General features: G+C 34.7%; 7 protein-coding genes across 28 annotated transcripts; 1 reads left to right on the top strand and 6 right to left on the bottom strand.

Annotated features, from left to right (window-relative positions):
• The first annotated feature begins 11,734 nt into the window (after positions 1-11,734).
• On the top strand, positions 11,735-15,447 carry LOC112279266 (uncharacterized). The gene is made up of 11 exons (XM_024513525.3): positions 11,735-12,419; positions 12,810-12,944; positions 13,138-13,235; positions 13,504-13,552; positions 13,677-13,759; positions 13,922-13,986; positions 14,087-14,148; positions 14,314-14,373; positions 14,478-14,513; positions 14,697-14,762; positions 14,899-15,447. The coding sequence occupies exons 1-11, from the start codon at positions 12,117-12,119 to the stop codon at positions 14,941-14,943; spliced, it is 1,002 nt and encodes a 333-aa protein (XP_024369293.1). The 5' UTR covers positions 11,735-12,116; the 3' UTR covers positions 14,944-15,447.
• A 2,304-nt stretch (positions 15,448-17,751) lies between these two features.
• Positions 17,752-20,987, bottom strand: LOC112279284 (putative aldo-keto reductase 2). Of its 2 annotated transcripts, XM_024513561.3 has the most exons (6): positions 20,448-20,987; positions 20,066-20,342; positions 19,491-19,691; positions 19,102-19,274; positions 18,603-18,699; positions 17,752-18,354 (listed from the first exon to the last, which is right to left on the bottom strand). In XM_024513561.3, the coding sequence occupies exons 2-6, from the start codon at positions 20,291-20,293 to the stop codon at positions 18,010-18,012; spliced, it is 1,044 nt and encodes a 347-aa protein (XP_024369329.1). In that variant the 5' UTR covers positions 20,294-20,342; positions 20,448-20,987; the 3' UTR covers positions 17,752-18,009. The 2 variants fall into 2 exon arrangements, with proteins under 2 accessions (XP_024369329.1, XP_024369327.1); XM_024513559.3 differs by lacking the exon at positions 20,448-20,987 and having other exon boundaries at positions 20,066-20,388.
• Positions 20,988-23,112: 2,125 nt separating this feature from the next.
• LOC112279900 (uncharacterized) lies at positions 23,113-27,022 on the bottom strand. Of its 2 annotated transcripts, XM_090249245.1 has the most exons (5): positions 26,425-26,832; positions 26,265-26,325; positions 25,012-25,810; positions 24,096-24,782; positions 23,113-23,897 (listed from the first exon to the last, which is right to left on the bottom strand). In XM_090249245.1, the coding sequence occupies exons 3-5, from the start codon at positions 25,786-25,788 to the stop codon at positions 23,427-23,429; spliced, it is 1,935 nt and encodes a 644-aa protein (XP_090105371.1). In that variant the 5' UTR covers positions 25,789-25,810; positions 26,265-26,325; positions 26,425-26,832; the 3' UTR covers positions 23,113-23,426. The 2 variants fall into 2 exon arrangements, with proteins under 2 accessions (XP_090105371.1, XP_024370407.1); XM_024514639.3 differs by lacking the exon at positions 26,265-26,325 and having other exon boundaries at positions 26,425-27,022.
• A 1,469-nt stretch (positions 27,023-28,491) lies between these two features.
• LOC112279873 (serine/threonine-protein kinase STY46) lies at positions 28,492-29,409 on the bottom strand. Its single transcript, XM_024514604.2, has one exon. It carries the CDS (start codon positions 29,407-29,409, stop codon positions 28,492-28,494), a length of 918 nt encoding a protein of 305 aa, XP_024370372.2.
• Positions 29,410-33,369: 3,960 nt separating this feature from the next.
• Positions 33,370-37,488, bottom strand: LOC112280689 (uncharacterized). 17 transcript variants are annotated; one of them, XM_024516491.3, is made up of 9 exons: positions 37,204-37,344; positions 36,732-36,799; positions 36,103-36,253; positions 35,727-35,965; positions 35,294-35,423; positions 34,721-34,886; positions 34,496-34,603; positions 34,222-34,345; positions 33,370-33,879 (listed from the first exon to the last, which is right to left on the bottom strand). In XM_024516491.3, exons 3-9 carry the CDS (start codon positions 36,178-36,180, stop codon positions 33,615-33,617), a joined length of 1,110 nt encoding a protein of 369 aa, XP_024372259.1. In that variant the 5' UTR covers positions 36,181-36,253; positions 36,732-36,799; positions 37,204-37,344; the 3' UTR covers positions 33,370-33,614. The 17 variants fall into 17 exon arrangements, with proteins under 17 accessions (XP_024372259.1, XP_024372257.1, XP_073389208.1 ...); XM_024516489.3 differs by having other exon boundaries at positions 36,693-36,799; XM_073533107.2 differs by having other exon boundaries at positions 36,732-36,803; positions 37,204-37,343.
• Positions 37,489-40,979: 3,491 nt separating this feature from the next.
• LOC112280445 (protein SRC2 homolog) lies at positions 40,980-44,901 on the bottom strand. 3 transcript variants are annotated; one of them, XM_090249254.1, is made up of 5 exons: positions 44,177-44,327; positions 43,613-43,712; positions 42,914-43,383; positions 42,030-42,243; positions 40,980-41,763 (listed from the first exon to the last, which is right to left on the bottom strand). In XM_090249254.1, exons 3-5 carry the CDS (start codon positions 43,190-43,192, stop codon positions 41,264-41,266), a joined length of 993 nt encoding a protein of 330 aa, XP_090105380.1. In that variant the 5' UTR covers positions 43,193-43,383; positions 43,613-43,712; positions 44,177-44,327; the 3' UTR covers positions 40,980-41,263. The 3 variants fall into 3 exon arrangements, with proteins under 3 accessions (XP_090105380.1, XP_024371725.1, XP_073389073.1); XM_024515957.3 differs by lacking the exon at positions 43,613-43,712 and having other exon boundaries at positions 44,177-44,901; XM_073532972.2 differs by lacking the exons at positions 43,613-43,712; positions 44,177-44,327 and adding an exon at positions 43,791-43,906.
• A 217-nt stretch (positions 44,902-45,118) lies between these two features.
• On the bottom strand, positions 45,119-48,409 carry LOC112280444 (UDP-N-acetylglucosamine transporter ROCK1). Of its 2 annotated transcripts, none has more exons than XM_073532971.2 (7): positions 48,104-48,409; positions 47,289-47,478; positions 46,758-46,984; positions 46,270-46,471; positions 45,963-46,106; positions 45,748-45,822; positions 45,119-45,526 (listed from the first exon to the last, which is right to left on the bottom strand). In XM_073532971.2, exons 2-7 carry the CDS (start codon positions 47,298-47,300, stop codon positions 45,365-45,367), a joined length of 822 nt encoding a protein of 273 aa, XP_073389072.1. In that variant the 5' UTR covers positions 47,301-47,478; positions 48,104-48,409; the 3' UTR covers positions 45,119-45,364. The 2 variants fall into 2 exon arrangements, with proteins under 2 accessions (XP_073389072.1, XP_024371724.1); XM_024515956.3 differs by having other exon boundaries at positions 47,430-47,478; positions 48,104-48,407.
• Between the last annotated feature and the right edge of the window lie 17,642 nt (positions 48,410-66,051).

Genomic DNA, 66,051 nt, shown 5'->3' on the forward strand with positions numbered 1-66,051 from the left:
ACATACGACCCCTATAGATACTTCAAGGACTAGTACGAAAGAACCAAAAGCGAGTATGCCAGACAATTTTGACGGAACAAGAGCCAACTTTCGAGGTTTTGTGCAACAAGTACGGCTTTACCTACGCCTATATCCTTCTCGTTATCCGAATGGATTTACCCAGGTTGCTTTCATAGGTACTCTTCTATCAGGAAATGCTCGCTCTTGGTTTGCTCCACTATTGGAGAAGGATTCTCCAATATTGTACGACCTAGAGGCTTTCATAGAGAGACTTACTGCTGCGTTTGGAGATAGCGATCGAGAAAGAGTGGTTGAAAGAAAGATACAAAATCTGCGACAAGGATCACGTTCTGCTGCAATCTATGCTGCAGAATTTCAACAGCTTAGATGTGATCTTCATTGGAATGATAAGGCGTTCATGACACGATTTCGATATGGACTAAGAGATGATGTCAAGAACTTATTGATCACCATGCCTAAGGCGGATACTTTAGAAGAACTTATATCTCAGGCAATTATTTGTGACAACCGCCTCTTTGAATTACGACAAGAAAGACGATCAGGCTGGAGAAACGATGGAGCATTTGCTACATTTTCAAAAGGTCCAGAGAATCACTCCACAGATCCTGAACCCATGCAAATTGATGCGGTACGTTTCAAACCCCTCACAGCTGAGGAAAGGAAGCGACTGTTTGAACAAAACTTGTGTTTATATTGCGAAGAAGCGGGCCATAAAGCTGTAGATTGTCGGAAGAAACAGAAGCCTCAAACAACAAGACTTAGGAGTACAAGCATGCAGGAAAACAAGGACGCCCAGCCACAATAGGGACCGTGCGGCTGGACATCTCAACATCCAAAATTAATCAAGGTCCCTTTCTCTCAGCTCAACCTTCAGATTGTTTTATGGTACCTTTACATCTGGGTATTCAAGAACTACAAGTCGATGCTTTATTAGACTCGGGTGCATCCGCTTGCTTTATAGATGAAGAGTTTGCCAAGCTTCACAATATTTCTCTTGTAAAGAAACTTAAGCCTGTCCATGTAGAAGTCATAGACGGACGACAATTGTCTTCGGGCAATGTTATCCATGAAACTAAACCATTGAAGGTACGTCTTGAAAACCATGAGAGCAATATTGTGTTTAATGTTATCAAGACCCCTTCATGTCCTATCATTTTGGGACTATCTTGGCTTGATAGATATAATCCATTGATAGATTGGAAGTTGCGGAAAGTGACATTTCCAACAAACTCCTTGAAGGTGGAATCTGCCAAGACAATGTCTAGAAACAAATCCTTGTTTATAGGTGCAAGGGCTTTCATGAAGGAAGCCAAGCAAAATACACCTCTTGTCATCTTCGCAACTCCAACTCGAGAAGATGCAACTCTGACTTTGGTTATTCCAAAGCAGTATGAAGAATTCAAAGATGTCTTTGAAAAGAAGAATGCTGATATGCTGCCAGAGCATCGACCCTATGACTGTGCCATTGAATTGCAAGAAGGAGCACAACCACCTTTTGGACCAATCTACAATTTGTCGCAGACGGAGTTGACTGAGTTGTGGAAGTACATTGACGAGAATCTAGCCAAGAATTTCATCCGTCATTCGAAGTCGCCAACTGGGGCACCAATCTTATTTGTGAAGAAGAAGGATGGCCCACTACGGATGTGCGTGGACTATCAAGGTCTCAACAAGGTGACAAAAAAGAATCGCTATCCATTGCTTTTGATCTCTGGTCTTCTAGAACAACTTGGGCGTGCAAGGATCTTTACAAAGATTGACCTAAGGGGGGCTTACAACCTTGTGCGAATTAAGGAAGGAGATGAATGGAAGACAACGTTCCGAACAAGGTATGGCCATTTTGAATACAATGTCATGCCATTTGGTCTTACTAATGCTCCAGCGGTCTTTCAACACATGATGAATGACATCTTTCGAGAGCATCTAGACGATTTTGTTGTCATCTATCTAGATGATATTTTGATATTTTCTAAGAACGAGGAAGAACATGAGAAGCACGTTCGTCTGATACTCAAAAAACTACGGGAGCGAGGACTCTATGCCAAATTGGAGAAGTACTTATTTCACCAAACTGAGATGGAGTCTTTGGGATTCATCGCGACTACGGAAGGCTTGAAGATGGATCCAAAGAAGGTGGAAGCAATCATGTCTTGGGAAGTTTCGAAGACGGTTAGGGACGTACAATGTTTTCTTGGATTTGCTAACTACTATCGGATCTTCATCAAGAATTATTCTCAAGTTGCTGCCCCCCTCATTCGGTTAACGTGTAAGGACAAGCTCGAATGGGGACCTATCACAGAAAAAGCATTTCAAGATTTGAAGATGGTATTTACTACAGCTCCAATCTTGGTACATCCGGACTTTACAAAGGCCTTTTATTTCGAGACAGATGTGTCGGATTTTGCTTTGGGAGCTGTACTTTCACAGATGGGCATAGATGAGAAGCTCCATCCAGTTGCATTCTATTCTTGAAAATTCTCTGCTGCTGAGATCAACTATGAGATCCACGATAAAGAACTCCTTGCTATAGTAGATTCTTTCCAAGAGTGGCGCCACTTTCTCGAAGGAACTGCACATCCAGTGACCGTATATACGGATCACAAGAATTTGGAGTATTTTATGTCGGCTCGGGTTTTGAATCGGCGTCAAGCCCGGTGGAGTATGTCGCTATCCAGGTTCGACTTTGTTATTACTTATTGGCCTGGGAAGCAACAAGGATTGTCCGATGCATTATCAAAGAGATCATATCTCGCGCCAAAGGTTGGAGATGCAGCATTTGATCAACAGTGCACGACATTGTTGAAGCCAGAGAAATTTCAGCTCAACGCAGCTATTGTACCAATTGATGCTGACTTCCTCGACCAGGTACGGGCCGCAACCATTGAAGATTCTCTAGCCCTTGATATCAAACAACATGCTAGTGATGATAAATTCAAGATGAAAGGAGATCTAGTATATTTCGAAGAGCGATTGTATATTCCAAAAGGACCAGCACGACTCCGAGTTCTTCAATCTCGTCATGACTTTCCAGCTGCGGGACATTTTGGATTCAATAAGACCTTAGAACTTATTTCCCGCGATTTCTGGTGGCCTCAAATATGGAAGGATGTGAAAGATTTTGTTGTATCTTGTGACATTTGTTCAAGATCCAAAAACCCTCGACATCGGCCTTATGGACTTCTACAGCCATTGCCTATTCCGCGCCGACCATGGTCTTCGGTTTCCATGGACTTTATTACGGATCTACCACCATCGAATTCATTTGACAGCATTTTTGTTGTCATAGACCGGCTTACAAAGATGGCACATTTTATCCCTTGCAAGAAGACATCGTCAAGCGAAGACACAGCAAGACTCTTTCTTGATAATGTGTATCGATACCATGGTCTACCAGATGATATCGTATCGGATCGAGGAACCCAGTTTGTGTCAAAGTTTTGGAAATCTCTTTTTGAAATATTGAAGGTGGATATCAAGCTTTCTTCGGCATTTCATCCTCAAACGGATGGCCAAACAGAACGGGTGAATCAAGTTTTAGAGCAATATTTACGTTGCACCATCAACTATCAACAAGATGATTGGGTCGCATATCTACCGCTAGCCGAGTTCGCATATAACAACACCCTTCATGCGTCAACTCAACAAACGCCATTCTTTTCCAATTATGGATACCATCCGAAGCTTGATTTATGGAGTTCGTCAACGATTAACAATCCCGCAGCTGAAGAATTGGTGAAGGAGCTTTCGCAGCTTCAAACTACATTGAAGCTTCAATTGCAAACTGCCCAAGAATCTTACAAGGCGTCCGCGGACAAATTTCAGAATCAGGCACCTAAATTCACGATTGGAGATAAAGTTTGGCTGCTTCGACGAAATATTAAGAACAAGCGGTCATGTGACAAATTGGACTATCGGAGATTGGGACCATTTTTTATCCAGAAGCAGATCAATCCTGTAGCGTACCGTCTGGAGTTACCAGCTACTATGAAGGTACATCCTGTCTTTCATGTTTCTTTGTTGGAGCCTTATCGAGAATCGTCTTTTCCTAGAAGAGTACAATGTCCACTACCTAGCATAGAAATAGAGAACCATGAAGAATACGAGGTGGAAAAGGTCCTGGATTCACGGCAAAGACGGGGTAAATTAGAATACTTTGTGCATTGGAGCGGTTACAATATTAATGAACGAACATGGGAGCTGGCCGAAAATCTCGCGAATGCGCCACAAAAGGTACAGGAGTTTCATCGACGATATCCTGAGAAACCCAAGCTGGTTCGACGATAGCTTCTTACTGAAGCTTGCTCATCCAGAAAACAGAAAAGAGGAGAGAGCGCCACCAAAATCCATAGTTGATGTAGTCATTCTCTCCAAGATAGCGTAAAACTTTGTTAGTAGCCCAAGTTTGTTCTTATTGTTTTAGCCTTTGAATATGGATAGCCAAGATACTACACTTGTCATGTCATCTCAAGCAACTAGCTCACGAAGATGACCGCGAGATGAAGAACCGCCTGCACCACGACGATGTCGAAGGATTCCGAGCAACAGATCGCTGGTGATTGTATTTGAGGTCGAGCCTGCCTACAATGGTCAGCCAGAAGGAGTGTTTGCAGGACAATTTCACAATGAAGACTCGGAGGTTCATGCTTGGTCAGAAGTTGAAGGCGTGGGCCACTACCGTTGGCTTCAAGGACCATTGAATCACTTGCTTCGTGAACAACAATTGGAGTTCATAGCAGAGGTTATGCGATAGATCTTCATTTTCTTGCATTGATATTGACTGACGATAACATTGCTTCTCGGAGACCTCGAAGCTAAAGGAGGAGGTGATATTAAGGACATAGTCCTTAGACCTTTCTAGAGACAAGTTTCTAGAACCTTCTAGAAAGAAGTCTCTAGAAACTTCAAGAAGATTCCTTGAATATTTTCTTAGAATATTCTTCAAAGATCCTCTAAAGATTCTTTGAAGATTCCCTAAAGATTCCCTTAGAAGGCTCTAAAAGATTCTTAGAATATTCTAGTAGATTCTAGGAAGTTACTTGAGAAGCTTCCTAGCTCTTGGGTAGTTGCTCGAGAAGCTTCACAGTTCTTAGGAGGCTTCTTGATGTGCTTCCTTAGAACCATAGGCCAATAGTATATATAGGAGTCGAGGCTGAAGAGTTCTTCAGTCTCGACAACACATCTCTTGGAGTTCTAGCTCACCTTTCTGGTGTTGTTCTTGTACTCATCTGTTTAATCTAGTTCTGTCACTTCTTCTTGAACTTCTTATTAGATTTCAAGTCTGTATTTTGTGTCCGTGACAAACGCCAGACGCGTTCTCAAGCAGGAAAGCACGTAATACGACAACGTAAACATGCTTCTCCTTCTGGAACATATGGGCGTCCTTCGAAAAAGAGTAGGTTATTTTTGAATTCAAATTTAGAGGGATCATGAGATTTAGAAGAATTATTCTTGATATCATGAACAAGAGGGTCTGAAGACATACTTAACTAGACTTGCTTAAGAAAAGTTAAATCAACAGTCAATGTTGATTTTATTGCTCGAAGATGAAATTACTCCGGCTTCAAGAGAACCATTCTTTGTTGCTCAAAAGCTACATCTCCTTCTTTAGGTACAAGATAAGAACGTCTAGACAAGGCATCAAACAAACCTTGATGTTTTCTTGGCCGATAAGTGATGATGAATTCGAATCTTGATAAAGACATGCTCCAACGAGCTTGGCGACAATTTAATATGCGTACTGACATAAAATATTCGAGGTTCTTGTGATCCATATACATTGTGATTGGACTGGAAGCGCCTTCTAGATAATGATGCCATTCTTGAAAAGAATCCACAATTCCAAGAAGTTCTTTGTCATGGATCTCATAATTGATTTCTGCTACTGAGAATTTTCTTGAATGAAAGGCTACTAGATGAAGTTTATCATCTGTTCCCATTTGTGATAAAATCGCACCCAAAGCAAAGTCCGATGCATATGTTTCCATAAAGAATGCTTTGGAAAAATCAACACGATACAAGATTGGTGCAGAAACAAACGCTGTCTTCAAAGATTCAAAAGCAACTTCTGCTTCTTGATTCCATTGGAGTTTGTCTTTACAAGTCAAACGTGTAAATGGAGCTGCAACTCGAGAGAAGTCTTTGATGAAGATCCGATAGTAGTTGGCAAATCCCAAAAAACATTGGACATCTCTTACCGTTTTTGGAATCTTCCAGTCTATAATAGTTTGAACTTTCTTAGGATCCATCATAAGTCCATCATTTGAAATGATGTAACCTAAGAAATCGACTTGAGTAGTGTGGAATACACACTTTTCTATCATGGCATAGAGTCCTGCATCTCTTAATTTTTGTAATACACGACGAACATGAAGTTCATGTTCTTTTGGATTCTTAGAATAGATCAAGATGTCGTCTAGATAACAGACCATAAAATCGTCCAAAAACTCTCGAAAACATCATTCATGAGATGTTGAAAAGCTACTGGTGCATTTGTAAGTCCAAAAGGCATGACGTTGTATTCAAAATGTTCATACCTAGTTCGAAACACAGTCTTCCATTCATCTCCTTCTTTGATGCATACTAGATTGTATGCTCCCTGAAGATCTATTTTTGTATAGATCTTAGCTTGATTCAGCTAATCAAGAAGTCCAGATATTAAAGGTAGTGGATACCTGTTCTTGATAGTAATCTTGTTGAGTCCTTGATAATCAACACACATCCGCAATGATCCATCTTTTTTCTTCACAAATAGAATTGGAGCTCCTGCCAAAGATTTAGAATGGCATATGAAATTCTTGGCTAGATTTTCTTCAATATACTCCTTGAGTTCAGCTAACTTATTTTGTGATAAACTGTAGATTGGTCTGAATGGCAGTTGTGCTCTTTCTTGAAGGTCAATTGAACAATCATAGGGACGATGTTTCGAGAGTGTATCCACATTCTTTTTTTTAAATACATCTTGAAATTCTTGATATTGGCTTGGAATGCTACTTGAAGTCTTTTCACCAGTAGAAACGGGTGTGGCATAAATAATATATGGTGATTCTTTCATAGCAGCATGCAAGAAAGCTTTTGCACCTATAAATACGGGTTTAATTGAACTGGACTTATGACTCTCTACTTGATTAACTACACTGTTAGTTATACTTTTAGAAAAAGTAAGAGTTTGGAAAATCCAATCTATTTGAGGGTTGTATTTTTCTAACCACGATAAACCTAAAATGACTAGATTAGAGGGAGATCTAATGATATTAAATATTACAAAACTATTATGACCATTGATTATTACATCTATAGGAAGGGTTTCGTGAGTAATATCTCCAGAAGACAATGGACGACCATCTATGACTTCTACATGAATAGGTTTAGTTTTCTTTACTAAAGATATGCTATATCTTTTAGTAAATTCTTCATCTAAAAAACACGCTGAGGCTCTGAAATCTAACAAGGCAGAGACTTTGTAATGTTTAGGTCCTAAAATAACATTTAATGTAAAACAAGGAGAGGGCTTTGAGGAGAGAATAGGACCTTTACTAGATGTTGTGCAAGGTTCAAGCCGCATGGTCCCTATTGTAACTGGACAAACTCGTTTTTCGACATATTATCTTCTTTCACAGCCATACTCCTCATTTTGTGATTGCGTCGTTTCTTTGGACAATGTTGAGCAGTGTGCTTTGGTTCTCCATAATATAAACATAATCCTTCTTGACGACGACGAATCTTTTCTTGCTCAGTAAGAGGTTTGAAACATACTGCATCAATTTGCATATCCTCTACTTCTGAATGTATGTGTTGAAGAGGTGTTGGTATTGCCATTGAATTATAGTAACGTTGAGGTCCACTTGTACGGTTCTTAGATCGGAATTCAAAAAGGCAATTGTCACACTTCACAGCAAAGTCAATTGCTTGACTCAATGTTTGAGGATCAGGTAAGTTGAGCATTAATTTTTTTACCTCATATTATAATCCATAGAGAAATTGGCTAATAAGTGCAACATCATCCCACTTGATATCAGTTGCAAGTTGTCAAAATTGTGAAGCATATAACGTTACTGATCGATTGCCTTATAGTAAAATACGGATCTTATTGGTTGCAACACGAATTGCATCATGTTCTCCATATATGGATTGAAACTCCGCCAAAAAAGCCTCTAGATTATCTAATATTGGATCTCGTCGTTCAAAAAAAGATGAAAACCACGATAGTGCTGAACCTAAAAGAAGCATACCAATGAATCTAACTTGCGATCCTGGAGTTGGATAGCTTTGGGGTTGAAGTTCAATCACAAGTTGCACTTGATTGATAAATCCTCGAAACTTGGATTTGGTGCCATCAAACTTCTCGGGTAGGGCAATTCTTGGTTCTCTAACATTTGAAGGACATTCCACCATAGGAGGAAGGACATGGTTTGGTGCAGATGTTGAAGCATCTCCAACCATTTCTATATCTTTACTTCCTGCCAATCTTGTTGCTCCTTGTGGTGGTAAATTGAGTTGATGCATCGCAAGCATTAACTCCCTCAATTGCTCTTGCATTTGTGCCATTGCACTCTTCATTTCAACAAGTTCTGCCATGATAACACTTAAAAGAGAGAAGATGTCAAATATCGCTCAAGACAAATAGAAGGGAGGACTTGAGAAAAAAAAAAATACTAAAGACAATATCAGTTTAGAAGAGGGTAACCCACAACTTCTAATATGCTTATATACTATCAAGAAAAAGGAGTAATCCACTCTTAATCAAGATTAGATAAAGCTCTGATATTGTAGGTGTACTCTTGTCAATCTGTCAAGGACAAGAACTCGATGAAAAAATAATTCAGACAAGTGAGCCTTCACTCAAAAAGAGGTAACAAAATATATATAAACAAGTATATATATTGAAAGAGAAACTAGAATGGCTATTGCCAAAAGACAAGAAAACTAGAGACCCTTGAAACTAGACTAGAAGCAAGAAAGGAGTTGACAAGAGTGAAGAAGCCTTCACTCTTGTCTCTATATATACTATTTAACTAGGGGCTATGTGGCGACGTTCTATAGGACCTCCAATATGTGTTGACTTTGTAGGATACATGCCTTGACTTACAAGGCAAGTTTTTCTACGTGTGGGCCACATAATTAGCTTGATCTTCAAGCTAGCAACATGTGTGGCACATGGCCAACTTGTTGACCACGTTTCTAATCCAAAAAGTCAATTAAAGACACCTATGAAGTCGAAGCAGCATCTATGAAGCTTCCATATTAAATACTATAGAATTAACTTACTTTTACCTACTTTTACTTACTTCTACCTATTTGTATATATAATTACTAACTTACATGAGTATGTCCATGACAGTTTGTGGCACTTGATGTGATGTGTGTTACAATCTTTATTTATATAACAAGAAACAATTTATTCACAATTATAGAAATTTCTCAAAAAGACCATATGAATTTTTTTTGTAACATTACTCTTCAATTAATTAAAGAATCTATTATAGACATATATAATTATCTTAATAAGAAATATTAGATAAAATCTAAATGTAGATAGATTTGATAATATCTTGCAGTGATGCTTCTTAGAAGCTTTATAGATGCAGATTTGATTTTAGACATGTTTGTTGTTGATAGATAGGTTAGAAACTTAGCCAACAAATTAGCCAGGTGTTGCATATGTTGGCAGCTTGTGGTACAAGCTAAGCATATGATGCACATATAGGAAATTAGTTTTATAATGTATATGTTGGACACTTATATAAGATTTTATAGAACGACATTATATAACTCTTACCAATGTCTTTCTTGTCAATGCCTTTTTTATTCTTACTCTAGTTTTAAGACTCTTTATTCTTTTTGTCTTTGGCAATAGCCATTCAAGTTCTAATTAGATACTACTTTGAGTGATTATATATTCTATTTGAGTGACATAAGAGTGATTTGAGGATTTTATTGTTGTGATTGATGTCTTTAATAGAATCTCATAATTATCATAGGTACATAGTTTTGTGCCCCAAAATCTAGCTTCAATTTTAGTTTGCAACAAGTCTCCTTGAAGTGTCAATATTTGATTTCTTTAAATTAACCTTATTAGAACTACCTTTTATTTCTACCTAAATATGCTCAAAATAGTTTTTTTTTTCACTAATCTACTTTATTTTTTTTTGTTATGTTTATGATTCTACAAAATAATTTGAAGAATATTTTTATAAAAAGGCAGCATTAACACTAAATATTTTTACTATATTCTTGTCATTTACCTATGTTTCTTTTCAATGTATTTTTGTATTATATTTTTCAATTAAATTCCTCTATAATATAATCCATATATTTTTCTTTTATTTAATAGCTTTCTTATAACACAATAACAAAATATATATATATATATATATATATATATATATATATATAAAAATAAAAATGTATCAAATATATTTTTTTATATAAAAATATATACAAAAAATATAACTAATTGAATTAAAAATAAAATAAAAATATAATGTATAAATAATAATTTTTTTTTTCAAAATACTAAAAAAATCTCTTAAATCTAGAGATTTCATAAAATATTGAATGCAAATATAAAAGCATTTAATAAAAATAATTTACATCTAAATAGTCATTATAGAAGTATCTCACAAATTGGATACTTAGTCTACAAACTTGATAGTTCTTATAAAGTAGGTAGATTGTATTCTTATTTGCTAGTCCATTTAGAAGTAAGATTAAAACTATTTTTAATTATCTCAATATATATATATATATATATTTCAAACTTTGATTTATGAATCTTTAATTATTTTTATTTTAAAAAATATTTGTTTTTTTATCTTTGATTTTATAAATTTACATCTTATGTACTTTTTTTTTAGTTATATATATATATATATATATATATATATATACTATTTTAAAATTTTATAAATATTATTAAAAATGATTATGCCAAATAAATCAATAAAAAAAATTATAATATTTACTAGTATATATTAAAATTATTTGTGTAGTATTTTCTTTGTTAATTTTTTTTTTGTGAACTTTCTTATCAATTATTCAAGGTTATTACGAGGCACGTTATAGGTAGAATAGAAATCATCTTTGCCAAGGCCCAATCATCTAGATTGGTTGGTTTAGCCTTAGCAACCAAGTGACCTTGCCATAATAGTGTACAATTTCAAGGGCTATACAATTTCAAGGGCTATGCTAGTCAATTGGCTTAGCTTCACCTAATCACATACATCCACATGGCTTTTGTTAATAATCTTTGTTAAATAAAAAAAAGTCAATAAAAATCAATTATTAATTTTAAATAAGTGACTATTAATTATGCACCATACAACATAATTAATTTCTGAAACTTTGATCAACTATTTGATTAACTATTTGATTAAAATTTCTGAAGTTTAATTAACAAAAAAATTATTATAAACTCTTTTCAATACAACAAATCCTTGTAAGATACAGAAGAATTTGAAATCAAATGCATTTTATCCAAGAAATACAAAACATAATATTCCGTTGCTTAGATTTGATACACCACGTACGAGTGATAGTAGACCCCAAAAATGCAATCACTTTTGACGCATTCTCTAATACAAAAACGAACATAATCTTGTGCACTACGCTGAGAAAGTCTTGTGGGTAAAGATGGGCACCGACACCTACTTCTAGCGGCAAGTCAAGCCGAAGAACGACAAGAGTGAACCAATTTTTTTTGCTACCATCCTCCGATGTGGATGTCGGTTTAGGACGCCTCGGAATATCAGCCAGTGGGTGTGGTATCCCCTGGCGTTTGGGTTTGCGGGAGGAATTGGTTGCGGATTCCGCTTGCAAGCATGGGTATAGGGGGGATGAAGATAAAACTCTTTTCATGAGAAGAGGATGAAGAAGTTTGCCGATCCAAGAAAGGGTAGAGAAGAGCAGCTGCTCGGATTCAGTCAGCTTGAATGAAGTCTGGGTCCTAGGGACGACATTCCACTGCCAGCCTAGTCATGTTCTGGTCTAGCAGTTAGGGGTTACGAGGCGACCATTTGTTCCGCCGAGTAATTTTGGTTGCTGATGGTAGTTGGGTGCATTGGGGATTTGAGTGTTGGGATTTTACGAGGAAGAATTTGATGGCGGCTTCCAGATGTGTGGGTTTTGCATTGCCCCTGCAGACTGGAGGAGCTGGATGGCGCAGGAATATTGAGCTGCAGGCCGGGAGGAGATCAGGATGGGCGGGGGATAACTTGTTTTTGCAATTAGGGTTAAGACGCCATGGTTGCGTGTGTCTGGCAGCTGCGAATTACGACTCTGGGTACAAGCGGAGTTCTCCCAAGAGGTCAGAGTCGAAGAAAACGGATAAGTATGGCTCGGTTGCTGAAGTTTCTGACTCTGGGAGACAAACTAGAAAGCCCTCTCGAGGGCAGAAAAATGAGGTGAGGTGCCTCCGACAATTGGCCGTAATCTTACTTTATTTTTATTGGTACTTTTTATTCCTAATTGATTGCAAAGGTTTTAACTTGTATCCTATCGTTTTCTCGTACAAGTCTGCTGTAGCGTTAAGAAAAGGAATGTCCAATTGTAGCGTGAGTTGAAATATGCAGTGCTCATCGATTGTCGTGCTCGAGCAGTGCGTTCTCTTTGGACATAGAACGGAGTCCTAAACCCAGAGTTTTATGGTTGGAGAACTCCGAGGATTATATTTTTCAGATACGTGAAAATTCTACAGGAAGCACAGTCAGAAATATTACAACCTTTAGTATACTTCTCCCATGCCTGTATATGCCATTGAGAGTTGACATTTCTTGTGTTGTTTGTACGTGCAGAAAAAAATTGCAATTAATGTTGATGAAATCAATACACCGCCAATGCCGTTGTTGAAGCCTTTAGCTGGATTTGTTCTGGATGATACGGGGAAAGTTGTTGTGATGGCTCCTCCCCAAAATCGAACTGTCACAATTGTAAGCATTCTAATAGAAAGAAAGGCTCTTTTGAGCACTGAAAATCTCCTGGGATTCTTTGACATCCGTTCTCTTGGATGTTTATCTTGATGAAACTTTCTCTAGGGCTTGGTAGTTGATTGCCAGTTTCGGAGACTCTTATTTTGTATGTGGATGAGAATGCTCTTCACAGAAGCTGTATTTGTGGGTGCAGGTTGACCCAGTAACTAAAAGACCACTAGAATGCATCATTAGAAGAGCTTTCTCGAGTTCCACTGGGGAGCAATGTTTTCTTCTGTTACCGCTTGATATGTAAGGTGTCTTAGTTTCTACTAGTGCTAGTATATTTAAAGCGCTGCACAGCTTCTTAAAACCCGAGTTGCTCACACAGGAATCTAGTTCCTTCTTTGAAATTTTGCTTGGTTCGTAGTCAACATAGAATCAACAAATAATTCAGTATCTTGGCATTTTTTGGTTCATCAATCATGCAGCTGCTGTCATCTATTTGAATCTTATGTATGATAGAACTTCGGGAGGTTTCCAAGTTCCTAATTTTTTCGAATGCTTTGAGTGCACGCAGGCCCTTGCAAATTTTGAAAATAGAAGAGGAACGTGAAGGTTTGATAGAGGTGAGTTCTCTACAACTCGCAAGTATTTCACTGCGTGGTAAAGTTTGATCTGAACGATTATTTTCTATTAGTTTTGTCTATAATGGTAGTGATGGAACTAACTTGGGCACTCTCTTTTCCACAGTTGAGTGATGCGGAGCTGAACGAGGTGCTACCTAGTGCAGCGTATGCACTTGCCAAAAGCCGACTTCATCTCATTGTTAGTGGGTACGTTTGACCTAACTGCTCAATTTTTTTACTTTTTCGCAGAATTTAATTCTCTTCGTGGGTTTCGGTTCGAGTTGCACATTTTGATGTCTACTTATTCATTCTTAATTTTTAAGAACTCTGTAGTTCGTGATCTCTTACGTGTCGTGCATCTTTTGCCAGGTTCTGTCTGACAGCTCGGGGAGGTTTCTGCTATACTGAAAAGGATGTTATAGATTTGAATACTGGTAAAATTACGACACTATTCTCAACGATTTCCCTAACCTTTTGGGCTTATTCTGTGTTTTGTGCATACGAACTTACTCATTGACATTTCCCATTGTGCAGAGTACGGCGAGGGTTTGGGCGGTTCACTGGCTGAGGGGGTAGAGGTTGCCACTTTTCAAATGGTATTATAACAAGCATTGTTATTTCCAACTGATAACTTTTTTTTCTTTTTTTTTTTGTCGTAATACCAAGAGTTGTATAGCCGAGGAGGATACTGAATTAATTCTTTGACCTGCAGACTGCACATTTTAACTGATATCTCTTGCTGTGGGTGATTGCTCGTTCAGGATAACAATCAATATCTAATGTATACACCATTCGATCCCCTTATGTTCGTTGCTCACAAGGTTCATCTTCAAACTGTTTCCTTGCATTATTATGCTTTATAATCCAAGCATCAAATAACTCTTTGAATCTCACATGATTGTTCTGCTATGTCTCGTTTTATCAGGACTCTGTAACGGGGGAGTTAAAGATTGCTGATGATGTAAGTTTTTTTATTTTATTTTAATATTGCAGTTCACTTTAATATCTAAACATATTTTTTTATGTGGGTAGTCGGTTGTTGCCATAATGTTTTAAATAGCGATATTAAGCATTCTGCAGTGCATATCACATTTCCCCCCAATCTGTCATTTGAAGCTCCTGTGTCTTCGTGGTTGATCTGCAGGACCTACTGGATGACGAAGCAGTGCTGGACGCCATTGATGAAGAAAATGAGTTCCAAGCCCTTGTGGTGAGCTCCTTCATTGAACCCTATTATTAGAACATTTATTATGCATTTCTTTCCCTTCGTAGTTACTTTCTAGTTTCAAATCTGTTCCCTCCGCTCAATTGGATTTGGCTCAAATGGGCGTGTCTACCTTCTCCAGGATGAAGAAGAAGCAGTCAATGAGGCCTTGAAGACAGCTAAGTAATTGTGCGCCATCAAGTTCAGTTGTTAAGTGTTGGAAGGGGACATGTATTACTTCCAAGCAATCGCTTGTCAGATGTTAACGAATAACTCCGCAGGCAGGCTACAAATTAAGGAACTAGTTCGCACGCTTTACCCATTTATGAGCTGTTAATTCGTTCTGATCTTGTTCTCAAGGGTGAAGTGCTTAGATGAGTCGAGTACATGCTGAGTTTTCTCTTTCATAGAACTTTGACAAAAGCTGTTGCCATCTTCCCAACGGCCTTCTGTCGCTTTGTTAGGAATTAGTCTGTGCAGACGAGTCTACATTAATGCAGCGATTTTGCACTGTTTCCTGATGTAAAGTATGTTTTAGAGATGAAGTATTTGGCATGTCCCAGCAGCTCGTAAGTTTGTGCTGCTGAAGCAAAGAATACTTATCGACTTTCGGTCCTTTCAATTTCATTTAGCATAGCCTTAGCATTTGTGTAAGTTGGAGATTCCCTAATTCATTCTAGTATTAAGCATTTATATGTCCAGACTTCGAAATTCTGCCTTATTCTATCTTGACGAGATTTGTTTGCACTTCATCTATTCTTGAATTAATGGATTTCAGGATGTTGGTGAGTTAACTAATAGCTTTCAGTGGCTCGAAGCTCAGCTTCATTGACATCATCATTTTTTCTACTCTTGGTGATGGAAGCACTGATTTGAGACCAACTGCCTTCAAATTCCTTGAAATATAGTATCTCATCCTAATAATCACAGCAGACACAACAAGAAATTATCTCTGATCCTCTTTTTGTTTCTCATTAATGTTTTTAATTGCAATGTTTTTCCTATTTACAATACATTTGATGTCATGAGAGGTCTTTATAGGCAACAATTCAAGGAGTGGGTCCCAAAATAACGTTCTAATGGGATGTACTTTTGAAAAACTTAAAAGTAGTGAGTTTTGATGAGAAATTGATTCATGAGTATACTTTGAAGGCCATCTTGGTGTGCAAAAATCAAGTTTCAAGAGGGAAATAGTGATGTGTGAGATTATTTTTTTATTTTCAATTTGAATAATTTTTAAAAGTATGGTGGCTACAAAGTAGACATGTCATGATATTTGAAGTGTATATTAAAGATGCTCTACACAAAAAAATAATAGAGTTATATATATATATATATATATATATATTTTGGTTATTTGATACTTTGTAATTAATATTCTTTGCTTACTAGTATTTGTTGTAATTGAGGTTATTCCTAAGTTACAAATTTACATCTCTTTTCTAATATTTCTTGCATAATTTATAAAATTCCTATCAATTGAGGTCATAAATTAAGTGGATTATATATATATATATATATATATAGGAATTGACTTTAAATTTTTGGTCGCTTTTGTATATCAATATATGTCTAAAATTAGACCTATGTATTGGATAGTAGTAACAAAAATTATGAAGTATTTAAAAGACATGTAAGACATCAAATTATGCCTTGGAACTAAAAAATTTGGATTATAAGAATTTTGTGAAGCAAATTAGATTAGACATATAAATAATTGAAGATCCATTAAGAAATTTATGTCTTTTTATTTTCTTCAAATAGATTTTATTTTTTGGAATTGTACGAGACAACCTACTATTCTATATTTTACGATAGAAATAAAGCACATGGCTACAAGCCATTATACAATTGAAGTAGTTTGGATAAATCTGCTTTATTAGATATTAGCTAATATAATTCATGATAACTCTACTAATATATAACAACCAAAGATGCATTGTATTTGTAAATTAAAGAATTGAAACCCATATTCTTTTACAAAAAAAATAAAACGTGATGTTTCTTCATTAAAAAAAGAAAAGAAGACTAAAAATGAAATAATAAGTATTATTTATTGTGCAATAGAAGATGTGGTTACTAATTTGCATGTAAATGCTTCTATAGAAGATGAAAAATGAATGCTAATAAAGATATAAGGCTTAAAAATCTTATACCACTTATAAAATATAAGTATTGAAATAAACCTATATCACTAAAAATTACTAATTTAACTACCACCTAAAAGTTTTCATCAATCTAAATTGATAGTAGACAAAAATTGAGGAATAGAAATAATCTAGACAAGTATCAATTAAAGTTTGTATAATATAAAGTTTGTATAATATATATATATATATATATATATATATATATGTATTTAAATAAATAGAACCATTTTTTCTTACTAAAAAATTCTATATTATACTATCTATTGTATTTGGAATTTAAAAATGAATATTTATTGTTGATAAATACTTACAATAGAACCTATCTTTTAACATGAAAATGTGATTCAAAAAATAAGAATGTTTTACTATTTGTATACAAGGAATGGATTGAATTAATTTCACAAGTATTCTAGTATTTGCTTATAATTAGATGTTATTCAATTAAATTTTTTATTGTTTTAGATATTAAAATTTAAATTCACAAATTTCTTTTCTTTTTAATATTACCAATTTTTTTAAACATTTAATAGATTTTTGGCAGTACTCATTTATTAGATTTTAAATTATTGGTGAAGTAGTATTTATAGAAAGTTTAAATTTTTTTGCTTGATTCTACTATTTTTTGTATAATCTTCTAATTGATGTTAAGCACATATATAATATAGCCCTTATATTGACATATTTGTTAATTATCTATTAAACAAAACCAATCCAACCATTCTACTATTAATTTCTACAATTGATATTTTGATAGATGTAATCCTATAATGACAAAGGGACTAACAAAAATGAAAATTTTACTCAACCAATAAAAAAGCTTTGTATCATAATGGTCAAATCATAAATTGACAAAAAGAGCAAATTAGTTATGTTTTATTTTAGTTGGTATAATAACAATGCAAATACTTAAGTTAGAACATAGAACATCCACCATGAAGAAGTGCCAAAGGAGTTTGAACCTCAAACTACAATTGGTGACATGTAAAGAATTTTGCCCTAAAAGTATTAACAATCTCTTGAAAATCTGCAATAGTTGCAAATCTATTCTTATTTCTACCAAGTAAATAGACACATACGTGAAGGGAAATAGCAGAATTGGTTGCTCAGGCAGGCATTGAGAGGGGAGGAGAGCAAGCAAAGTGCCATAAAGAGTTCATCATGGGGCCAGCCATTCTGGTGCCGGCTACTTGCTCCATCGGCACCGCTGCTTCCAAGGCCTGCATCTCCTCCTCAGTGAGATGCACGCCCACAGCACCCACATTCGACTCCAGATTCGCCACCTTTGTGGTTCCAGGGATGGGGACTGCAAGCCCTGCACCCTTGTGCATCACCCACGCCAAGGCCAGCTGATTCGTTGTGCACTTCTTCTGCTCGGCAAGCTTTGCAACGCACTCCAACAGGTGCTTGTTCTTGTCTAGATTCTCCTTTTGGAAAAAAGGGACCGCCAGCTGCACCACCACTTTGCTTAAGTCAGTATTAGCTCCGTTGTGTCTGTTGTTGAGGAGCGGGGAGGACGTGACATGTCATGAGGACCTTTCTTAACAGGTACTGAAAGGAGAACACAAAAGGGTCGTTACCTTGAACTTGATAATATTACTACTACTACTAAGATTAAGAATAATACAATGCACGGTGGTTATACTTGTGTCGTATAATTGAGTGGTTGACCCTCCGGAAGAGGGAATTGATCGACTACCTTCCGGATGTCATTGTCGGCGAGCTCCTCATGCTTGATGCCAGCAAAGAAGCCTCGTCCAAGGGGGCCGTAAGGCACAATGCCAATACCTAATTCTCTGCACGAAGGCAACGATGACAATGCATCTAACGTCAGTTCAAGCAGGACAATGAACCGCGGCCAGTGAACCGTTACACATGTTCAGAGTTCTCTCTACCTGTACAATCTTGAGAACTTCAGCAATCTGTATCAATGGAATAAACATGTATCAATGGTATAAACATGATTTAACGTTTGAAGATATCTATGTGGGCATGACGCATCAATCACTGTCGGTTTCTGTTTCTGTGAACTTGTAAGGTTGCACTGCGTGCCAGCAGGTATTATTGCTTGATGTGAACATGAATCACTGATGTGCGAAGCAAAAATCTGTCAACCTTTCACTGACAAAAACAACTACATGCGGTCACAGGCATTGCAGTAAAAATACAGCTAGTGGTGCTTGGTGGGCTCGAAATACCTGCAAGTTGGAATGATACCATTCTCCACGTCTCGAACCCACAGAGACCACTCTATCTGGACAGCGGTGATGGGGTGCACCGCGTGGGCGCGTCGAATTTCAGAGGGTGACGCTTCTGAAAGTCCAAGATACTTCACTTTTCCTTCCTCCACCAGCTTCTTCATCTCCCCAACCTGTTTTGCAACATCAACAAGCAACACAACACGCAAGCTGATGGTATTATCCTGGCATTTGGGGTTCGAAAACCTTTCTCATCGCACAAAAAAAAGAATGCGCTTAACAACCCACACTTCTTTATATCCTACTTCTTCTTGTTCTTCTACGGTGGCTTCAGCATCCAACAACACATTGCCACGCATGCAACACAGCACCAAGTATGAAACACTCACCGTTACTTCAATTGGAGTCTTAGTATCCACACGATGCTGGTAATACAAATCAATACAATCGATGCCCAACCGCTTGAGGCTTGCCTCGCAAGATGCACGCACGTGCTCTGGATCCCCACGGATTCCTCGTCTTCCATCGGGGTACGTAACGAGACCGAATTTAGTTGCGATCTGCACCTTATCACGAATGCCGCTTAACGCCTGCACAACCAACAATTTTTCACGACTCAATCTGTATGATTCGTAATAAACTGAACAAGAAAGCATTAGACAAAATGTCGGATTAGAAGACCTAAATTTAGTAAAAAGAAGAACTTGTTGAGACGCGAAAAACTTCTTACTCAGATCTGTATCGACGCAATACGCAACAGCCATTTATAAACGCTCCGGCAGAGCATCACCAATACCCCACGAAATGGGTAGCGGTCCAATGCCTAAGAAAAGTACCCAAACCATAAAAATAAAAATAAAAATGAAATTTGAATGTAGCTATTTATTGGAGTCATGGTCGATTAACCACCACCCTCCATTCTAGGCTGCAAGGTTAAGAAAGGCAAAGGAATGCGTCACGTTACCTTGCCGACCAACATTTCGTTAGTGTGCGGACCATAGACATCCGCAGTGTCGAAGAGCGTGACACCCAAATCCACGGCGTGTCTGATGAGCTTCACCATCTCGGCTTCATCCTTGGGAGGTCCATAGAAGGACGACATGCCCATGCATCCCAACCCAAGGGCCGAAACTTCAAGACCTTGCGAACCCAACTTCACTCGAGGGATGGCAGGCAGGGAGGAGGTCGTCATTGCTTCCGGATTCAACAGTTCTCAAGCTCTTAGAAACTAGGATTCTGCCCTGTCGAGACAATGAACGGGTACGCGTCAGAGGAGCAAGAGGTGTTGGATGGGGCTATGGGAATTAGGCTTTGAAGGGCTACAGGTGAAAGATACCGGAGTCTACCTTACACACCGAACGTCAACTGGAACAATCATTAGCGATTGAGGAATTCGCTGTGGTGGGCTCCTAAAGCGGACACCTGCTTTTGACTTCGAGATGGCCACAGAGCGATCACACTCTACAATCAGAATTTTCAAAATTCCATATCCATCAATTGTTCTGCTTCCCATTAGAATTCTGACACAAACTCGAACATTCTCGTGAGAAGATCTCATAAAACAGGGAAAAAACGGCGATCCTGCACGTCGAGTCATCAAACAAGGCAGCCAACCGTCAACATGGGTCTGCTCAGCCATTGAATGTCAAACCTCTGACTGGAAGTGACTCTGCTGAGATTAGAGTGTGGTGGGCCACCAGCTTGACCGTGAGCACGACGACCCGATCTTGTGTGTCCGCGAAGGAGTCCGCAAAGGAGTCGGAGCTTTTCAGATACAGACTACGAGTTTGCACAAGCAATCTCTGCCGGAGCAAAATGGTGTCTGAGGTGAAATGAAAGCAGGGATCCATACCCAAAACCTGCACAGTCCTGAGAAATTTCCAGAAGAATTATGGACAGAAGACGACGAGAACAAAAGCATCGGCATTTGATGTTGCTGCTGGTCCAGAGCTTCTAGAATCCGGCAACATGGTTTGCCTGCCTACCATGGACAGCGATCCAGCCTCGGTGAGCTCATCAAGCAATTTGAGCTTTGCAAGTGGACGTTGAAACTGCCCTGTCACCATGAGTGAACCACCAGAATTTGTAAATGATTAACTGCAAAAGAATTAATTGGTCAAAAGTTGCAACTCTCAAAGTTTGTGATTGGTTAGGAATTGAAAAGTTTCACTTGGTTTTATGTTTGGAAAAATTAGATGAATAGTTGAGATGGAATGTTTTTATTTTTTTATTCATGGTATGAATAGTGATGTTTTTTTTTAGAATAGTGTTGTTCTTTAATCCATCTCGAAGAAGGAACTTTTACAAAAATTTGAGAAGTTGCATATGAAATTACTAAAAACATGCATTATATATATATATATATATATATATATATTTCTATTTTTAATTTTTTTGAAGTTAATATATTAGCTCATATATTTTTAAATTACAATAGAAAAATGATTTAATCTATTTTATAAGCTCTTTTTTACTTTATACTACATTTAAAGGGTATTATTAATGCTATTATAATTTTTGCTATTCCCACCACAATCCAATGCCACATACTAGCACAGCTTTGCATTTCATGTAATATCCATCACTATCATAGCCCAACTCAAGGCAATTGTAGAAGATGACAAAACGTTTTTACACAATTGCACAACTTGAAACCAAGTTCTTCTTCTACATGTAGGCTTTCAAAGCATAACAACTTTTAAAGGTGTTGCCAAACTCTATGAGAAAGTTACATCGTGTTAAAAGTTGTGAAGAGAGTTGTGGATGCATTGCATACGAGAGAAGCATTCAAGAAGAGTATTTAAGTGCAGAATACAAAATTGTGAGGTATTGAGCGTTGAAAGGTGGCAGGTTGTAGTCACAATAGTAAAAATTGTGGTAGCACTAGCAATATCATATCCAAAAGCTAGATTTCAGATAGAGAGTTTTTTTTTTACCAAGTTAGGACCTTTATTGGACTTTTTTTATATTGAACATGTGTGTCATTAGATAATATTTTATTGGGCGCTTGTCTTTTAAACAACCAAATAAAATAATTTGTTTATAAGTTTAATTAACTAAACTTTCGTACAATCTTAGAGTTAAAAAAAAAAAAAAGTACCCAGCTAGTACATAGTATTATTAGATGAATAGAAAATCTAAATGGTTCCCTAGATTAAAACATTTTAGACATTCAACCCTTAATCGTGCTTAATTACCCAAAAATTATTTGTAATTTTTTCAAACCATAAACAATTGGTTGCCTTGTTTCCCATCATTGAGCTATGTGGATGAATGACAATAGATGAAGTAAAAAGATCCCAAAGCAAGTTGGGTAACTGTTCTGTTCTGCAAAATGGCACAATCCACCTCTCATAAATAACGATTCACTGCAAGTTGATGCATTCTGCGAGGTAAAATACATCAAAAAACTCAATCCTGATGCAGCAGTGATGTAGAAATTGGGGGAAACTTGTGATAGCTTCGTTGTGTAACAAATTAAGGTTGACAACATACCGAAGTGATATTGAAAATTCTTAGCGTTGATATTGAAAACATTTGTTGATTGAAACATATATAAATGAACAAATAAGATGGATGGTAAATAAACAATAAAGATAAATTAGAAGTCATTGACCTAACACAATTTTCAAATTCTGACACAAGATCAAGACCGTCGCACCATGTTTTCGATCAATAATTTGTGAATGTAAAAAACTATTTGGTTATTAGTGACTCTAAAGTAAATTAATGTCAATACAACACAGCATAGTATTTTCCATGCTTGTGCAAATTTACTCACCCAAAAATTCTCTGTTGTAATTTGCAATGAGCCCGGATAAACAATTGAGCTTGTTCAGGAGAGCTCAGCATTTGCCGAGTTGGAACTGGAAATGCAATGTCATGCAGCAGAAGAGGGATTCTACATCTAAAATATTTTACAGTCATAAAAAGAGATATTCGGAGCACTCTAAATCACTCAAGGATGAGATCTTCCACTAATCCAGCAGCCACGAAGTTAAACGCCAAGTGTACTAGAAGTAAGAGCAGACCACCACTGCATGAGTAACCTTCTAGACAAAAATATACAATGATGTTACAAGCTGTCAAAAGGCGTCAGCTCACAAGCGCCAGTCTTTGCTTTACCGGCCACTTGTCTCTGAACAAAACTCTACAATTAAGTACAGAGGTGCAGATGATAGTTCACCTGAGGATTTGACATTTCTTTGCACCTCTTCACTAATATCTTACTAATCTATTTTCTCAACATCACGTACTTGAGTTTTATCGACGCATAAAGCCGAGACTATACTTCAGCCCTAGCTAGAGGTAGTATATTCTGATGACTATTCATATGGAGCAACCATATTATGAGGCCTGTGGATACTTGCCTGATAGACCTCCAGCCTCGAGAGAGCATCAATCAGAGCGTTTCGCAGTTCAGGGTTTTGAGTAACAACAGTTGATCGAGTCATATTCTCCAGTCTCGTACGCACCATGGCTTGTGCAAGAGCAGCATGGTCGGGGGCGTTCACTGACAAGCAACACAGGAGCATTAAGGCCTTCTTCTGAGTGTTGGGATCTTGATTTGTCAGCCAGGAAACCAACAACTGCGCCCCGTTCAGCTCCAAAATTGTTCTCGAGTGCTCTACGTGGTGGTAATTCTTGGGGTGGACAAATTTGTACAAGGCAAAAGCTGCTTCTGCTGCGACTTTAGGGTCGAGTGTTTTCAAGGCCTTGGTGATAGGACCAATGATCCTCACAATAGGAGCAGAGAAGGTGCGTGCCAAGCATCCAATTGCAACCAAACAAGGCTCCTGCCAAATCAACAAATTGTGCACGTGACCGTATAAAAAATGAGTGGACTTGATTGCCACCGGAGTTCAAAGTATTCCTTTAAAAAGTACTCTTAATATTTCATAGTGCAGGAGAAGTCATTTGATAAGCGTTTCTCAGTAAAAATAAATAAATGAAATTATAGATGTATATGAACGGGCAGTCAATGGGGACCCCACCTGAACCACCGGTTCTCCAGATTCGATGACGCGAATCAGTTGATCGACCACGGCTTTTGCAGCTGGTGCAGTTGTTTTGAAGGCTGCCTTTCGAATCTCTGAACTCTTTTCAGCTGATGAGCAGATTGCCATCACTGCATTTATGGAGTTAACCTGCACTTCACCTTTTCCTGTTTCGATCAGCTTGGCAAAACACAAGAGAGCCCGAGTATCCGTAATTAACTTACTGTTTTTGACGTTGTTCTGCGCCAGCTTCCATATCGCCCGAGCCACTTGTACTTTCAGCCGCAATTTCGTCTCTGGATCCTCGTTGTCCCTACTGCTCTTGCTGGTAGTGCGCAGGGAAGAAGGAAAAGATTCAGTTCTTGCGTTTTCTCCTGGGCTGCTCCATGCCTCGGTACCGTAGTTTCGTGGCTCCACGGAAACAGGTTGCACCTTGGCAGAGCTACGATAAGAAGAATCAACTCTTGGTCTGACTGGTGGCTTGCCAGCTGACCCTTGAGGATGTTCCATGGTGTTCTTTATGACGTTATAAAGCCCAGCTTTGTTAGAGTCATTCTTGTTAGAATCATCGACCTCGTGCGCCAGCAGATATACTAATAAGCGGATCCCACCGGCAGCTGCACATTCATTTTGGGACTCTTCGTCCCGATCACAAAACTCTGAGAGCGCCCATGCCACCATGGCCTGTTAGAATAGCAAGTTCATATGTTAATCTTGATCCTTGTGTGATGATGGAGCTCATGAATCTGTCAGAGATGATAAACACACAAGCTGCTAACTGCAGAACATAGTCAGACAGTAATGAGCAACAAAGCTTGTTAAATTAACACAACTCGCGGGACACCAGTAGACACCAACTACTTCTAGCGAACAAGGAGGAACATGCAGTGAAGGTATGATTCTGTGCTCTAACCTGTACTTTCATGGACGCATGGCCCAGAATTTGGGCAAACACGGATGTTGCACTCTCCATACGCATCTTCTGCACACGCTCGCGATCACTTGCTAAGCAACCCAACGCTCTAGCAGACTCTTCTTGCCCAGCCACAGTTCCCTCTCTGAGCAGACGCAATAATGGTGCAACACCACCTTCTTCCACGATGATCTTGGCACTCCGATCATCTTTAGCAAGGTCAGCAAGGCAAGATGCCCCTTGCGCCCTTTCATCATCATTGCCAACATGCACAATTGAAATATGCTCCCAAACCAAAGCCAGAATAGGGTCAGTTGAAGCTATTGGAGGCATCCCTATGAGTGCTGGGCGGTCCTCTCCGCTTGCAGATACGCTAAGCAGCCATTGCACATCTACAACAGAATTCTCTAAATGCTGGTTTAGCCTCCTAAAATCAGAGGCGTTCGTGATTGTGATGACTCTCCTCAGCATTCCACTCCTCGTACATTTCTTCACAAGGATAGAGGCTTTCTGTAATGTTTTTTCGACATCCACCACAATCCGTCGAGTTGGACTTTCATAGAGACCTACTGAACTCGTGGTTGCAAACCGTGCAGCCTGCCGCAGGAGCCTCCCGAGAGCATCAACTTTCCTACTCACCTCTGCACACTCCTGTTTGAATGACTCGGCTTTCTCAACACTTTTCCTGACCTGATCTGTCAACCCTATTGGCACCTTCAGCATATCCTCAATTTTAGGCTCATTGTGAACTGTTTTGAACTGCATTCTCGGGTCCATTTCTCAGACGTTTCCCCAACCTCTGCACAGGATAATACCAGGAAGATGGTCACGGATATTGTGATGAGACCCTGGTATGAAGGTAAGTATATCGTTCAAATGGGACTAACTACTTATTGGATTCATCCCTTTCTTTAACTCCCTTTCCATGCAACAGAGCCTTGATGCAACGTTGTAAATAGCACATATAGAAGAAAAAAAGTAGTAGAAGCTAAGTACGATACGTGTTTATCTACTAAGACGAGTAGCAGAATTTTAAAAAGTGCAAAGAGACACAACAGGTCCCAACCAAAGAAATGTAATGAATTCCTCCCCCTGGTAAGTGATACAAAACAGCTTCGCTAGTGTGTAGGATATCAAAAATTATATAGATCCTTCATTTGTCGGGAAAATAAACAAACAAACAAATCAAAACACAGAATAAACAAATTTCTGACAGAAGCGGTGCCCCAATTACGCTGGGAGATCCACTTAACAAGATCATAAAACGCCATTCCAAGCGTCTCTAAAATTGCGGCCAGGCACACTGCAAGACAACTACAAAGAGAAAATAAATAAAAAATAAAAAAATAAAAAAAGAGCACCAGATAGTTGGAAAGGAAAACAGGAAACACGAAATACAATCAAGGTACATACCAGATAAAGAACTGATCAACCTCAATCTGTAAACCCGCAAACTAATCACATCCTCTTTTCGCGCATTCATTCCCTGTCACATACGCATCGTCCGCCATGGTTCTGACAAAATTCCCACCACCGCCAACACGGTACAGGTGCTCTCAACACTCGCACACAAACTCCAACCCAATCTGTCTATCTACCCTCCAACTCACCGTCACTCCAGAGCTGTCGATATTACAACACGAGAAAACAACAAAGGTCATTTCTTAAGTCGTTCACAACGCAACTATCACCAGATTACTGCGACTCCCCACCCTCACGAAATTCATCGCCGAGGCCCTAAACAAGCCCCCAGACCATGTACAGACACACCTCAGTGCATCCCCACAATCTCTTAACCTAACAGGCGCTTCTTCTTTGATCAGCGAGCTTGAGAATTGGGCTTGGATTTCAATCCAAGACCAGACCTTTCACACAACCCAGAGTTCAGAGACGAAGAAGAAGTGGGTGAGGAAGCTGCTGCGACAGTGGTCAAGAGGGAAGAATGCCAGGAAAGTAAGCGAAGGAGACAGACAGAGACTGAGGTGACAGACACTCTAAAGCTGGTACAGCAGGGCACAGAAGCCCATGACAACGATCAGGGCATGCTCCTCGTCCACCACTACCGCCGCCGATGACGATACCCTCCCTGGTTCATACCCTCAGGTCATCGGTCAGATATGATTACAGTTATCAATCTATAATCATAGGTGGGTATAAGCCACACATAGATAGCAATCTCTAAAGGGGTCTTTCTGGATGGTTCCATTATTTGGCTCCTTGCTCGATTGTCGTGGAGGGTAGTTTTCACACAGGCAGTCTGGAGGGAGGAAGATATTTCGTCGTTGTTGTTGTTGCCAACTTGCACGTTTTTGTCTGTAGCTTTTGGTATTTTATTGTGCTACAAATTTCTTTCTTTATTCATTTTAATCTTTGATTCTTTTGGAGAAATAGAATTAATTTTTAATTTTTATTAGAACGTTTAACATTTCATGTGCAATATATATATATATATATATATATATTAAATATGTTTTATATATTTTTATTATACATATATATATATATATATATATATATGCATGTCAAATAATACTTATGAAGAATGGTCAAGGTATACCAGTTTAGGTTACAGGCTTGTCATATTTATTTTCAGTCAAGCTTAAAACTTCAAGCATTCTTGAAGTAACAAGGTTGGACTTAATGCTTCATACTCACATAAATAATTTCTACAGCATTTTATATCATCTGCGCTAAACATTGGAATTGCAAATACAAATCTTTTTAATATTTTAATTTCAAAATGTTAAATAAAAGAAAAAAAAACACATTGATATTATTTTATAAATCAAATGAGTTCTGATTTAATTTCAAGTTTACGTCTTTTTCAAAAGATATATATATATATATATATATATATATCTGTATGTATTAATCATTTAAACCAGTATTTCATGTGATTAAAAGCACCATTTTCATGTCAAAAAGACTTAATAATTATTGTAGTATTTCTTCAATTTATATTTGGTGTTTACATTTTGATATACAGTTTGTGGATTTGCAAATTCAAGATTTATTTTCAAAGAATTTTGGTAGTCATTATTCATAACATATTATGTAATGGCTACCATGAAACACACTATTTAAAAGGTAAATGCACACAATGTCACTAATTAATATACAGAGTAATATGAGTAATAATGAATATGAGAATTGTATCATTTGCACCAATCAAATTAAATTTACAAAACAAGATGTGAAAATCCAAAACCTTATTTCAACTTTTTTTAAACCTGTATATTTTGATTTTTTTTTTTTTTTTTTTGGGAAAGGTTCAGATCAACTCATACAACTCAAACAAGCAAATGCCTGTCAGTTTTACATGTAATGATCTTACAATTAAATCTACATCATTCCCTTTTATTCAAAACATAATAGAGTATTTGCTCAGCAGTTGCTTCGTTTAATTTACCGCAGGTATCAGTTCAATATCTAAGAAGAGAAAGACAAAAGAAGAAATGAAAACATGTACAAGTTCTAGAATCAAAACTCACAACTTTCGGTGTGTTTTAGAATCCTGATTATTTCATGAAACTCTGGCCGCTGAGACTGGTCTTGGTGCCAACAACTTGTGATCAGCTTCTTCATCCACAGCTCCACATCATCAGGTAATGTGGGTCTAAGCCCACGTATGACAAGATCATAGCCCTCTTGTGTCGGTAGCAATCCTTCACTCTCGAATGGAAGCAACCCTGTCAAAACCTCATAACACACCATGCCAAAACTGTAAACATCTGCAGCCTTTGCGAACGAAATTGCTGGCATGCTGCTATTGCCGTTTTTGGCTGCCAACATCCGATCCTTGGTGGCCAACAGTATCTCAGGTGCTCTCCAAAACGTTGTTCTTAAAACACCCACTGAACATTCATAATCGGCTACCCTGCAAACGTACTCGGTTTCTTCTCTGTCAGTTCTCAATATGAGGATATTCGCAGCCTTCAGGCCTCTGTGCAGAATGTCGTCTTTGTGCAGATTGGCCATGTTTTTAGAAAAGGTGAGCATGATCTTCAAAGGGTGTTGAAATGGTGGTTCCTGATTCTGCTTCTCCTGGTTTTCTAGGTCAATGAGCTGCCGCAAATCGCCCCAGTACTTCCACATCACAAATCCAAACCTTCCATCGTCAAAGAGTATTATGTCTGTTATGGGTCCACAAATGGTACCGACCACCGGCCGCTTGAACATAGCCAAGGGCCATTGCTTCTGCAGGTCCTGCACCAGAAATCCTCGCTTGAACACTTTGAACGCCATCTCATTGCAGTCCCCGTTCGAATACATGATACTGCCTTCGAAAATCTCGGCCTGCCCTCCCTCAGCAATTTTTTTACCGACCTCGTATTTCCCACCCCAGTCATCCTTCTCCAGAAACCAACCCCACAGTGGATGCCGCTTCAAATGCTCCATGGCTTCACTGTTGCCTCACAAAACGCCCTCCGCTTTCTCCTCATCTGTTATGGGACCTGCAGGACCCTCATCCAGTTGGCTGCCTTCTTCCTTCTCGATTTCTCTTGCACCTCTAGATTCCACAGAGCACCAATGCACCTTGGAGCATTCGATGTGATACTCAAAAAGGTCAGAATACTTTTCCCGACTTTGCATCATCTCCCTGATGCGTTCTGAATGGTACTGTAATACAGCACGCTGGAGATTCTCCTCCGCTGGAAGCAACACTTCGACTGGAGTGCAGTGAGGATTGGGGTCCACACATGTCACCATCTTTTTAACTAGGTTTCTCATGGCGGTCCACGTGCTCTTCGTAGTTCAATTCACCAATGTGTGCTTAAACAACCCTTGCTACACACCCGAAAACGTGTCTAGTTTGACTTGAACCTTCTCATTATGCAACAGGGAGTTTGTCCCGATCAAGCTGATCATCTTTACATTTTACGTATGCAAGATACAACACTCCAACGAAGGAGCGTCTTTCCGACAAGTGCAACGAAATGGACTATCAGGAGTGAGCACTGTACACCCGCTTCGCAGTGTAGAAGAAACAAAAAACAAAAAACAAAAAGGAGAGTTTAATCCAACAATTATGATCTCCTCTCAAGCGAGAAACGGAGATCCATCTCAGGACGTTACTCGCGTCCACATTAACTCAATTTCAAGCACTAGGAAACAAAATATACAAAACTGCCAGGGATTTTGATCATCGCTCATCCAAAACGAAGACCTGCGATTTTGGTTAGAAACTCTGGACATCAGAGATTACTGAGCTCCTCGTGGACGCTGCATCAAGCGACCGAACAGCTCCAACAGGATCATTACCAGAGGCTGATTGCAGGTGCCTGTTAATCATCTGAATCGGGGTCCATGAAGCGGGTCATTGAAACCCTGGCAAGAAACGTTTCACAAGGGTGTCAAGAAGAATTCGAAACCTTGGGTGGGGAAGGTGAAGAATTCAAGAGGTTTTCGCAGGCGATGCTAAAATGCTTGCGTCGCGAGGTCATTGACACCCACAAACGGTGTCCGGAAATGCGAGGAGGGGGGAGAGGAGGAGGAGGAGTAAAAGGAGAGCGAGAGCGACATGGTGAAACTCCCCCCTCCCGTTATTTTTGTTGCGATGCGAGAGAGTTGGCAGCGTCAAACAACTCCGTGGAATAGCCCACGACGTTGGAAGAGTCAATCAGTGTGGGGTGTGGGGGAGGAGCGCAAACTGCTTTCTTGCTGCAACAGTAGTGCTGCGAGTCGTGCAGACATGCGGTAACGCGATGGACTAATTGAGCTCGCGTCGCACTCCATTCCATAAAAGCGGATCACGAGGAGAAAGTCTGGAGGGATTGGTATTGGTATTGCGTGCACACAGTTCAGCAGCATCAGTATTGGTAACTTCGGCGACGCTCCGCAAGTTGCGCCGCAGGGATGGATTGGTGAAGGAAACGGCGATGATGGGTGGGAGACCGGTTTGAGCAATCTACACGGATATCCGTAGTTAGAGTTTATCACACTATTATCAAAGTGTAGAAACAAAACAATCACTGAGTTGAGTCACTCCCTCGGATCTTTTGTTTTGTTGAAACCCAATTGTTGAATCCTTTGTTCTGTCCAATTGTTGGATCTTTATGTAGTTGTGTTTTGCATATCAATATCTACACCAATTACACACTAATTACAGATATTGGTGTAGACCTAGATTTACAAATGAACATCTAATGTGGGTAGCTCCTTTGAGCTGGCCCTTTTACATTATACTTCCAAGTAGGACCTTGGGTTGAATCTCCAAATGAATATGTAAGCTTTATTGCATCTTTACAACATTAATAACTTCTATGTAATATGATCATTTTTATCACTTTATTTGTTCTACACATAAAAAACTAAATTGAATCCAATTTATAGTGATTTTTGAAACTAGTTATTAGTGCTTTTTGTAGATACAATTCAAACATCATATTCCACTTGCAAGATAGATTGCTAGAAGATTTACTAAAAGCCTTGCTTAGTTCTTGCTATATCTTATTAAGAGAATTTTTAAATTCAAGGGACAAGGTTGCAATTCTAGAATCCATTAATTGGCTAAAAAAAAGAAGCATTTATATTTTAGTCAATAAAAAGATTTAGAAGTTTTTGTTTTGTTTTTGTTTTGTTTTTGTTTTGTTTTGTTTTTTTGTTTTTTGTTTTATTTTATTTCTTAAGGATTAAGACCCTTTAAATATTTATTTCTTAAATCATAACATATTAAACAAATAGTTTATTCAAAAAGACTACAAATAATTTATAAGAAAGTAATATTTATTCTAATTAGAAAAAAAACTAAAAGATAAGTTTATCAAGACAAATTTAAGAAATATTAAGATAAATTAAAGTGTATAAAAATTTATCTTTAAGGTTTAAGTAAGGATGGAAATTATTTTTAGTTTATAAAATTTCATATGTATTTAAAATAATTATTTTAGAAATATATCAAAATGACATATACTATCAAATAAATTAATAAAAACTGAATTAAATTCCTCACAAAAAAATTAAGTAAGTAGAATATAGTATATTATTATTATATACAAATATTTTTTTCTTTATATTATTTTAAACATATATTTTTAACTATATTTTAAAGAAAACTTTGAACAAATATTTATTGAGTAAATTTTGAAATAGATGTCTATACTATTCAATTGTAAATAAATATATTATATCTATCTCTTTTTTACTTATTTACTCTCTTTAAAGTAACACACGGATATATTGTCTTTTTAAACTTATATCTAAATTTAAATTCTTGATAGTTTGGCTAAATAATTATTTTTGTTATAGATTTTTTGTTTTATTAAAATATATATATATATATATATATATATATATATATATAATTGCATTTCTTAGAAGATTATTTTGTGTAATAAAGATTAACTTATTACCTAATTTTAAACTACTTTTTTAACATAAAATATATTTTCAACCAAATTGAACTTTTTTTTTTTTTTTTTTTTTTTTTTTTTGCAGAAAACATGATTTATTTATTGAGTTTGTGAATTACCCCTTTCTATTTTAACTTGTATGTTTTTAGATTTAATCCTTCGTTTTAACTTTATGTAAATATTTTTAATTCAAGTTTTGATGTTTCAATTCAAGTTTTTTTTATTAAAAATGGAGCTTTTATATATTGTATAGATAACTACTTTTTACTGTAATATAAATTAATGTTTTTAAAGAAGATTTGACAAGTTCTAATGGATATTATTGATGGACTACTACTTGCATTTGGAGATATTATTGAAGAGACCAAATTTTTCTAAATACCATTAAAAACTTAAGTATCACATAATATTTTCAGTATTATTCAATGTCATTTACACTCAATGGTACTCAGCCTTTTTTAGTTTGAATTACATTATGTTATAATTGATTAAAAATTACAAAATTTCTCTTCAAGATTAATTCAAAAGTTAGCAAATCATCTTCATCCTTATTTATTAGAGCTAGGATATGTATGCAAGCTGTAAAAGAAAGATGTGTAAAAGAAAGATGTGCTTTTGTCATTAGTATTATATCAATTCTTCATTTAGAAGGAGGTTGTAGTAGAATTTTAAATCAAAAAGAAAAATATGAAGATATATTTGATAGTAAATATGTTTGCATATTGTGAAAAAATTATTCCTAATATTCCACAATTAATCTTTAAGAATAAATTTATTTTTAACTTTAGAACTAGCTTGATTGTTAACATAGTCATTAATTAATCAAAGTTAATCATAAATTATACAAACCATATTTTTAAAAACCATTTGGACAATTTTGAACTTTTTCCAAAAGAAGCTTAATACTTAAAAAAACCTTCATTGATAAGAACCTTACAAATTGATTTTTCTAAAATTTGAAATTAACTACAAATATACCAATCTTTTTTGAGAAATTAAAAGATGAATCTTTAAAAATATATGTAGATTATTGTGTATTCAATAGATTCACCATTAAAAATTATCATTGATTACTTTTAATATATGAGCTTTTTGACCAAGTGAGTGAGACTAAGATCTATACAAAAATAGATCTATGAAGAATTGACAATAGTATATATTTTTGTAATGGAATAATGAAAGCCTACACCCCAGCTTTGATTAATTAATGACTCTAATATTTTCCAAAAGATAAAATCATAAAAGCTATCACTAATTCTGTGAACTGCGCAGCCTTTCTTGGCTCAAAAGGTAACTCATGCCACTCTCTAATCCATACAAGATTTTCTTAATACTGTTGCACGAAGTTTGCTTGGTAGATTTGGCAGCCTGATCCACTGATTCCAGGAGCCTCACCTCTGCCCAGAGTCCAGGCCCCAACTTTTGAAAGCCCAGGTGACATGATGCAAGATGCTTTTGTTTGGGGTGGTCTTTCAGAACACATGGTTCGCTGGCAGCTGCCTCCTTTTTCGAAGGCCTGCAAGATAGTTGACAAAAATGTAATCGTTTGGTGGCACACAAGCACTCAGAGAAAGACTAATCTATCCTGCATAAATTGTGAGGATGCAGTCTTGGATGGTTGATGCCGATCTTGAAGTGACATTACCGAACTTGGGAGCCCTACACGCAATTTGTGCATTTAAAAAGCGATGCACACGGGAAAATATATTACATATTCAATTCTTACTTTAGTTTGCATAAATTTCAGATGAGCTGCTGCATCTATCTCATAGATATTACATTCGAGGAGGAATACCATATCTTTCTTAAAGTGCATTACATACCGTCCATCTACATATGAAATTAGTGCCACACTTACACTTGTAAAGGTACAGAGACACTCCTTTTTGGAGCCTCGGCCTGTTCTCGATGATATTTAGCTTCATGCTCCCAGAAACATTTGTTAAGCCTAAGCTTCTTCCGTTGATCATCTGGAAGCTCGCCTGTAAACTCTTTGGGTTTAGTGGCCCTCAAAATGAAAGGACTTATACGTACCTTAACCATATCTGGTTGTATAATGAAGTTGGTAGCATTGATTTAGCTCTGAATATCTGTTTGAATCAACTCGTATTCCAGCTTTGGTGGCATCATACCTCCAGTCCTGAAGACACAATTCCCAGACTCCAATTCTCGCTTGACTTTGCGTACTAGCTTCATGATTCCGACAGTTCCAACATCAGGATCCAACCGCATATAGAGCTCTGTCGTAGCACAAGCCCATGTACCTTGTTAGTCGGCGAGACCCGATGCACAGCTTCTTGCAGCTTTCAAATGTTGACGCATTTGGAACTTCTTTTGAATTGCGGGATGAAGCATACCTGATAAGCAACCAAGCAACCAACCGAGGGAAGCTTTCCGCCGGAGTTCATCATTCTCTTCCTCGATGTGCCTTCGGGCTATCTCCTCACGGCCCTTAAAAATTTTATGCTCCTCTTCCTTCTTCTCGAGCGTCAGAAGGAGGTCTTCTACCTCACCCCGCAGTTCCTGTTACATTCAAAACCAAGATTGTGTTGAAGTGGTTTCTACACCACAACATGCATGAAAAAGCGTAGTACATGTTCACAACAGATCGCATTACCGGTTACTAGGACCAAATTGTCTGGTCTATTTTGCTGGTCACGTTAAAAACGATTTAATTCCTTTCACTCTAGATCTTGACTAAAAGGGGCCATTGCCATAGCATATTATGCTTCGCAACCTGGGGACAAATTTAATTCAGAACTCTGGTAAGCGTTCAAACACTCCCGATCAAACAGTAAGCAATATATTGTCATGTAACCCTCGTTTTCATAGAACATAGCTAAACTTCAATCTTCTTCACTTAGGTATATAATCACGGAGATAACTCTGAAAAGTTACGCATACGAAAGAAACGGTTTTCTGATCTTGACCTTCATGTATTCCTTTTGAGCAATCCTCTCCTTCATACTGCTTTTCAAGACTTGCACCGCTTGAACGACATGTTGAGCTCTCTCCAGCTCCCGCCCTTGCTTCTTTTCCAGGAGCTCAGCGACATATGCCCTGCATGGAGCAATAAGAAACCCGTTCTAGCATGAGCATGCTCGCTGATGACTAAACCTGACATGGCCTGCAAATCCTGTGAGAAGTACCTGGGATGGCAATCTCATAAGGTGCCTGCAAATAGTGAAGAAATTAAGTTATACTGCTGACCAGTGTGTAATCCAAGTAACTTACAAATACCCTGCAATGTTTAGCACATTTCGTTACCCTCTGCAAATATAAGAATCTTCAAAGATAAATTCTGACACTCATGAGATTCTGCGTTATCTGCCGTGTTTTTCTAGCATGTTCTAGCCACAATACCTGCAGCCATGTGCCAACTCATGCCGAAGCTCTTCATTTTCCCTTTTCAGTTTTGTTTCTCGCTTCTCATTCTCCGACCTTTGGTGGTCAAACACAGATTCCATGGAGTCTAGATGCTTTAGAAGCTCCGCGCTTTTCTTTACGTACTCGTCAATGATATCTTGGCGCAACCATGCAACTTCCAATCGTTCCCGGTCCAATGCGGCTGATTTATCAGAGAGATCATCCTGCAGCCCAAACTGGCCATCACTCAAACATCATCGGTTGGTGTTCGTGAATGAAGTGTCTTCTATAAAAGTAACAATACAAGGTTCCCCCTCCTGGGAAATAAGTTGGAACGCGTTATGCTATTGTCTAAGTTTGTCTGAAATTTTACCACTGCAATCACCTGCATTGTCATTTCTCCTAAGATGTTCTCAACAGGGACACTATCATTGCGCTGAGGCTTGTCCATTTGTCACAATTAGCATGAGGGGAGTTGGACTGAAAGGTCATGCTGGTGTAGTCCTTGTTTGGCTCTCGTATGCCTGCCAGTTATCAGTCAAATGTATCACTTTCGCTTCTTTCTGACTTCATCACCCTGTGGAGCCCTAATTTGAACGCATTCAGATTCAATCAACTAAGCAAATAACGACTTTCCACGCCACATTATAGTCTCTTGCTCACAATCAAAATCATGTATCCAAGCAAGAGAGCTAGGGCAAGATTAGTGAAGACTAATTAATATATACTCCCTGCCCGAAAATGTTATTTTCAATTAAGCATGAAGTTCTACTTTAGAAAGTGTAAAATACACGCTAAACATTACGAGAAGTCTATCCCTAGTCATTAAAGAAAAAGAAAAATATACACACAATGTCTAATTATCTCTCTGCGATGTATCTCAAAAAACATTCAATTGAATGCGGAGGCGATTATGAAAATATTTGCAAACCGTCATCACCAACAGAAAATACATAATTTAACCTCAGGGCTGCTCGCTCAAAAGATCAGCACCAAATGTACCGATTCCGTGAATCCACCTTCGCTCCTGTAACACATATGCATACATACGCGTCCTCTACCTGCCCCTGCTGCCTAGCAATTCGGCCACAGGGCAGACGCGTAAACTCAGGTGCGACTTGCTTCGCACAAAATCGAGGACTAAATAATTTTGTTATGTTAAATTACATTTTCTCCTGTTCTGTGCAGTCCAAAATTGATAGAAATGAGGAAGAAAGCACGTCCTCGAGATGGACTAATGCATAAAAACCTTGGAATAATTCAGAAAGCAGAGTAAAGCATTCTGCGACCATCTGACCAACCCTCGTGTCATCTACTACATTCTCGAAGGATTAGTGACCACAACCTTACTACACACACTGGCTCTAATTGAAAAAATAATAAAATAATAATAAAATGATAAAATCAATCAATCACTAACAGGTTGAGAATCGCTTCAAAACCCTGCAAGTTGGAAAACTGTGGATCGTCTTACCAAATTCGACTACGTCAATCAAACGGGAAGATATAAGATAAGTCTGCGATAAAGTTTTGTTTCTTTTCAGAGCCCGATTCAAAATCTATCCAACTCAACTTCACCAGATCTGCCGTTTCGGATCATGAGACATCACAGGATGAACGAACCCTCCAAATGACATGCGTGAAATCTGTCTTCAGCGTCACGCTCACTCCCACGACGAACACGCACTCCCCGTCTCTCTCTCACCATTACATTACAGAATTATGCGATCCGCTGTAGTTGTGCATTGCAGAACCAGGAAACGAAACCACGACATCCTCCGAACACAAATGAAATTAATTTCTCACACAGGATTAGTAATTTTGTGATCGAGAGAGTGAGAGAGACGATGATTTCAATGATTGAATGATACAATCATTGAATAGGGGCTAATATTCTATCTTAGGACCTAATATTTTTGATTTGAAAAATAGATTAAATTGTTACATTTTATCTATTTATCTAATTTGAATATACTAATTGACATATTAAATCAAAATATGTTGGTATACATTGCCAATAAATTATATATAAACATATTGTCTCTTACTTAGAATATCATTTACCATCCATATCCTATTCTATCTTTAAAAGCACAAGGTTACTTGTTTATGTTTTCTTTTTTCTTTTTTCTTTTTTCCTATTTTAATTTGATATAGTCTATTGGATCAATCCACATAAGTTGCTGTAAATTTTTATTGGTCCAAATTTCTCCTTAAGATACTAGTGCATTTCTTAAGAATCAAATTGTCTATTTGCAAATGTCATGGAATAAAGTCTATATGGTTTTGAGCCTTTTAAATCTAAGTAAGTGATGTATAGCAAAAATACTTGCTTCCATCAAAATATTGATCATAGTCTTTATCTTCTTGGATTACTAACCATCTTATAAAATGTAATAAAAACTTAATACTAATTTATTTGGGCTTATAGAGAATCCCAAAACTTATACCTGATTAAATTTATATATTGTTGAAATTAAAGAGATATTTGTTTTTGAAAGACTAGAATTAGTTTTGCCTCTCCATTCATTTATTACAACAACTTTGTGCTATATATGTCATTTAAATAATTTTTCTTTAGAAACTTTAACTTAAGTAAATAAAATAATTTTTTTATTAAATTAAAAAAAATTAATAATCTTTTTTATTTGAACATAGCTAAATTCCAAAGATGTAGAATTGATTTAAGAAGCTCCTGTTTTAATTTAGCAATATGGATTATCAATTCTTTATTACATTTTGAGCACTTATTAAAAAGTTCAAAATATAACTTGGCTACTAGACCATAGAAAAACTTTATTTGCAAAGAGATTCTTTTATTAATCTTGACTACATTAATCACTATAATATTTTAGCTACTTTTTTAAAAATAGTTAATTTCTTAAAAAAATAGAAAATAAATTTAAAAAAAAACTAAAACTATAATAAAATTTTAATATATATATATATATATATATTTGTTTATTAAGACCTTATAATTAATTGCACATGATTTTTAATGAAAATATCAAGAAATCCTAAATAATTACTATTTAATTATACTTTAAATTTAATAATATAGTAATTCTATTATTAACATATGATATGTATTATTATAATTAAAAATTCAGATTAGATTTTTTAACTTAACAATATTATCCAAGTAGATAAAAAGATATTTAGGATAAATAATTAGATAAAATTATATTTTAATATATGTTTAAATATATAAGTTATTAATATGTCATTATATATATATATATATATATATATATATATATATATATATATATAATTACTATTTAATATTTTTTGAAGCTAAAAACCTTTTCAAGAATAAATATGTATAGTTATGTAATATTTTTATATTTATTTTATTGATCAAATTTAATAAGTACAAAAATAAGCTTCTTTTTTTTTTTTTTTTTAAAAAAAAAATCTTAATGTCAATTTTTTGAACACCATTTTTAAATATTTTGTAATAAAGATAAATTCTAAGGAAGTGAGATTAAAATCAAAATTCGACTCTAGAAAAAATAATGTTTTTGAAATTATATGAAAAAATAATATTATTGCACTTATATATATATATATATATATATATATATATATATATATATATATATATATATATATATATATATATATATATATATTTACATACACACATTTTGAAAAAATAAAATAGTGATTTAAAGAATTTAACTTAAATATTTAACCAAACCATTCTATTATTTTCATTTTAACCTATCTATCTTACAATAAGTTTATATTTTATGTTTAAGATATGTATTTTAATTCTAAAAATTATGTATGTAATGAGCTTATTTAAAAAGTTGTATTATATTATAAAGGTTTAAATATTTTGTGCATGTTATGAGAAATATAGAATTTATTTTATATGTAAAACATTATTATTTTTGTTATAATTCTAATTTCAATTAATTTTGTTTTGTTCAACCATGCTAAGATTTATTATAAGAAACTAGTATCATGGTTCTCTTTTTATAAATTTAGTTTTTTCAAAATTAATTTGTATATTTGAATATTATACAATTAGTTGAAAAACCAGTTGAATTATAGACACTAGTTTTTATGTATTACTGAATATATATATATATATATATATAGTTACATGATAGAAGTAAATAAAAATGATTGTTGCCAAAGAAAGAGATTAAAGAGTCTTAAACCAATGTTCATATATAAGAAAATTGTTGAAAAGTTTAAAGATGATATCAATCTTACTTCTATGTATATTATTAAGAGTGTCATGTAATTTTTTTGTGAGAACCACAAGGCTTCTTGACCAAGCATCCAAATTGTAAATTGATTCTATGGCAATTTTTTATAAGTAATTTCTAAAAGAAATTTTCATAATTATGTGGCATATTTAGAAGGATATATAGATCTAATCTATAATTTAAGACTTATTCTGTTATTTTTTGAGAAATCTATTTTCTACCTACTTTTACTCATTCCTAAATAATTTCTATTCTTTTCATAATTAGTTGAGGTATTTGTACACAAGTTTAATTCAGCTTACATATCAATTATTATAATTGAACAATATGAAAGTATTTATGAAATAGTTTCCCATTTGACATTTAACTATATTCATATGTGAACTTTACATGAATTTTATCTATTTATTTATTTATTTATTTTTTACTATTATGGTAAAATATAAATCTGTAACTACACAATTGTATTTGTTGTCATTCTCATTTATCCACAATTATATACAGTAACTTAAAATTTATTTTGGTCTAACCTACAACTTTTTGAATAAGCGTTTACACAAACAAAACAAATCTTGTCATGCATCTATGCTCAGGCACCACTTATTAAGTTAAGCTTTCATTTACCAATACTCCCAAAAAAATAAAAATAAAGTTCAGAGCACCACCGCAACAATGAAGGAAACAATACTGGACAACTAAAACTATTGAAGGATGGCTTCTCCTTTGCAGAATTTGCGAACATAGTTGTAGAAACAAGCACTAAGGAGTGGAAGTATCTGAGAATTCTGTACATTCATTCGTCTGTGCCATTGATAGTTCACATACACCACATATTTATGTAGGGACTTCTGTTCTTAAAAGGCTCATACTCTATTGTCCAACTTATGACAGTGGGTTACTATTAGTATGGAGATGTGATGGCTGATGAGTGTTCGGGTGTTACAAAACAAAGGAATTTCTCGTTTAGGAAACTTAGACAAATGCAGAGACCTTCACTTGCAGCAAACAGAGCATTGTAACAACCATGTGTGGCAATATCAATATTTCAAATGTTGTAGATACACTTTCCTGAGCTTAGGAAGTGGACCGGTAAATATGTGCAACAATGCTCACCAGGAAACCGGCAGGTTAACTTTCACGATACACACACAAATTCAGCTGCCCCTTGTGAATTATTCGAGCCTCATTACTATTATACAACCATAGATTACTTCGACAATTTCATCCTTGCTTCCGGATATTGTTGGAGAGGAATCTGACATGAGGGTGGGGGGACATTCGCAGTTTCACAGATTAATGCTGAGCTACGACTCATAGTGCAGCGCCAATAATATCTCCTATCACAAATCCCCCGACAAGGCCTCCCACACCACCTAGAAGAGCGAGTAGAATGTTATCTCTGGTTTCTTGCTGCCGTCGAATTTGTACGGGGACGTACTTATTACGTGCTTGTGCACATGGATGAGGGTCCACGTTGCCATTATTGGAGAATAAAGGAGATGAAGGGAGCGGCGGAGGAGGTCTTGCAGGAGGTGGTGGTCTAGTTGGTTGGGTTGTTACACTGTTTTCTACGCTGATATTAGTAGTTGGGCCATCCTCTGTATTTGTATTCGAAGTCAAGGATGATTCAAAAGAAGTAGCCAGATAAATGGGAGGAGCGGATGGCAAAAACGCCGCGTTGTCATCATCACAATCAGTACACGGGGGATAACCATATGATTGAACTGCTGGGTATCCCATGACTGCAACTTCATCAGGAACGCTAGAGGAGGTAGTTGGCATTTCAATTGCCCAACCATCGTCACCATTGTCTGTAACAGCAGAACAGTGTTATCAGTATCCACTACCCCAGACTAACTAACAAAAGCATATGCCCAACACGACATATAAGACAAGAGTTTCATTCTTAGCAGAAATGGGGTATTTGAGCCAAATGCCACTACGGAGGGAGAAAGTGGTAATCCACTTACGTGAAGGAATTAAGATCTATGCAAAACAGATGGTGATTATTCCTCAAATCTGTAAGAAAGTCATAATTCTTTAAGTGTCAGGAATTGAGAAGTAGAAATAGCCGTACCCAGGGCGTACATAATCTGCTGAATGGTAGCTCCAGTCAGATTGACAGAGATCTTGATGCTCCCTTGAGTTCGGCCAGAGCGTCTATGGAGTGGCAGTGTGACAATGTCACCTTCGTCTGAGTTGGTTTTTGAAGCCTTCATTCGTGCAATATCTGCCAACGCCAGGTAAGATGTTCCAACTACGCTCGGACTCACGGTTCCGGTGCTATACACCTGCAATCCACAGACGTAAATCTCTTATGTCATTCCTCATATCAATTGATATTGACCTTCTTTACGAAATTGACGCTTGAACTAGTTATCCTTTAGAAGGAAGAGAATAATCTCATGAATAAGCCCTTGTTAACTTCAAGATTCACAATCTCACAATCCATAGAGAGCACAGCAAGCAGTGTGTAACAGTAAAGAGGGCAACAATGTCTCTAAGTAATTCCTGTTTACAATACAATCAGTAATGGTATTCCTAAATTACTTAAGTTTCCGTATCAAGTTATGAAAATACAATCTTCAACAAAAAAGATGATAGAAGTCACAGCACTAAAGCGAGGGTATGCAATACTCAGGATGACTCAAGCTGTCGTAGTCTCGATTAGAAAAGATCTCTCATGAAGTTAATAAGATTATAAAGAATTCGCTCACACGCTTTTCAGGGTTCCTGATATCACAGAGTCCATGGACGTGATAAGTTTCTGTCATCTTCATCCCTATCAGACTCTCAGACAGGTGTATGCACATTTATATTGAATGAAGTACACAAAATTCAGATCAAGCTCAGAGTAATTCCTCAAAAAGGCCAATACATTAAACTTATACTTTAATCTCAATCTCTTCAAACACAGAGCTTGGCATATTTACATCAAAACAGAATGACCAGGGAACTGACCTGCACAGTGAGCGAAGAATGAGGATTGAGAAGCATGTCATCAGACACTGGGAGAAACAGGCAGTCATTCCACACAGCATTCTTTCCAGTCTTGTGTCGCACACTTGTGCTTCTTTTTAAGGCTGACTCTATCCATGCCATAACGTATACACTCATTTTTCCGAGCACGTTAACGTTCTTGAGATCCTCTGCCGCCAGGATGACCACCTCTAACATCGGCCCTGGCCTCTGTCTTCCTCCCATCGACTCCGTGTCTGACTCAGAGACTGGTCCACCCATTGCTTCCTCGATGAGTTTCAAAAGTGCTCGGACCTTATGATTTGCCTTGAGTGGACTTCAAGCACCAATTGCTTCTTGATTGTCGCATAACACTGTTTCTAAGTAGAAGGAAGCAGAACTTGTGAAGGAATTTGGACAGGTTGCTATGACTCTCCCAACCGCAGACAATGCTCCTCCTACTCATTTTTATCCTGCACAATGCTGCTGAATTTAATGCCCGAACCACACACATTGGAGAGGACTCTGAATTTTGGCTTCTAATTTACTCTAATCGCTGGAAGTCACCAATTAGGGCTTCGAATTTTACACACGTGCAACAGTTATGTACAAGCCTGTCCCTTCTATTCACCATATAACTAGAGGTAGGGGTTTTGGGAGATTTATAGAGGACATTAGCTATGATAACAACAGTGTCTTAACTGAAGACGCAAAAAAGTCATGCACAAGCCTCAGGTTGTAGCGAGCTTTATGTCAAAATACTGTCATGCCTTCGTGAAACCCGCGAGAAACAGAGATAGTACTGCACAAATATAGAAAGGGTTGCGAGGAAATTATAAGCGTCTGAACAAACTAACAATGCTAATGCGAGAAAGATTACCAAGATGAACCCACAAGGCAACAAGAAGCGGGAAAAGGGTCCTCATCGCTGGCTGTGCAGGGAGGAAAAGAAATGTGGTACAGCGAAACTGTGACCTAATCCAACTGAATTAGGACTAAACAGCCACCACCATCGCTGACCAGCTCAATGCTACCACACTCTTGCAGAAAGAAAAGCCCCACCTATATACATATGCTTACACAATTCCTGTGAGTGATAAGTTCACTGCGAACAATGGTTAAGATCATCCGCGACCGATCAACATTCCTCCTCCACGCCAAACAGAGCATATCAGCAACAATCGCACAACGGTCTAGAGAAGACTCGCCAACTAATTGCAATGCAGACACCAGACAAAGTGGTAATGTCAATCATCGAGACTCTACCTGGCCTAGGATTTTTTCCCTGCGATCTTTAACATTTCTCCGTCGGGACGATGCCGCTACGAAATCTTCCACACAGCCCTCGAGCTCTTCCTTAAAAACTTCAGAGAAACTCCCGACTCCCACATTACGGATCCAGCAGGAACACTTCGTAATACCCAGTCTGTCTTCTTAGATGTAGACTACCTACTAGACCTCAGAACAATCACCGATGACAACGCGGTATCGACCATTCTGATTGCGACTTCAATTGCAATGAGCGCCAGTAGGATTGAAGAAGTCGGAGCAAATGTAAGGAAATGGAGACTGGTGCTTGCCAACGACGATCATCTGTTCCTGAGTGGGTTGGCCGATCGGATGGTCGTCAGTTTCATTCCTCGTTCCTATCCGTTGCACATTACCTGACGAAATCGTTGAATACGTAGCCCGATTCGGTGGAGTCAGCATACCACAATGAAAATGAATGTTCCACCCAATTGATTTGACAGGCCCGCAGCAGTGTGAGACGACAACTCGCGATGCCATGGAAAGAACTCTAAAACTACTCTTAATGCTGGAGTGGTGTGGCAAGTAATAAATAACAACCCATTGAGAGGATTAGTTGTTGAAGATCTCATAAAGCGATGAAATGCGATCCTGGCAATCCGAATCCAGAAATTCAAAGCAGGTCGGTCAATCGGCACAGCAGCACATGCACGTCCATTCACGAAGGAGGATTCGGTAATGACCAAGAATGTTCTACAGCCAATGAATGAGGGGTTTACAACTGCGGTAGTCTATGGTCTGAAAAAGTCGCAGCAGCACAACTAGTATACCGTTGCAAAGTAAGAGGACAATAATAGCACGATGTCTAGAATCCGTGGTTTCTGTTGTAGCTTCGACGCTATGAGATCATCCCCGCAAAATACAACCGTACAGAGAGCAATAGCCTTCTCTATGCAGGAGTTGCAAGAAAAAGTGTATCTGAAAGCTCAAATAACTAATTCATTGATTGTCAATCACAAATTTCTAGGAAATCTGCTTCAAAAGCTGTATATCAACAAGCTCGGGAGCATTAACTAAAACTCGGTAGCAGTCACTAGGACAGGACCGAAACAGGATTGTACGTGGAATCTAAAAGAAATACGTAAAGAATTGCGAGGTGTAATATAACATAATTTGGCACGTATAAGTATCGTATAAAGACGACAATCAAGCAGTTTTGGGTTTTGCTTTGAAAGGATAATTCTGGTGGATGATGGTGCTGGATACCACCAACGGAAGAGCAGCTATAGCGTAACTTGAGGGAGGTTTTCCTTCCACTATTACTTCTAATAGAGCTGTGACGAGCAATGCTGAAACAATGACAAACCCCTGGCACTCAATCCAAAACAAACAGTCAGAACGGTTCACACGGAAGACCTAAGAGAACAGATGCTATTTGCAATGAACGAAGAAACTAAGTGGTAAGAACAGGACAGATAATGCATCTTTCTCAAATACCTGCAAACATTAGCAAGGCAGTTCTGTGAACATAAACATCATATTCAGAAAAGTTGGTGTTGGTTTTGCAAAGTATTCAGCTTCGAAAGTACCTTCTTAATGCCTCCAGAATACTGAGTAACCAACCCCACGAGAATGCCACCAAATGCATTCAAGCAGACTGGAATCTATCATACAAACATTATCAATTGATTAGTGTTGTTACTTGAAAAGAATATTATAGTCGAATTTCAGAGCACAACCATGTGAAATGAAGTGACGAGTATGGATAGTACACAAAATAAGAGGGTAAAAGCTGAGTGCTTACAAATGTCAACAAGGACCAACCATAGAAGAATCCAAGTTTCTGTATGCTCACACCATCAGGAGACCACCACATGCTGGTCAACAAAACTAGGCTTCCATATGTGGACATCTCCAACGTCATCAAATATGTACTTCTGCGTTTTACCTGCACATACATGACGCAAATGCCGCTAGTTGGCATAAAAACTAGTTGACCAGACGGAACAGCCATCTTTCACCTCCCATTCTCTACAGTGCAAGGACAATGGTTTCAACAATAAGCGATATAGGTTCTAAGGAAAACAAGACGTGGTGAGTTGGAGTCAAACCTGGGCGGCCCACTGGCAGAGAGTGGATGCCAAACCAGAGAGCACAGATGCAGATATAATGGGGATAATTCCCAACCACAACGTTGATTCCCATTCAACCTCCTTGATTCCTTGTTTTGGAGCAGTCTTCCCGAGGCTCAACAACGTTGCTGCTCCTAATAGCAGGAACAATGCTCCTATTTGTTGCTTTGTCTGCCTGGACCTGTAAGCCGATCACTTTAACTATTAAATGTGTGAAAACACAGCATGACGCAAGATGATTATCTCAGAAAACCATTGTTGCACCACGGTGTAGCATTTTGAGATATGAGTTAGATCCACTGTAAATGACCCACTGGGTTGATAAGATGCTAAATGAAGATAATAAAAAACATAGCAGTGTAGGATCCACCTCTCGAATACAATCGATTGTTATGTGCCAAAAGGAGATGGCATTGAAAATCCTGGAGATAACCAAGGCCAGACTACTGACTGAAGAAGTTGCGTACCCAAGAAGTAGAAACATAAAAACTGCTGTAAAGACAAGCTTTGTCTGGTTCAAAAGAGAAAATGTAAGTGAATCCAAGTTTCGATATGAAAGCTGAAGGAGGGTGTTCTGCAGGGCATAAATTGCTGCTGGCGACGCAGATGCTTTCAGTGAGTCAACAAAACTCCACTCTTTCGGCAATTTCCACAAGGTGCCATCCCGAGCCATGAAAAAAAGGGCAGCCGCACACTGCACCACATAACCAACAATGACAAACGTCAGGAAAACAGCCAGATAACTTAATGAGAAAAACAGCTAATTGGTCATGATGCATAAATCTCTATAAGTTGAAAGGAGATACACTTGTGAAGCCTCATTCAAAATACGGCCCAGAAGGGCACAAAATGGGGGTTGCCACTCAGGCCTCGCAAGGCAGGCATCAGTTACCCTGTACAACCACTACACGACTATTCAGAATAGTAACGTCGCAAGGTGACTAGCATTATCGACTAAGTGACTGGGTAGTCACCGCTAGAAGCCGAGAATACCTAACTGCAGATTGCATGAACCCTAAATTAGGGTTTTCGCCAGCAACTTGGTGATCAGAACTTCGCGAAGCCTAATGTCAACAAAGTATCTCACCTACAGAAGCAGGCAAGTAGCACCCCTCCAGTAGGTGACAGCGACCATGTACCTTGACCATTTCACATGTGAGTACCGCCGACGTCATGATCACGTACTTCCTGCCACCTCAAAACCAAACCAAACCATCCGTAAACTTCAGCTCCACTCCTGCAGCAACCTCTCTCCAATTTCATCCATGAAGACGGCAATCCCGACTGCAGCGCGAAGGGATTTCCAAGGTAATATGGAGGCAACGAAGTCATTCGGCACCTCAATCAGACGCGGGAGTTCCGATGCCAAACACGGAATCATATTACGTATACCAAACGTTTGCAATTCAACCAAAAATACTGTTCAGTTGGCAATTCACTCATTTCACCATAAATTTCACTCCCAAACCCCTTCCAGATTCTAATTCCGCGCAACTTCCATACTCTGTCTGCTTGTGCCATTCTACTCTAAATCGAATAGCCACCACCGATACAATTTTCAAGAATTATAATCAAGACGTGCACAGTCCACAAAGCAACATCCGATGGAACACTGCACTTCGCATGAGATGATTGATTACTCACAACTCTACCCACGTCTCCAGTCAAGCATCGACAGGAAAGCTCCCACAGACGTGATTCATTCCTTTCTCGTAACCGACTCAAATTGGGAGTGGCATGCGACAGATCACATGAGGTGAAGGAATGGGATGCGAGGCTAAGATAGATTGATAGATGAGTGAGAAAGAGGTACCCAGTAAACCGCTTCGAGATAAGAGGCTGCATCCCATACTGAATTGTGAGCAAAGCCATGCACAGAGCTGCTACGGTTCTCTGTTTCTTCTTGTCGTCGTCATGTTGGGCATGCTGCTGGACTTTCTCCACCTCCTCCGTACCCATAGTCTCGGATCTCCTCGAGCAAAGTGGAGACAAGCTTGCAAAAAAATTCACTCAAAGCAGGAGTGAAGACAACAACAAGCAACAGGTCGTCGTCGTCGTCGATGATCGGGGGAATCAGGGCCAGAGGGTTCAGAAAGGAATATGCTCGACTAGGCTCCACAACAGAACTGTGACACTGCGCATCCTTTTTTTAGGGTTATTGAAAACATTATGGGGTAACAACCTCGATTGGATGGATGGGTGGATGAAATGTACTCGGATGAAGTATTTTTAGCGTTACTACAATTTAGTTGATGTGGTTTAGGGCATGCTTTGCTGCTTCCACAGTAAGAGAATCATAAAGTTTTTGAGTTTTGCAAATAATTGGCCTCAAACCTGCCTTGAAGAATGACGTTTCATACCGATTTCAAGGGATTTTTTTCTAATTTTTATTTTTTTAGTAATACAAACAAATCAAATTACTTTCTAATATATAGATATATATAGGAGAATGTTGAATAGACCCAAGTTTTTATTGAATCAACCTACCCATCCTAACCATCATGAAAGATTTCTCTACTATTAAAACTACAATCAATAAAAACCAACCACATTCATCTTGAATACTAGACTCCTTATCAAAGATGGGTCTATTTAGTAAAAGCATGGATCTATTCCTCTCTATATATATATACATATATACATTTTTTTCTCCCACTATAGGTTGTTTGAATAGAATAATCAATTTTCTAGTTTCATTTCAAGGTGCTAATTGTAATCATATATATATATATATATATATATATATATATTAGATCTTTTGTTGATGTATGTGTGTATAAGTTATTTTTTTTACAAATAAATACATTAATAGCATGCACTTCATCAATGTTGAAAGAAATAAAATATAAAAAATAGAAGATTAAAAAAAAATTGAACATGCTTAAGATATAAAGACAAAAACTATATAAGGTTAGATTTAGATATTTTTAAGGAATAAATTTATAAGATTGATGAAGTGATATATAATCTTATATTATTAAAAAAAAAAAAAAAAAATCTTAAGAAGTTTGTAAAATATTATAAGAATCTTTAATATTCTTTTAGAAGTTTGTATTAAAGATTATTTAAACTTCTATAATATTTGATTATTTTTAGATTCTCTTCTAAAACTTTTATTAAGGTCTATGTACTATAATGTAAATAAATAAAAAGTAAGACAAATAATACATTAGTCTCACTAATAAATATTTTAAGGAAATTTAGGTGTTAAATTTCTATAGCCTTGTATTTGGTTTTATTTATTTATTTATAATAATATTTAGACTTATAATTTTTTTTAATGAAATATTATTATTCTTATTAAAAAACAAGTCATGGCATAGATATGAGTGCAAGAAACTAAGAAATGAAGAAGTATAAAATAGACATATAAAGTCAAATTTGTGTATATAAATCTTCTAAAAAACTTCTCTATAAGATACAATCTAATTTATTTAACTTACTTTTATTTAATGTTTTTTTTATCTAGATAGTTTTTAATATTGATTATGTTTGTGATATTATCTTTTTTTTTAGAAATAAGTTCTATAAGGAGCAATGATCATGTATTGAAAAAGTCTAAGATGTAATGAATTGGATCAATCACATATTTTGATTTGTGTTTTCTTTGAAGGAAGTTGATAGGTCTTCTCAACTATTTGTCAAGGATAAGAACTTGATAAAAATAAATAAATAAGTGAGACTTTTCTCCAAGAAAGATGACAAAATAAAAATAACTAAATATATATATTAAGAAAGAAATTAGAATGGCTATTTATTTTGGCGCCACCTTGAATCTAGAACTTCTTCCACTTTCAACTCTTCATTATTGTCCACTTCTACAGGAGAAGGTGGAGCTTATCTTCTTCTTGGCATGTCCATTATCTTGTATGGTTCAAAAAGAGATATGTGAAATATTGGATGGATTTTTATTGAATCCGGTAAGTGTAAACAATATGCAACTAGATTGATTTGTATAAAAATAGAAAATGATCCAAGCCTTCGATAGTCCAACTTATCACAAGAATGAGTGGTCTTGATATTATGACAAAGTAACCATACCTTATCACCTATGTGGAATGGTGGTTGTTACTTTCGATAGACATCCGCATTGATCTTTTGTTGTTCTTGAGCTTCTTTTAACTACGCCTTCATTGTTGCATGTAGCTCTGACAAATGAATTGCCAAATCTTTCACCACTGGATAATCAATTTTTGAAAAGTCAAAAGTATCAAGTTGTAGATGATAATCATAATTGACAAAGAAAGGTGTTTGTTTTATAGAAGAATGTATCCTATTATTATAAGCAAACTCTATGAATGGCAAAAGAGTTGTCTAATCATTTTATTGGTAGTTGATGGTATATCTTAAATACTGCTCCAAAACTTAATTAACACACTCCGTTTGTCCATCAATTTGAGCATAGAATACCAAAGATAGTTTTATATCTACTTTTAGAATCTTGAAAAGAGTCTGCCAAAATCTTGATACAAACTAAGTTTTCCTATCTGATATAATATCCTTAGATAATCCATGATAGCGATAGATATTATCAAGAAAGAGATTATTTATTTCTTCACCTATGATAGATTTTGTACATAGTACAAAATATGCCATCTTGGTAAAACGATCTACTATCACGAATATAGAGTCATAAGAACTTAAAATTGAAAGATCCATGATGAAATCCATAGAAACAAAAGACCATGGTTGTTCTAGAATGGGTAATGGCTAAAGAAGTCCATAAGATCGATGACAAAGAGTTTTTAATTTTGAGCAAATATTACAAGATTGTACAAAATCTTTGAGTGCCTTCTATATTTGGGGCTACCAAAAATCCTTAAATATTAGTTCTAAAGTTTTATTGTACCCAAAATGTCATACTGTTGGAAAGTCATGACGAGCTTGAAGAACATGTAATTGAGCTTCACCTTCGGGAACATATAGGCGTCCCTCAAAATATAGTAGATTGTCCTTAAATTCAAACTTGGAAGTATCATAAGACTTTGAAGGGTTTCCTTTAATATCAAAAATAAGAAGATCGAAAGATATATTTGACTGAACTTGCTTAATGAAAGTTGAATCAACAGTTAGTGTTGATTTCATTGTTCGAAGATGAAGTTGTTTTGGCTTCAAGAGAATTATCTATTATTGATCAAAAGCAGCATCTCCTTTCTTTGATATAAGATAAGATTGTCTAGAGAGTGCATCTAACAAACCTTGTTGTTTTCTCGGTCAATAAGTGATCTTGAATTCAAATCTTAGCAAAGACATATTTCAACGGGCTTGACAACGATTCAAAATAGGTGTTGACATAAAATATTCAAGGTTCTCATTATCAGTATAGATAGTGACTGGACTAGAAGCACCTTCTACACAATGGTACCATTCTTGAAACAAATCCATGATTGCAAGAAGTTCTTTGTCGTGGATCTCGTAGTTGATCTGATGAAAATTTTCTAGAATAAAAAGCTATTGGATGAAATTCATCATTTGTTTCCATTTGTGACAATACGGCATCCAAAGCAAAGTGTGATGCATCTATTTCTATAAAAAATGGCTTAGAAAAATTGATGCAATACAAGATTGGTGTAGAAACAAAAGTTGTCTTTAAAGCTTCAAATGTTACTTCTACTTCTTGATTTTTTGAAGTTTATCTTTATAAGTCAAATATGTAAGTAGAGCTATAACTTGAGGAAAGTCTTTGATGAAGATCCGATAGTAGTTGGCAAATTCCAAAAAGCATTAGACATCTCTTACCGTTTTTGGAATCTTCCAATCCGTAATAGCTTCAACTTTCTTAGGATCCATCATAAGTCCATCATAAAAAATCATGTATCCTAAGAAATCGACTTGAGAAGTGTAAAATATATATTTTTGTAACTTGGCATAGAGTCTTATATTTCTTGATTTTTATAACACACGACAAACATAAAAGTCATGTTTATCTGTGTTCTTAGAATAGATTAAGATGTTGTCTAAATAACAGACAATAAAATCATCTAAAAACTCCCTAAAGACATTATTTATTAGATGTTGGAATGCTATTGGTGTATTTGTAAGTCCAAAAGGCATGACGATGTATTGAAAATGTCCATACCTTATTTGAAATGCAGTCTTCCATTCATCTCCTTCTTTGATGCATATCAGATTGTATGTTTTTCATAGATTTATTTTTGTATAGATCTTTTTTCTTCAAAAATAAAATTGGAGCTCTTGCTGGAGATTTGGAACAGCGTATGAAGTTCTTGTTCAGATTCTCTTCAATATACTCCTTAAATTCAACCAACTCATTTTGTGATAAACTATAGATTGGTCCAAATGGTGGTTATGCTCCTTCTTGAAGGTCAATTGAGCAATCATAAGAATGATGTTCCGGAAGAATATCCGTATTTGTCTTCTCAAATACATCTTAAAAATCTTGATATTGGCTTAGAATGCTACTTGAAGTCTTTCTACTAATAGAAATAGGTGCGACATAAATGACACAAGATGATCCTTCTTTTGCAACATGTAAGAAAGCTCTTGCACCTACAAATATAGGTTTAATTGTATAAGACTCATGACTTTTTACTTGATTAACTACACTCTTAGTTATACTTTCAGAAAAGTCAAGATTACGAGAAGTCCAATCTATTTTAGGGTTATATTTTTGTAGCCATGATAAATCTAAAATGAATGGATTAGAGAGAAATCTAATGATATTAAATATTACAAAGCTATTATGACCATTAGTTGTTACTTCTATAAGAAGGGTTTCATGAGTAACATCTCTTGAAGACAACGGACGACCATCTATGACTTCTATATGAACAAGTTTAGTTTTCTTCACTAAAACTATGCTATGTCTTTTAGCAAAATCTTCGTCTATGAAACATGTTGAGGCTCTTGAATCTAACAAGGTAGAAGCTTTGTGATGTTTAGGTCTTGAAATAATATTTATCGTAAAAGAAGGAGAGGGTTCTAAAAAGAAAATAGGACCTTCACTAGGTGTTGTACAAGGTTCCAGCCACATAGTCCCTATTGTAGCTGGATAAACTCGTTTTTTAACATACTATCTTCTTTGATAGTAGTACTTTTTATTTTATGATTGCATCACTTTTTTAAGCAATGTTGAATGGTGTACTTAGGTTTTTGATAATATAAGTATAATCCTTCTTGATAACAACGAGTCTTTTCTTATTTAGTAAGAGGTTTGAAACGTATTGCATCAATTTGCATATCATCTACTTCTGAATGTATATGTTCAAGAGATGTTGGTGTTTCCATTGAATTATAGTAATGTTAAGGTCTACTTGTATGATTCTCAGATCAAAATTCAAAAATATAATTGTCACACTTCACAACAAAGTCAATTGCTTGACTCAATGTTTGAAGATCAAGTAAGTTGAACATTAATATTTTTACCTTATATTGTAATCCGTAGAGAAATTGGCTAACAAGTGCAGCATCATTCCTACTTGATATCAGTTACAAGTTCTCAAAACTATAAAGCATATAACGTTATTAATTGATTGCTTTGTTGCAAAATATAGATCTTGTTGGTTGCAACACAAATTGCATCATATTTTCCATACATGGGTCAAAACTCTGCCAAAAAAGCCTCTAAATTATTCAATATTGGATCTCGTCATTCAAGAAAAGATGAAAATCATGATAATGGTGAACCTGAAAGAAGCGTACTAATGAATCTAACTTGCGATCTTGGAGTTGGATAGCTTTGGGATTGAAGTTCAATCACAAATTATATTTGATTGATAAATCCTCTAAATTTTGATTTGTTGCCATCAAACTTCTCAGATATGATAATTCTTGGTTTTCTAACATTGGAAGGATGTTCTACTATAGGAGAAGGGACATGATTTGGTGTAGATGTTGAAGTAGCTCCAATCATTTCTATATCTTCACTTCCTACCAATCTTATTGCTCCTTGTGATGGTAAATTGAATTAATGCATTACAAGCATTATCTCCCTCAATTATTCTTACATTTGTACAATTGCACTCTTCATTTCAGCAAGTTCTATTATGATAATACTTAGAAAAGGAAAGATGTCTAATATGGCTCAAGACAAATAGAAAAAAAGACTTGAGAACAAAAAAAATACTAAGAAAAATAATAATTTAAAAGAGGGTAATCTGTAACTTTTAATATGCTTATGTCTTATGAAGTGAAAGGGATAATCCACTCTTAATCAAGATTAGACAAAGCCTTCATATTCTAAGTGCACTCTTGTTAATCTGTTAAGGACAAAAACTTGATAAAAATAAATAAACAAGTGAGACTTTTTTCTAAGAAAGTTGATAAAATAAAAATAAATATATATATATATATATATATATTAAAAAAGAAACTAGAATGGCTATTACCAAAAGACAAGAGAACTAGAGACCTTTAAAACTAGACTAGAAGGAAGAAAGAAGTTGAGAAGAGTGAAGAAGGCTTCACTTTTGCCTCTATATATAATACCTATCTAGGAGCTATGTGGCGATGTTCTATAGGACATCCAAAAACATGTTGACTTTGCACAATACATATCTTAACTTGTAATGTAAGTTTTCTATGTGGGTGCCACATAGTTAGATTGTTCCACAAGCTATGAACATGTGTGGCATGTGGTTAATTTGTTGACTAAGTTTCTAACCTATCAATCAAGTATAAACACATGTAAAGTCAAAGCAACGTCTATGAAGCTTCTAGGAAGCTTTTTTAGAAGATATTATGAAATTAATCTACTTTTACATACTTCTACCTATTCATATTATTTAGGTAATAATTACAGTAAATATATGTCCGTGATATTATTAATAGTATTTAATATCAAATTAGAAAGATATCTATTGGTAGTGTTCCATACCAAGATAGAAAGACAATCATGTTATTTGATTAATATTCATACTTTCATAGTTTCTATCAAATAAAACATTTGAATACTATAACAAATAGATTATATGTCCAACAATGTTATCAAATATCAAGAGTCTCTTTTAAGGCATGATATTAAACACATTATATTTTTCATTGATTTTAAACAAAAAAACATATTATTCTTGAGAATCTTCATCTTTATTATGTAATCTTAAAGGTTATAAAAATTTAAATGTCTTGTCTATTAATTCAACAAATGATAGCTTATGACTTAAAATTACTAGTATTTGATTATCTATTTCATTAATATTCCAAGTACAAAAAAAAAATAAAAAACAAAGATAGAAAATAGAGTGTAATCTTCATTAAATAAAATTTGTTTTATAATAAAGATTTTACTGATTTTTTATTTTATTTTTGATGGATGTCATTGTTTAAAATAACATCAACCTTCTTTGTTGCATTTACAAGATCTTTGGCTAGCTCTTATGTACATTTACTAATATTATATCAATGCTAGTGTAAAAGATTTTTAAATCTATTTTGGCACCATATTAAATTTTTGAGACTTTTTTATGTTAATTTTTTTTATTATTATCTACTTGAATAAGAAGAGGTGGCATTTATATATATATATATATACTATCTTGTATAGCTAAAAAAAATACATATAACATAAAATAGATCTTCATAATATTAAGTAGGTATAATTAATATGAAATTGAATTGATCTATTTATAAATAAAAAATAGTTAAAGTAAGTAATAATTTAAATTTTTAAAATAATATATAATTTTGATATTATAATAAAATAATCATGTCTTCTTGCTAATATGAAATTGATATTATTTCTTGTAATAGGAATTTTTATTAATTATTTAATATTTTTAAGCTTCTTTTAATTGTATTGTCATTATTATATGTAACTTTAATAAATATTTTTTTAAATATTTTTTCACAGAATATTAATTTTTGTAAAGTTAAAATTATCAAATAATAGATGATAACAATAATTAATTTAAAATAATGATTATTAAATAGAAGAATATTTTATATTATTATAGATAAACTTTACAAGTGACAAAATAATTGTTTAATTTTTTTTTATGTTGATTGATGATAAATCTCATCTTCTATTTCAAAATTAAGTTCTTCTATTTTATTTTTCTATTAATTTAGTAATAAAATATCAAAGATATTTTTATGTCTATTTTTAATATCCTAAATAGATATATCATATAATTTTCTTTCCAAATTTGATGTCAAAGACAAGAACTCAAAGAAGATGCATAAACTTGAAAAGTTTGTGTTAAAAGAAAAGTGACAAAATAGTAATAAAATTATATGTATATTAAAATGAAACTGGAATGGCTATTATTAAAAGATAAGAAAATTAGAAATTCTTAAATCTAGACTAAAAGCAAGAAAAGAATTGACAAGAGTGAAGAGGGCTTCACTCTTGCTTCTATATATACTATCTAACTAAGAGCTATGTGGCGATGTTCTATAAAACTTCTAATATGTGTTGACTTTGCAGGACACATGCCTTAGCTTACAAGGCAAGTTTTTTATGTATGGAACACATAATTAGCTTGTTTTTGAAGCTACCAATATGTGTGGCATATGGCCAACTTGTTGACCACGATTCTAATCTAAAAAATCAATTATAGACACCTTTGAAGTCAAAATAGTGTCTATAAAGCTTCTAAAAAGCTTTCATAGAAGATATTATGAAATTAACCTACTTTTATCTTCTTTTATCTAATCATATAGGTAATTATTGGTTTACATGTATATGTCCTTGACATTTAAAACTACCAAAAATCTCTTGAGATTTATTTTAAAAACTTTTTATATTAAAAATATCTCATAGTTAAAAAATTATGACAAGCTTGAAGAACTTATAATTGTACTTCACCTTTTAAAATATGAAAGCATCCCTTAAAATAGAGTAGATTGTTTTAAAATTTAAACTTAAAAGTATTATAAGGTTTAGAAGAAATATTCTTAATATCATGAACAAAATAATTTGAAGATATTTTTAATTGAATTTGATTAAAAAAATTTAAATCAGCAATCAACAATGATTTCATTGCTCAAAGATGAAAATTTTTTAATTTCAAAACAATAGTTTGTTATTGATTAAAAGCTACATGTCTTTCTTTTTATGTAAGATAAAAATATTTAAAAAAGATATTAAATTAAATTTATTATTTTCCTAGTCAATAAGTGATTTTAAAAACAAATCTTGATAATGACATGTTTCAATGGGCTTAAAAATGATTTAAAATAAGAATTGCCAAAAATATATTTAAAATTCTTTTGCTTTATATAAACAATCATTAAATTAAAAGTCTCTTTTAGATAATGGCACTATTCTTGAAATGAATCCATAATTTTAAAAACTCTTTGTTGTAGATCTTATAATTAACCTTGGCTACTAAAAACTTTTGAAAATAAAAAGCTATAAGGTTAAATTTGTCATTTTATCTGATTTGTAATAATATTTCATCTAAAATAAAGTTTGATATATATATTTCTATAAAAATATTCTTTAAAAAAGTTTAAGCAATATAAGATTGATACAAAAATAAAAGTTAACTTTAAAGCTTCTAAAGCTCTTTCAACTTCTTTTTTCTACTTTAGTTTGTATTTATAAGTCAAATGAGTTACTATTCTTAAATTATTAAATCTTCTTATCAATAATAGTCTAAATTTTCTTATAATCTATCATAAGGCCATCATTTGAAATTTTTATTCTAAGAATCCACCTTGATTTGTATAAAATATGTATTTTTTCATGTTGGTACATAATCTTATATTTTAAAGTTTTTTTAACATGCAACAAATATAAAGTTTATATTTTTTGTGTTCTTAGAGTAGATTAAAATATTATTTGAATAAAAAAATATGTATACAAAGATTTTAAAAAAATATTAATCATTAGATGTTAAAAAGTAATTTACACATTTTTAAGTTTAAATGCTATAACATTGTATTCAAAATGTCTATACATAGTTTAAAACATAGTCTTCTATTCATCTCATTCTTTAATGTTTATAAGATTAGATGCTCCTTCTAAATCTATTTTTATATTATACTTGGCTTGATTCATTAGATTTAGAAATCTTGATATTAAAAGTATAAGATATCTATTTTTAATGATAATCTTATTTAGCCTTTAATAATCCATACAAATCCATAGTGATCCATTTTTTTTACTTCACAATCAAGTTAGGTGCTTTTGCTATAGACTAGCTAAATTCATGCTATTGTCACAGATTTCTGATATGGATTTCTAGAAAGTTCAATTTATCAATATCAAGATTTCAACTTCTTAAGCATTTTACCTTAGACATTAGTAGAAAAATTATGCAATTAGATTCATGAGAACTGATTCTATATTAATATAATATCTAGAAATATAAAAAAAATTAGTAGATTGAAGAAATATTATGGGACATAATTTACCTTTTACAAATCAAGTCATGGACTTAACATACAACTAACTAATGTCATTGCAAAAGAATCTCATCATTACATAAATTTAAGTATTTGGTATCTGAGAACTAACTTTATCAATTATATAAAGTACCAACCATATGATGTATTATAAATATTTTCCAATTTTCATATATCAATGACAATTTCATATGGCATCAAGAAAAGAATTTAATTTATATCTTAAATATATATAAATTTTGAATTTTTATCATTTGTTTTTTTTTTTTTTATTATCATATGTCTATTTATTTTTTTTAAATATATTTATTTACTTAATTTGTTGTAAATAAATGACAACTTTTATTGAATTAACATACACACATAAATATAAATTATCGAGTTATTGTCATTTATTATCACCATCCATTCTCACAATCTTATATGTATTTCATTTCAATCTATGAGGTTTAGATTAAGGATTTTAAGCCATTGTAGAAATTATTATTAGAAGTTTTTTTTTCAGGAGTACTGAAGTCTCAAAGAAGTTGTAGAAGACTCAATTACTTCATAGATAGGCCATCTTCAGGGTCTATAATTTAAGAAACAATCCAAATCATTCTTAAGTAATCACATGATTATGAGATATTGAACTCAGTAAGTAAATACTAAACCTGACACACACCAAAAACTTTCATTATTTAATTTGATAACAAAATCCATGGTAATTGGTGACACCCACTATATTCCATCCAAGTGTGCTAAAATAAAAAGAAGAAGAAGGAAAAAAATAAAATAAAATAAAATAAACGTTGAGTATTTAATTTGATTATATAAACTCATAGCTAAGAAAAGTCTAGAAAAAGTGACTAAACAAACATTATTTATTACACACAAATATATTTGATATAGTAGTCATTTCTAATCTGCCCAGATAATTAAACTACAAAATTCAAAATTTAGTATATGAATTCAGGATGAACAAATTGGGACCCGTGTTGATGTTACAAAATTTAAAATTCACTTCTATTTTGTAGATTCTTTATCTGAATTCCACTGTTTCTTTACAAAATAATATTCCATCGATTCAGCACAAGTTCAGAGTAAACTTAATCCACATAATCTAATAAACTACATTTATTTCTAACTGAACAACACACTACAATAAAGTCTCACTCTTCAACAGTGTTCAAATGACAAAATTCAAAGAGATTCAAGATATGAATATAATGAATGGGACAAAGGATCTTAAGATTAGTAAGAAAGCCAACTTAAAATTGAAAGCAGTAAAGTTTGTGAATTGTTCTTAAAATTCTATGTACATGAAAGTTGTTCAAGGTTAAGGATTTGTAATTAGATATCAAGCACAATTTATACAAAAAAAATATATTGAATAAGTAAATATCAAGTAATATTGAGTAATATTGAATAATTAAAAGTAAATATTAAGTAAGTTGTATAAAACTTTGACAACATTATAACTATTTTGAATTCAAGTAATAAGTCTCTACAATTATAAACTTGGTTCTTGAAACAAATTAATGAGCATCAAATTGATTGCACAATTAATTTGTATGCTTAAGTGCCACTCTGATGGTATAACATCACCAATATTCTAGAATATTAGCTAAATAACATAGTCTTTTGATACAATCAATGTTAAAAGGTACTATGAACTCTAAACAATGTTAACTTCTTTGATGAAAATAAAGAAGAATCCATGTAGCAAATCAAAATGCCATTTTGTATTAGCTTTTTATTTCTTTGAGCAATTTTATATAAGAGATTATGAATGGTGTATATAATTCTTTGCCAAGTATTTATGAATATATTCTTTAAGTTTAGCCAACTCATTTTGCAGTAAGTTGTAGATTTGTCCAAATGATAGTTAAGCTCCTTCTTAAAGGTCAATTGGGCAATCATAAACATAATGCTTTTGAGAAATATATGCATTTTTCTTTGTAACAATGTCATGATAATGTAGATATTGGATTCCATTCTTATTTAAATTTTTTAGACCATTAAAAATAAATGTAACATAAATAAATAAAAATAGATATTTTTTTTGTAGCATGGATGAAAGTTGTTGTACCTAAAAATAAGAATTTGATTGTAGTAGGCTTATAACTTCCTCCTTAATAAGGAAAAGTCTTTGTTATATTTTACAAAAATTCAAGACTAAAAAAAATTCAATTTATTTGAGGGTTATATTTATTTTACTACAATAGATCTAATATAATTAAATTTGAGAGATATTTCATAGTATTAAACATCACTAAGTTATTATAATCAATTTTTTCTTTATCTTTAGGAATGACTTTATAGGTAATATCTTTAAAAGACAACATATAAATATATATGACTTTTACATATACAAGTTTAATAAATTTTATTACATGTATTTTATATCTTTTAATAAAGGAGTTATAAAATATATTTAAGTCCTAAATAAATATCTATTAAAAAATAAGAAGAAGATTTTGAGGAGTTATATAACTTTCATTAGCTATTTTATAAGATTTGAGTGGCATAGTTTTTAATGATTTCAAAAAAACTTATTTTAATATATTATTTTTTTTGATAATTATATTTTTATTTTCTAATTATATCACTTTATTAAATAATGTAGAGAAATGTGCTTAAGTTCTCTTCAATATAAGTTCAAATCTTTATGTCAATATCTAATCTTTTCTTGCTCAATAAGTTATTTAAAATGTACTACTTCAATTTGCATGTCTTCCATTTCCAAATATATGTATTGTAAAGATGTTGATGATGCCATTTAAATATGAAAATATTGGGATCCACTTGTGGAGCTTTCAAATTGAAATTCAAAAAGCCTATTGTTACATTTCATAGCAATATTAATTACTTAATTGAGTGTTTGAGGATTAGATAAGTTTTCCATAAATGTTATTAGCACATATTGTACTCTATAAAACAAATGGCTAATAATTGCAACATCACCATTCTTGATATCAATTATAAATTGTTGAAATTATAAAATATATAATACCATAAATTAATTACATTGACTTAAAATAAAAATCTTCACTATTCATTTTAGAATCATTTTTAGAATAATATAATATAAAAGAATGTGTCTAATACTACTTAAGAAAAATATAAAAAAATACTCTAAAGTAAAGAAATATCTAAAAAAAATTAATTTAGAAGTGGATAATCCACAATTTTTAATATGATTATGATTCAACAAAAGAAAGGGACAATCTACTCTTAATAAATAAAAAAAAGAGACAAATCTTTGATATTATAAATAAATCTAAATAAATATTAAAGATAATAATTTAAAGAATATAAATAATTAAGTAAGATTTTTATTAAAGAGTGATAAAAAAATAATAAATATGAATATTCAAGAATAAATTAGAATGCCTATTGCCAAAGACTACATAATTAGAAATTCTAGAAACTAGACTAGAAGTAATAAAAGTGATGAAAAGACTGAGAAAGGCCTTGTTCTTGTATATAAATATATATATATATATATATATATATATATATATATATATATTAACTATCAGATATGTTACAATGTTCTATAAGACTTTTGTCACATACCCAACTTACAAGATTTGATCTATCTTATAAGACAAGTTTCTTATATATACACTCCATTGCTAACTTGTATCACAAGTTGCAAACATGTGTAATATATGACCAACTTGTTGGCCAAGTTTATAATCTATCAATCATTTATAGATACATGTATAATAAAATCTACATCTGTATAGCTTCTAAGAAGCTTATCTATAAGATATGATATAAATTTTTAATTTTTTATCATATATATAGATATTCTAATAAATTCTTATAAATATGATTAGGTGGAATTAGGTAAAAGTAGGTCATAGATGCTACTTGACTTTACATGTATTTGTAGTTGATTGGTAGATTAGAAACTTGGTCAACAAGTTAACCACATGTTGATAGCTTGCGGAACAAGTTAATCATGTGGTATACATGTAGAAAACTTGCCTTGTAAGTTAAGATATGTATCTTGTAAAGTCAACACATTTTGGAGGTCTTGTAGGATATTGCCATATAGCTCCTAGTTAAGAATATATATAGAAGCAAGAATGAAGCCTTCTTCATTCTTATCAATATCTTTCAACTCCTTAATCTTGTTTCAAGACTTTCTGGTCTTCTTGTATTTTGGCAATATCTTATTCTAGTTTAATATTGTATCATCTTTTAAGTGACATTCTAGTTCTTTTCAGTGATACAAGAATATATTGTGGATTTTTTTTTTTTTGAGATTCATATTCTTGATAGTTTGACAAGAGTGCTAATATACTATTTTTATCTTATTTTAGAAGTAAATAGATTATTCCACTTCTATTATTGTATTTTGAAGGTTGCACACTACCCATCTTTAAACAAAAAATCTTATTTTTTAACATCCATTTTTTTTTTAAAGAGAGTGGACTACCCTTCTTTGTGGAAATTTTTATTAGAGGTTGTAGATTATCCTCCTTTAGTTTCACTTTTTGAATTTGTTTGAGTTATCTATAAAAAGAAAGATTACGAATGCTACTCTTAGGAGAAGTGAGAATAGATTTATAACTATTACAGATCTTCCTGAGCTTGTTAACACTCTAAGAGTAAAAATTTCATATATTTTCAATGTGAATCATGGAGGTATTATGCCTATGCCTATGGAAGAAGTTCAAAGTCTGAGGCAAGAAATTGTATAGTTGAAAGAAGCAAGTAGATCGACCTCACAACCAAATTCAAGAAGTTTTATTTTTATAAGTATGACGAAGACAAGGATTAGTATACCTAAAAGGTTTGATAGAATGAGATCAAAATTTCAAAGATTTTTGCAATAAGTCAAGCTCTATCTAAGATTACTTTTTTTCCAATATCCTAATGGATTTACTCAAGTTGCATTCATAAGCGTACTTTTATCAAAAAGTATTTTTTCTTAGTTTGTACCTTTAATAGAAAAAGATTCATAATTCTTTTATGATTTAAACTCATTTCTAAAAGTGCTTATAGCTACATTCAAAGAAAGTGATTGAAAAAGAGTAGCAGAGACCAAGATCTTATCTATACAGCAAAGATCATGATCAACAACTATATATGCTATTGAATTCCAAAACCTTGCTTGCAATGTGGACTAGAATGATAAAGTCTTTATTTATCAATTTTGATATAGGTTAAAGGATAATGTCAAAGACTTATTATGGATAATGCCAAAGATAAAATATTTGAAATAATTTATTGCTCAAGCTATTACATGTGATAATTGATTATTTGAAAGATGTAAGAACAAAGATATGGCTGGAGAAGAATAAATCAAATAAGGATGGCAACTCCTAAGTTTTCAGCAATTTGTTTATCAAGGTGAAATCAAATACAAATTGATACAATACGTTTTAAATCCTTCACAGAGCAAGAAAAGAGTCGACAACGTCAAGAAGGCTTATGCTTATATTATAGAGAAACTAAACATACTGCTCAGCATTGTCCAAAGATACAATATAATTATAAAATAAAAAGCTCGATTGCAAAAGAAGACAATGTGTGAAAAAATAAATCGCTCCAACTACAATAGATACCATGCCGCTAAAATTATAAACATCATCTAGTAAAGGTCCTATTCTTTCCTATGATTCCTCACTTTATTTTACAATAGAAGTTTGTTTAGGACTAAAAAATCACAAAGTCTTAGCCTTGTTGGATTCAAGAGCCTCAGCTTGTTTATAGATAATGATTTTGTCAAAAAAGAAGATATATCTTTATTTAAGAAAATCAAACTTGTCCATGTAGAAGTGATAGATAGACATTAATTATCTTTTGAGGATGTTATACATGAAACTATTTCTATAGAAGTAGCAACTAGTCGTCACAATAGTTTAGTAATATTTAATGTAGTTAAATGTTATTCTAATCCAATCATTTAGGATTATTATATAGTCATCTTCCGATTAAATATGCAACTTGATCCAAGATAATTTATCTATACTTAACTAGTAGTTGTGTACTTAGTTCAATCATTCTCAATAACATCTTCTATGGCCACCAAAGGCAAAGAGAAGCATTTGAACGAATTTCAGATGTCAGAGATCATCACTAAATTCAAGAAGCCAGATCCTCATAGTAAGCAAGTATTGGCCAGAGAATATGACATCAAGGAAGGTACCATCTGCAAGACTTGGGAGAACCAAGAAATGATTCAAAGTAGATGTGCTATAATGTCTGAAGAAGTCGGAACGCAAACGTATTGAGCATCTGTTGGTCAATTTTTGTAGGTAGAAGATAAGCTATATATTTGGATTGATAGCATGAATCGTGCCAATTTAACAATTCCACCATCATTGGCAATTGTTAAAGCAAGGCAAATTGCAATAGAGCTTGGATTTTTTGCTAATGATTTCAAAGCGTTTTAACAATTGCTCAGCCATTTTTTATCATGAAAAGGACTAAAAAAAATTCTTCTGAATGATGAAGGAGCAAAAATAAACAAAGAGGATCTAGAATTGTTGACATTATTGAAATCAAGCGATATGATCCAAAAAATATCTATAATATGGACAAAATAGGTTTATTTTATTGAGTACTACCAAGATACACTCTCGTCATGCCGTCGTCAAGGACAAAGACTCGATGAGGAAAAATATACACCAAAAGGCTATCTCGATATAATAAATCAAAATATAAACAAGTAGGTATATTAAAAGGAAACTGAAATGGCTATTGCCACAAGACAAGAAACTAAAGACTCTTGAACCTGGACTAGAAGCAAGAAAGGAGTTGACAAGAGTGAAGAAGCCTTCACTCTTGTCTCTATATATACTATCTAACTAGGGGCTACGTGGCGACGTTCTATAGGACCTCCAATATGTGTTGACTTTGTAGGACACATGCCTTGACTTACAAGGCAAGTTTTTCTACGTGTGGGCCACATAGTTAGCTTGATCTTCAAGCTAACAACATGTGTGGCACATGGCCAACTTGTTGACCACGTTTCTAATCCAAAAAGTCAATTAAAGACACCTATGAAGTCAAAGCAGCGTCTAAGAAGTTTCTAAGAAGCTTCTATATTAAATATTATATAATTAACTTACTTTTACCTATTTCTATATGTAATTATTAGCTTACATGATTATGGCCGTGACATTACCCCCCCTTCTAGAGACGAGTTCCACGAGGAGCGGTCATCATATGTTGAGGAAATCTATGATGCGACGAATTGTATTCACCACATACTCTGATCTCTGTTCTCTTCGAAGATGATTGATAGGGCCTCTCAACCATCGGTAGTATCCCATACCAGGGCGGGAAGACCACCCAGTTATTTGATCATTATTGAGGCCTTCATAACTTCCTTCGAATAGAATATTCGGAACACCATCAGGAGTTGTTCCTACCTCTAGCAAAATCACCAAACATCGGGAGTCTCTTCCCAAATCATGATACCAAACGCGTTGTATCTCACCATCTGTT

The sequence above is a fragment of the Physcomitrium patens genome, chromosome 3 (assembly GCF_059467195.1).
Source record: "Physcomitrium patens ecotype Gransden chromosome 3, ASM5946719v1, whole genome shotgun sequence".
NCBI classification, from domain to species: Eukaryota; Viridiplantae; Streptophyta; class Bryopsida; order Funariales; family Funariaceae; genus Physcomitrium; species Physcomitrium patens.

Coding starts and splice junctions, on each gene's coding strand:
- LOC112279266 (XM_024513525.3), top strand. CDS start 12,117: ATGGCGGCTTCCAGATGTGTGGGTTTTGCATTGCCCCTGCAGACTGGA. Junction 13,987..14,086: donor TGTTATAGATTTGAATACTG/GTAAAATTACGA, acceptor CCCATTGTGCAG/AGTACGGCGAGGGTTTGGGC. Junction 14,149..14,313: donor AGGTTGCCACTTTTCAAATG/GTATTATAACAA, acceptor TTGCTCGTTCAG/GATAACAATCAATATCTAAT.
- LOC112279284 (XM_024513561.3), bottom strand. CDS start 20,293: ATGACGACCTCCTCCCTGCCTGCCATCCCTCGAGTGAAGTTGGGTTCG. Junction 19,692..20,065: donor ACGAAATGTTGGTCGGCAAG/GTAACGTGACGC, acceptor TTGGTTGTGCAG/GCGTTAAGCGGCATTCGTGA. Junction 18,355..18,602: donor CCGACAATGACATCCGGAAG/GTAGTCGATCAA, acceptor GTGGTGGTGCAG/CTGGCGGTCCCTTTTTTCCA.
- LOC112279900 (XM_024514639.3), bottom strand. CDS start 25,788: ATGGACCCGAGAATGCAGTTCAAAACAGTTCACAATGAGCCTAAAATT. Junction 24,783..25,011: donor ATGCGTCCATGAAAGTACAG/GTTAGAGCACAG, acceptor CTATTCTAACAG/GCCATGGTGGCATGGGCGCT. Junction 23,898..24,095: donor CTGGAGAACCGGTGGTTCAG/GTGGGGTCCCCA, acceptor TTGATTTGGCAG/GAGCCTTGTTTGGTTGCAAT.
- LOC112279873 (XM_024514604.2), bottom strand. CDS start 29,409: ATGGAGCATTTGAAGCGGCATCCACTGTGGGGTTGGTTTCTGGAGAAG.
- LOC112280689 (XM_073533108.2), bottom strand. CDS start 36,180: ATGGACAAGCCTCAGCGCAATGATAGTGTCCCTGTTGAGAACATCTTA. Junction 35,966..36,102: donor CAATGCAGGTGATTGCAGTG/GTAAAATTTCAG, acceptor AGTGATGGCCAG/TTTGGGCTGCAGGATGATCT. Junction 34,604..34,720: donor GTTGCTTGGTTGCTTATCAG/GTATGCTTCATC, acceptor GTGCTACGACAG/AGCTCTATATGCGGTTGGAT.
- LOC112280445 (XM_024515957.3), bottom strand. CDS start 43,192: ATGGGTGGACCAGTCTCTGAGTCAGACACGGAGTCGATGGGAGGAAGA. Junction 42,244..42,913: donor ATTCTTCGCTCACTGTGCAG/GTCAGTTCCCTG, acceptor TGTGGATTGCAG/GTGTATAGCACCGGAACCGT. Junction 41,764..42,029: donor GCAGATTATGTACGCCCTGG/GTACGGCTATTT, acceptor CTGCTGTTACAG/ACAATGGTGACGATGGTTGG.
- LOC112280444 (XM_024515956.3), bottom strand. CDS start 48,249: ATGGGTACGGAGGAGGTGGAGAAAGTCCAGCAGCATGCCCAACATGAC. Junction 46,472..46,757: donor TTTATGTTTCTACTTCTTGG/GTACGCAACTTC, acceptor ATCGGCTTACAG/GTCCAGGCAGACAAAGCAAC. Junction 46,107..46,269: donor TCTGCCAGTGGGCCGCCCAG/GTTTGACTCCAA, acceptor ATGTATGTGCAG/GTAAAACGCAGAAGTACATA.